Source organism: Pristiophorus japonicus, chromosome 15, assembly GCF_044704955.1.
Source record: "Pristiophorus japonicus isolate sPriJap1 chromosome 15, sPriJap1.hap1, whole genome shotgun sequence".
NCBI lineage: Eukaryota > Metazoa > Chordata > Chondrichthyes > Pristiophoridae > Pristiophorus > Pristiophorus japonicus.
Genome location: NC_091991.1, coordinates 56850382 through 56911329, shown reverse-complemented (window position 1 = coordinate 56911329; position 60948 = coordinate 56850382). Strand labels below are relative to the sequence as shown.

The 60948-nt window shown below is 44.0% G+C and overlaps 1 protein-coding gene across 2 annotated transcripts; it reads left to right on the top strand.

The window, feature by feature from the left end:
• Positions 1-2073: 2073 nt before the first annotated feature.
• snrpb2 (small nuclear ribonucleoprotein polypeptide B2) lies at positions 2074-30920 on the top strand. Of its 2 annotated transcripts, none has more exons than XM_070900488.1 (7): positions 2074-2177; positions 7045-7135; positions 16417-16589; positions 25209-25343; positions 26979-27038; positions 27609-27697; positions 30488-30920. In XM_070900488.1, exons 2-7 carry the CDS (start codon positions 7072-7074, stop codon positions 30645-30647), a joined length of 681 nt encoding a protein of 226 aa, XP_070756589.1. In that variant the 5' UTR covers positions 2074-2177; positions 7045-7071; the 3' UTR covers positions 30648-30920. The 2 variants fall into 2 exon arrangements, with proteins under 2 accessions (XP_070756589.1, XP_070756590.1); XM_070900489.1 differs by having other exon boundaries at positions 2074-2182.
• Positions 30921-60948: the final 30028 nt, after the last annotated feature.

The window sequence follows — 60948 nt, the reverse complement described above, 5'->3', positions numbered from 1 at the left end:
CCCATCAATTTCCCCAACACAATTTCCCGACTAATAAAGATTTCCCTTAGTTCCTCCTCCTTACTAGACCCTCTGACCACTTTTATATCCGGAAGGTTATTTGTGTCCTCCTTAGTGAATACTGAACCAAAGTACTTGTTCAATTGGTCTGCCATTTCTTTGTTCCCCGTTATGACTTCCCCTGATTCTGACTGCAGGGGACCTACGTTTGTCTTTACTAACCTTTTTCTCTTTACATACCTATAGAAACTTTTGCAATCCGCCTTAATGTTCCCTGCAAGCTTCTTCTCGTACTCCATTTTCCCTGCCCTAATCAAACCCTTTGTCCTCCTCTGCTGAGTTCTAAATTTCTCCCAGTCCCCAGGTTCGCTGCTATTTCTGGCCAATTTGTATGTCATTTCCTTGGCTTTAATACTATCCCTGATTTCCCTAGATAGCCACGGTTGAGCCACCTTCCCTTTTTTATTTTTACGCCAGACAGGAATGTACAATTGTTGTAATTCATCCATGCGGTCTCTAAATGTCTGCCATTGCCCATCCACAGTCAACCCCTTAAGTATCATTAGCCAATCTATCTTAGCCAATTCATGCCTCATACCTTCAAAGTTACCCTTCTTTAAGTTCTGGACCATGGTCTCTGAATTAACTGTTTCATTCTCCATCCTAATGCAGAATTCCACCATATTATGGTCACTCTTCCCCAAGGGGCCTCGCACAATGAGATTGCTAATTAATTCTCTCTCATTACACAACACCCAGTCTAAGATGGCCTCCCCCCTAGTTGGTTCCTCGACATATTGGTCTAGAAAACCATCCCTTATGCACTCCAGGAAATCCTCCTCCACTGTATTGCTTCCAGTTTGGCTAGCCCAATCTATGTGCATATTAAAGTCACCCATTATAACTGCTGCACCTTTATTGCATGCACTCCTAATTTCCTGTTTGATGCCCTCCCCAACATCACTACTACTGTTTGGAGGTCTGTACACAACTCCCACTAACGATTTTTGCCCTTTAGTGTTCTGCAGCTCTACCCATATAGATTCCACATCATCCAAGCTAATGTCTTTCCTAACTATTGCATTAATCTCCTCTTTAACCAGCAATGCTACCCCACCTCCTTTTCCTTTTATTCTATCCTTCCTGAATGTTGAATACCCCTGGATGTTGAGTTCCCAGCCCTGATCATCCTGGAGCTACGTCTCCGTAATCCCAATCACATCATATTTGTTAACATCTATTTGCACAGTTAATTCATCCACCTTATTGCGGATACTCCTTGCATTAAGACACAAAGCCTTCAGGCTTGCTTTTTTAACACCCTTTGTCCTTCTAGAATTTTGCTGTACAGTGGCCCTTTTTGTTCTTTGCCTTGGGTTTCTCTGCCCTCCACTTTTCCTCATCTCCTTTCTGTCTTTTGCTTTTGCCTCATTTTTGTTTCCCTCTGTCTCCCTGCATAGGTTCCCATCCCCCTGCAATATTAGTTTAACTCCTCCCCAACAGCACTAGCAAACACTCCCCCAAGGACATTGGTTCCCGACCTGCCCAGGTGCAGACCGCCCGGTTTGTACTGGTCCCACCTCCCCCAGAACCGGTTCCAATGCCCCAAGAATTTGAATCCCTCCCTGCTGCACCACTGCTCAAGCCATGTATTCATCTGCGCTATCTACTCTGACTAGCACGTGGCACTGGTAGCAATCCCGAGATAAATATTGGCCAGGACACCAGGGATAACTCTTCTTCGAAATACTGTCATAGGATCTTTTACATCCACCTGAGAGGGCAGACGAGGCCTCAGTTTAACATCTCATCCACACGACGGCACCTCCGACAGTGCAGCACTGCACTGAATTGTCAGCCTAGATTTATGTGCTAAAGTCCCTGGAGTGGAACTTGAACCCAGAACCTTTTGACTCAGAGGTGAGAGTGGTACCCACTGAGCCACAACTGACACTCCAAGGAGGGATGCAAAAACGTGACTGACCATGGCATGCGAGCTGGTGGATTGTGGGAACAGCAGTTGAGTGCATTGTCTGGCTTTGGCGCCAAGAGCGGGTCTGGGCTCAGCACCCTGATGATGTCATAAGCGCGCGCCGCTCGCTGCTGGCTGCGCAAGCCGGAGTGGGGAAAGATCGAGAAGCAGCCTGGCCTGGATCCGCGTGTGACCGGGTGGTGAGGTGAGGTGCAGGGCAGCGGAACGGCGCGGCAGCGGCCCCGCTTTGCGGGCCGTGTTTAGAGGCACCTTTTCCGCGGTTGCAGTCGGACGGGGTCTGTTTTACTGGCACACGTGAGCCGGAGTCAGGACACGGTCTGGGAACTCGGGAGAGCGGCTTCCCCTTGTACGGGAGGCCCGGCTACAGCGCGCAGTCAGACCGTCAGCAGCTTGAGCTGCCTCCCGGTGCGGATGAAGACAGGCAGCTGGTAACACTCGGGATCCAGACCTCTGGCTGTGTTCGACCCTCTCCAGAAGCAGCCCGTGTGTACAGGCACGGCGCCGTTTTGCAGTCATCCGCAAATTTGTACAAATGTTTAAAAACGCCAGATTTCAGTGTCAGCCGTGGCCCAGCGGCAGCAAATCTCGCTTCCCAGTCAGGGGTTCAAGCCAGGGATTTTAGCAATGTTCTGTCCAATTGCATCTATTGACATGAACAATATCGGTGCTTCAGCAGTCTTATCTACCTGATTGGTGATGTCAGGAGCTAACATGGGGGATGGTGAAAGAGAAATTAAGGCAACAAAAGGAAATCAAGCCTATTCCTGAATAAAATCTCTCGCCTGCTATCACAGTTACTGTGTTCCACTACATCACTGTACTTTTGAGGCAATAGAGTAGAGACATCATAGAGTAGGTCAACAGAGGAGGAAACCTAGAAACATAGAAAATAGGTGCAGGAGTGGGCCATTTGGTCCTTCTAGCCTGCACCGCCATTCAATGAGTTCATGGCTGAACATGCAACTTCAGTACCCCATTCCTGCTTTCTCGCCATACCCCTTGATCCCCCTAGTAATAAGGACTATATCTAACTTCTTTTCAAATATATTTAGTGAATTGGCCTCAACAACTTTCTGTGGTAGAGAATTCCACAGGTTCACCACTCTCTGGGTGAAGAAGTTTCTCCTCATCTCGGTCCTAAATGGCTTACCCCTTATCCTTAGACTGTGACCACTGGTTCTGGATTTCCCCAACATTGGGAACATTCTTCCTGCATCTAACCTGCCTAAACCTGTCAGAATTTTAAATGTTTCTATGAGATCCCCTCTCATTCTTCTGAACTCCAGTGAATACAAGCCCAGTTGATCTAGTCTTTCTTGATATGTCAGTCCTGCCATCCTGGGACTTAGTCTGGTGAACCTTCACTGCACTCCCTCAATAGCAAGAATGTCCTTCCTCAAGTTAGGAGACCAAAACTGTACACAATACTCCAGGTGTGGCCTCACCAAGGCCCTGTACAACTGTAGTAACACCTCCCTGCCCCGTACTCAAATCCCCTCGCTATAAAGGCCAACTTGCCATTTACTTTCTTAACCGCCTGCTGTACCTGCATGCCAACCTTCAATGACTGATGTACCATGACACCCAGGTCTCGTTGCACCTCCTCTTTTCCTAATCTGTCACCATTCAGATAATAGTCTGTCTCTTTTTATCACCAAAGTGGATAACCTCACATTTATCCACATTATACTTCATCTGCCATGCATTTGCCCACTCACCTAACCTATCCAAGTCACTCTGCAGCCTCATAGCATCCTCCTCTCAGCTCACACTGCCATCCAACTTAGTGTCATCCGCAAATTTGGAGATACTACATTTCATCCCCTCGTCTTAATCATTAATGTACAATGTAAACAGCTGGGGCCCCAGCACAGAACCTTGCAGTACCCCACTAGTCACTGCCTGCCATTCTGAAAAGCACCCATTTACTCCTACTCTTTGCTTCCTGTCTGCCAACCAGTTCTCAATCCACGTCAGCACACTACCCCCAATCCCATGTGCTTTAACTTTGCACATTAATCTCTTGTGTGGGACCTTGTCGAAAGCCTTCTGAAAGTCCAAATACACCACATCAACTGGTTCCCCCTTGTCCACTCTACTGGAAACATCCTCAAAAAATTCCAGAAGATTTGTCAAGCATGATTTCCCTTTCACAAATCCATGCTGACTTGGACCTATCATGTCACCTCTTTCCAAATGCACTGCTATGACATCCTTAATAATTGATTCCACCATTTTACTCACTACCGATGTCAGGCTGACCGGTCTATAATTCCCTGTTTTCTCTTCCTCCTTTTTTAAAAAGTGGGGCTACATTAGCTATCCTCCACTCCATAGGAACTGATCCAGAGTCTATGGAATGTTGGAAAATGACTGTCAATGCACCTGCTATTTCCAAGGCCACCTCCTTAAGTACTCTGGGATGCAGACCATCAGGCCCTGGGGATTTATCGGCCTTCAATCCCATCAATTTCCCCAACACAATTTCCCAACTAATAAGGATTTCCCTCAGTTCCTCCTCCTTACTAGACCCTCTGACCCCTTTTATATCCGGAAGGTTGCTTGTGTCCTTCTTAGTGAATACCGACTGAACCAAAGTGGTCTGCCATTTCTTTGTTCCCAGTTATGACTTCCCCTGATTCTGACTGCAGGGGACCTACGTTTGTCTTTACTAACCTTTTTCTCTTTACATATCTATAGAAGCTTTTGCAGTCCATTTTAATGTTCCCTGCAAGCTTCCTCTCGTACTCTATTTTCCCTGCCCTAATCAAACCCTTTGTCCTCCTCTGCTGAGTTCTAAATTTCTCCCAGTCCCTGGGTTCGCTGCTATTTCTGGCCAATTTGTATGCCATTTCCTTGGCTTTAATACTATCCCTGATTTCCCTTGATAGCCATGGTTGAGCCACCTTCCCTTTTTTATTTTTACGCCAGACAAGGATGTACAATTGTTGTAGTTCATCCATGCGGTCTCTAAATGTCTGCCATTGCCCATCCACTGTCAATCCCTTAAGTATCATTCGCCAATCTATCCTAGCCAATTCACGCTTCATACCTTCAAAGTTACCCTTCTTTAAGTTCTGGACCATGGTCTCTGAATTAACTGTTTCATTCTCCATCCTAATGCAGAATTCCACCATATTATGGTCGCTCTTCCCCAAGGGGCCTCGCACAATGAGATTGCTAATTAATCCCCTCTCATTACACAACACCCAGTCTAAGATGGCCTCCCCCCAGTTGGTTCCTCGACATATTGGTCTAGAAAACCATCCCTTATGCACTCCAGGAAATCCTCCTCCACCGTATTGTTTCCAGTTTGGTTAGCCCAATCTATATGCATATTAAAGTCACCCATGATAACTGCTGCACCTTTATTGCATGCACCCCTAATTTCCTGTTTGCCCTCCCCAACATCACTACTACTTGTTTGGAGGTCTGTACACAACTCCCACTAGTGTTTTCTGCCCTTTGGTATTCCGTAGCTCCACCCATACCGATAGGAAATGTGGCTGGGATTATGCTTGGGCACATTCAGTACTATTAGTGGAGTTCTAGAAGTAAAACAAAAGCCTGAGATGAATGGCGAGGTCAGGAGAGAACTGATTTTGTTCCAACAACAACTTACATTTATAGTGTTTTAATGTAGAGAAATGTCCCGTGGCACTTTGCAGAGGTAGTGAGAAATAAAATGGATGCTGAGCCAAAGGAGCTATTAGGAAAAGGAGGGTTTTGGAGGAGGAAAGCATGGTGGAGGAGAGTGGGTAGTTAATTATAGTGTATAAGGCTATCCTCTCTCATTATGGCTATAAGAATGGCTGCCAATGGTAAGGCTGAAGGAGGAGGGATGCTCGAAAGATCAGAGTTAGAGCAATAGAGTTGTCGGGCTGGAGGAAGCTAGAGATGAAGAAGGGCAAGGCTATGAAGGGATTTAAACACGAGAATTTTAAAGTGGAATTGGTGATAGGTGAGCAGGACTTGGTACCCGATAGGATACAGGGAGCATAGTTTTGGATAAGCTCGAGTTTAGTGTGGAGATTGACCAGGAGAGCATTGAAATAGTAGAGTTTGATGTGGATGAGGATTTCAGTGGTAGGTGGACAAGCATTTCAGTGGTAGATGGGCAGAGGTGAGCAGTGTATCAAAGGTGGAGGCAGACATTATTTGTGATGGAGGTGGCTTCAAGCTTTACAGTTTAACACGAAGAAATTGTGGCGCAACCATGATTGGATAGCAAACAAACAACTTGACGTGTGCGGTGGAAAGTTCGAGGGAGATAATAGAGAGGTAGAGCTGGGTGTTGTCAGCATACATGTGGAAGATAACCCCATAATCTGAGGGCAGCGTATAAATGAGAGAGGAAAGACACGGGCTGCTATGTGGTTGACTGCAGAGGTAACGGTGTGGTGAGAAACCACTTGTGGAGATGCTCATGTATGTTAGATTGGTCAAGAGTGGAATCTCACTAAGCTGGACAGTGGAGGAGAGGCATTGGAGGAAATGGTGTGGTCAAAGGCTGCAGGGAGGACCAGGAGACATAGTGTACCAAGGTCACAGTAAGCGAGGAAAGCATTTGTGACTTTGGTTAGGTTTGTTTCACTGCTGAGGCAGGGTTGGAAACCTGATTGGAGAGATTCAAACTTGGAGTTGCTGAAAAGATGGGCATGCATTTAGGAAGAAAAAACATGTTCAAGGACTTTGGAGAAGAAAGGAAGTTGGACTTGGGGCTGTAGAGGACTTGAGGATGGATTTATTTGAGTAGGGGTGATGCTGGTGGGTTTTAAGGGAGGGGGACAGTACCTAAGGAGAGAGAACCACTTTTCAATATCAGCTCGCGTGGGGACCAGGAAGGGAAGTTGAGTTGTTGATGGGAGAGAAACCAGAGAATGATGTGGGTTAGGGCAGGCTGAGCCTGCAGGAAGTTTGGCTTGAGGGGTGGATGGGGGTGGTTGGAGGAGGAGGGGAGGGGCTGATGCAGCTGAATGGATATTTTCTGTTGTGATAATTAGTTGACATTGTAGTTTCTTAATTTTTTAAATTTTCTTTTTAAACTTAAGCTTTGGATTAACTTGAAGACACGAGCAATGGATATCCGACCGAATCAGACAATTTACATTAACAACATCAATGATAAAATTAAAAAGGAAGGTAAGTGGTTATTGTTATGTCTCAAATAAAGCAATGTGACTGAGTACCTCAATGTAGACTTGAGTAAGTGTACTTGGTCTCTTTTTATTCTAACTCCAGAGTGCCGGCACAGCATAGGAGGCCTGCTTATTTATATGCAGTGCTCCCAAGGGATGCTGGGATCCCTTGGGACTCCAACAGATGCGCCCTCTGGTGGCGGTAGAATGCAGGTTACAAGCTGTTGCATACATAACATCACTCTTTTCCCCCGCCCCCCAAAAAAAGTCAATAGTACACTTATTTACAGGGTGAGACGATCTGGGGCTTTCCGCTCCCGAGTTGATCGTCTCGGTACAAACGCAGGTGCAGGTGAGTTGCTTGGGCCTTCGCTGGGCTGCTGGAGATGATGAATTCAGCTTCGTGGTCAACCGTGATGTCGGTTGCCACTTGTGTGTGTATAGGAGGGTCGAAGTTGGTGGTGTCCTCCTCGGGTTGCTCGTGGCAGTTTGGTTTGGTCCAAATGCTTTCTGCAAGTTAGTCCATTTGCAAGTTTGACCTCAAACACCCTACTCCCTTCTTTGGCTACGACCGTGCCAGCAAGCCATTTGGGACCATGTCCATAGTTGAATACAAATACAGGGTCATTGACTTCAATATCGCATGACAAATTTGCGCGATCATGGTACATGCTTTGTTGATACTGCCTGCCCTCAACATGATCATGGAGATCAGGGTGGACTAGAGAGAGCCTTGTCTTGATTGCCCTTTTCATGAGCAGTTCGGCGGGGGAACCCCGGTGAGCGAGTGAGGTCTTGTGCGGTAGCTGAGCAGGACTCGGGACAGGCGGGTCTGCAGGGAACCTTCCGACACACGTTTCAAGCTTTGTTTGATGGTTTGGACTGCCCGTTCTGCCTGGCCGTTAGATGCGGGCTTGAATGGGGCAGATGAGACGTGCTTGATCCCATTGTGGGTCATGAATTCCTGGAATTCAGCACTGGTGAAGCAGGGCCCATTGTCGCTGACAAGGACATCAGGTAGGCCGTGCATGGCAAACATGGTTCGTAGGCTTTCGATGGTGGCAGTGGACATGCTTATAGACATTATTACACTCTCAATCCATTTTGAATAAGCATCCACAACAACCAAAAACATTTTGCCTAGAAACGGGCCAGCAAAGTCAATGTGGATCCTAGACCACGGTTTGGAGGGCCATGACCACAAACTTAATGGTGACTCAGAGTAAATGTTGCATTGGCGCACGCAAGACTCTAAATCTGAGTCGATGCCGGGCCACCACACATGGGATCTGGCTATAGCTTTCATCATTACTATGCCTGGGTGGGTACTGTGTAGGTCGCGAATGAACGTTTCCCTGCCTTTCTTAGGCAAAACCACGCGATTACCCCACAAAAGATAGTCCTGCCTGTGTGGACATTTTGTCTTTGCGCCGCTGGAACTGCTTGATCTCTTCATGCATCTTCACAGGGACGCTGGACCAGCTCCCATGGAGGACACAGTTTTTTTTTTATAAGGGACAGTAAAGGATCCTGGCTGGTCCAGGTCCTGATCTGGTGGCCCGTAACGGGTGACTTTTCGTTTTCAAATGCATCCACCACCAAGAGCAAGTCTGCAGGCTGTGCTATTTCCACCCCGGTGGTGGGCAGTGGTAGCCGACTGAGAGCATCAGCACAGTTCTCTGTGCCTGGCCTGTGGCGAATTACATAGTTATATGCAGACAGCGTGAGTGCCCATCTTTGGATGCGAGCAGAGGCATTGGTATTAATACCTTTGCTCTCTCAGAATAGCGATGAGCAGTTTATGGTCGGTTTCTAACTCAAACTTAAGCCCAAACAGATTCTGGTGCATTTTTTTCACCCCGTAAACACATGCCAGAGCTGCTTTTTCAATCATGCTGTAGGCCCTTTCGGCCTTGGACAAACTTCTGGACGCATAAGCGACCGGTTGCAATGTTCCCGATTCGTTTACTTGTTGTAATACACACCCGACCCCATACGAAGACGCATCGCAAGCTAGCGCTAAATGTTTACATGGGTCATCCAGAACAAACAGTTTGTTGGAACATAACAAATTTCTGGCTTTCTCAAAAGCAGTCTCTTGTGATTTCCCCCAAACCCAGTCATCTCCCTTGTGTAGCAACACATGTAGAGGTTCTAGCAAGGTGCTTAACCCAGGTAGGAAATTACCAAAATAATTGACGAGTCCCAGGAACGACTGCAGCTCCGTCACGTTCTGTGGTCTCGGCGCGTTCTTGATGGACTCCGCCTTTGCGTCGGTGGGTCTGATGCCGTCTGCAGCGATTCTTCTCCCTAAGAACTCGACCTCTGACGCCAGGAAAACACACTTCTAGCGTTTCAACCTGAGTTTCACACGATCTAGCCGACTTAGAACCTCTTTCAGGTTCTGCAAGTGTTCGATGATGTCCCGACCCGTGATCAATATGTCGTCCTGGAAAACCACGGTGCGCGGAACCGACTTTAGCAGACTCTCCATGTTCCTTTGAAAAATAGCCGCGGCCGATCGAATCCCAAACGGGCATCTATTGTAGATGAACAAACCTTTGTGTGTGTTGATGCAGGTGAGGCTTTTCGAAAATTCCGCCAGCTCCTGCGTCATGTAGGCCAAGGTCAGGTCCAACTTGGTGAACGTCTTGCCTCCTGCCAGCATCGCAAATAGGTAGTTTGTCTTTGGTAGCGGGTACTGGTCCTGCAGCGAAAAATGGTTAATCGTTACTTTATAGTCCCCACAAATTCTGACCGTGTCATCGCCCTTGAGAACCGGAACAATCAGACTGGCCCACTCATTGAACTCAACTGGCGCGATGATGCCCTCTCTTGCAGCCTGTCCAGCTCGATCTCCACTTTCTCTCGCATCATGTATGGCACCGCACGTGCCTTGTGGTAGATGGGTCGTGTACCGGGAACCAAGTGGATCTGCACCTTTGCCCCAGAGAAATTTCCGATGCCTGGCTCAAACAACGATGGGAACTTGCTCAAAACCTGGGCACGTGAGGCGTCGTCAACTGACAAAAGCGCTCGGATGTCATCCCAGTTTCAGCGGATTTTTCCCAGCCAGCTTCTGCCGAACAATGTGGGGCCATTTCCTGGTACAATCCATAGTGGTAGTTCGTGCACCGCTCCATCATAGGAGACTTTTACTGCTGCACTGCCAATTACAGTAATCAGCTCTTTAGTGTAAGTTCTCAGCTTGGTATGAATAGGGATTAGCTTGGGCCTTTGTGCCTTGTTGCACCACTGCCTCTCGAAGGCCTTTTTGCTCATGATAGACTACCTCGCACCCGTGTCCAATTCCATGGATACTGGAATTCCGTTCAGTTCAACTTTTAACATGATTGGACATTTCGTGGTGAAGGTGTGTACCTCTTACACTGATGCCTCCTCGGTTCAAGTCTCTAGTTCAGTTCGATCTGCCATGGATTGGTCTTCCTCTGCAACGTGGTGGTTTGCAGCTTGTCTGCACATTTGCTGGAGGTGTCCCATTGTTCCACAGCCTTTGCACGCATAGTGTTTGAAGCGGCATTGATGGGCTCAATGATCACCTCCGCAGCGCCAACAAGGTGTTAATTGCCTCGCATTCTCACGATGGCAGATTCTGAGTCATCTGAGGTCGTGCAGCTGCAGGCTTGTACGTTCTGCCATATGCATTCCTGCCTGAAAATGACGTTACTTTGTGTACAGTACTTGCCGATGCATCTTTATGCTGCAAAATTTGTTTGGTGTTATCGTTGGTGGACATAAATGCCTGGGCTATTGTTATGGCTTTGCTCAGGTTCGGTGTTTCAATAATCAATAATTTGCGAAGGATAACCTCATGGCCAATGCCAAGCACAAAAAAGTCTCTTGGCACTTGCTCCAGGAATCCACCGAATTCGCATTGTCCTGCAAAGCGCCTTAGTTCGGCGACGTAGCTCGTCACTTCCTGGCCTTCAGACCGTTGACATGTATAAAATCGATACCTTGCCATCAGAACGCGTTTCTTCGGATTTAGGTGCTCCCGGACCAGCATACACAGTTCTTCATACAATTTGGTTGTTGGTTTCACCGCAGCAAGAAGATTCTTCATGAGGACATAGGTTGTTGCCCTGCAGACGGTGAGGAGGATCGCCCTTCGTTTGACAGCGTTCTCATTCCCTTCCAGCTCGTTGGCCACGAAGTATTGGTCGAGTCGCTCCATGAAGGCTTTCCAATCGTCGCCTTCTGAGAATTTCTCCAGGGTACTAATAGTTCTCTGCATTTTCGCATGATGGTTCGTTATCTATTACTCGTCGCCAGTTATGTCTCAGATAAAGCAATGTGACTGAGTACCGTAGACTTGAGTAAGTGTGACCTTAGTCTCTTTATTCTGACTCCAGAGTGTCGGCACAGCATGGGAGGCCTGCTTCTATGTAGTGCTCCCAAGGGATGCTGGGATCCCTTGGGACTCCAACAGATGCGTCCTCTGGTGGCGATAGAATGCTGGTTATAAGGTGTTGCATACATAACAGTTATGAAGCTTTCTTCCATAGTCCAACATACTGATCTGTTGATCTCATCATTGCATGTGTATTATTTAAAGAGGGATATTCTTTCATTGGAGGCAGTTCAGAGAAGGTTCACGAAGTTGATTCCTGAGATGAAGGGGTTGTCATATGAAGAAAGGTTGAGCAGTTTGCACCTATAACTCATTGGAGTTTAGAAGAATGAGAGGTGATCTTATTGAAACTTATAAGATTCTGAGGCGGCGTGACAGGGTAGATGCAGAGAGGATGTTTCCACTCGTGGAAGAATCTAGAACTAGGGGCCCATTTGAAACTGAAATGAGGAAATTTTTCTAAGGGTCATGAATCTTTGGAATTCTCTGCTCTAGAAAGCTGTGGAGGCTGGGTCATTGAATGTATTTAAGGTGGAAATAGACAGATTTTTGAGCAATAAGAGAGTCAAGGGTTATGGGGAGCGGGCAGGCAAGTGGAGCTGAGGCCAGGATCAGATCAGCCATGATCTTATTGAAGGGCGGAGCAGGCACGAGGGGCCGTATGGCCTACTCCTACTCCTTATGATATTTGTACGGCAAGTGATGTGGCACAACAAAGATGACTGAAAATCATGGGGCTGTAGTGGAGTATTTAAAATAAACACTCAACACCAGGTCTGGGTTCGAAGGTTCAAGTATTCTTTATTTTGCACCGGTGGAGAACCTGCCTGCTGGCTTGTCTATAAGCCAGGCTTCTCCAATGATACAAAGTTCCAAGCAACCTTTTATACACTTAACGATGCATGTTGACCTCGTGCACTGCCCTCCTATGCCATTTAATTGGCCCAAAGCCTGCGTGCACAATTGCTGCTTGACTAATTCCGTTTCGCATTACACAATCATCCGTCTATGTTTCATAACAGATGGAGTTTCTCCAACGTGTCACTTTTGATTCCGTGCCCTGTTTATCTGGGCCTCCTGTGGTTCAACAGTTTGGCTATTTGTAATTGTCCTCGGGTTACACAGCTTGTAACGTTGATCACTACAAAGCTCTTTTTAGTTCCGAGACCCATTCTTAACCCTTTAATTATAGCAGAGCTCGAAAGCCCCACTTCAGGGCAGTTACCATGGATGCTTTGTTACAATCCGTTCATTTCTTCCCCCGCCCCACCAAACGGGAGCTTTGCTCACTATCACTTCCATTCAATCTCGAATTTTACAAAGGGAAACTGAGCAATTGCTAACTGTATGATCAGCTCCGACAGTAACTATCTGACAAATTCCTTCACTCTGCAATGCACTGCAAAAGGCAGGACACAGATGTATTGAAACGCACAAATTATTAAAATTTGAAATTTGTGCCGATGAAAGAGGAAAAACTGAAAAGATATTGCTAGAAAGTCAAAACTATGGCATTGTCATGAGATGCTGTGCCACAACAAATCATTTACCTTATTCCTTGGTTAGAAGTAGAATTTTCTGTCGAATAAAAATGGAAGCTGCAACAAAATGATGAACAGACCTTTACTTCAATCTCAAGTTCTGATAACACTTTGATAAAATCATGGATTTCTGTCCTATACTGTGGTTGTGGCAATGGAGGTTTAAAGTATTCTGTCAACACACCCAAATCAGTTGGTAAATGGTTTGTGGCATTTGTGAAGGAGACAAAGGGATAGAAGAGACCTTTTGTATGAAAGTTTTTTTATTAAAGCCTTTGAGTTCGGAATAGTATCTGATGCTGCATTAAACATTCGCAGCTTAAATTGTTTGGTTTTGGGGTGGGAAGTGATTGACCAGTCAAATGCATACAGACGTAAATCTGGATAACAAAATAAAGAAAGAAAAAGTAAATACTCCAGGATGGGTTTTGAACTTTGAAAACAGTAAATATGCCTTATGTGGGTTACACGGCAGTAAACCAGTTTGGAGTTTTGATGACTTAGTGTGGGCAGTTTGTGAATAACATCTCAACCCTGAAATTGATACCAACCCACATTTTGTATAATTGATGGTTAACTTGTCGTGGAATGAGGGTGATGGTGGCTACAGGGTAACAGAGACCATACTGTGGGCTAGCTACCATGTCAAGTGAAGACCGGGGCTATTCTCCTGTAGTGTAGCATTGGAAATTTTAAGAATTCCCAAAATGGGTACAGATTGAACCTCCCTTATCCAGCACGCTCGGGACCTGGCCTGTGCCGAATAAGGGATTTTACCGGATAAAGGGAGGTCAGCCCGAGGTGGGGGGTGGGGGAGGAGGTTCGCGGTCCCTGGTAGGCCACGTTTCGGTCGGCCGCGTTCTGCGCATGTATCCCCGGCCACCAGAATCATGTCGGATAAGGGAGGTCCAACCTGTATTCCATGTTGTATAACAAAGTACCAGTGAAGTGAGATTTGGTTTGCTATTTTGGTAGTAATACAAAATATAACCTCTATATAACTATATATTTCTATAACCTCCAGCCATAAACCTTGCCCCCTTTCATTCCTCTGACTCCAGTCTCTTGTGCATCCCCTCTCTTTGCTCCATCAGCCACCTAAGCCACACACTAGAATTCTCTCCCTAAACCCTTTAACTCCTCCTTCTCCTTAAAATCCACCTCTGCTCAAGATGTTTCGCACTCCTATGACTTGGTATCAATTTCTCCTTATGCCTCAGTGAAGTGCTTTGGGACATCTTTCTGCATTAATACTGTATAAACGCAAGTTGTTGAGTGTATGCTAGGCCCTATGTAGCATTCCTTTGAGTCAGAAGGACTTGGGTAAAAGATCCCCTCCAGGGACTTGAGCACATAATCAGAAGGTCAGAAGTGGAGATGTTCGCTGATGATTGCATAATGTTCAGTGCCATTCATAGATAATGAAGCAATCTGTGCCCATATGCAGTAAGACCTGAACAACGTTCATAGGCTGATGAGTGACAAGTAACATTCATGCCATACAAGTACCAGGCAATGGACATCTCCAACAAGAGAGAATATAACTACCTCCCCTTGACATTCAATGGCATTATCATTGCCAAATCCCCCACCATCAACATCCTGGGGGTCACCATTGACCAGAAACTTAACTGGACTAGCCACATAAATACTGTGGCTACAAGAGCAGGTCAGAAGCTGGGTATTCTGCAGCAAGTGAAGCGCATCTTGACCAGTGTTCTCTGCAAGGTGTGCAATCGCACTGTTCCTGGGAACCTGTGCAACCGGCTTGTCGGCATTTCAATGTAAAAACCGTACGTGAGCGGTATTTTGAATGGCCCGCATCGCCTGATAAAGAGGCCACGCAGGTCCAAATAAGAATACAGGGACATAGCTCCTGACTCCCAAAGCCTTCCCACCATCTACAAGGCACAAATCAGGAGTGTGATGGAATACTCTGCACTTGCCTGGATGAGTGCTGATCCAGCAACACTCGGTAGCTCAACAGCATCCAGGACAAAGCAGCCCGCTTGATTGGCACCCCATCCACCATCTTCAATATTCACTCCCTCCACCACTGATGCACCTTGGCTACAGTGTGTACCATCTACAAGATGCACTGCAGCAACCCGCGAAAGCTTCTTAGACAGCACCTTCCAAATCCAAATCCGCACCTAGAAGGACAAGGGAACACCACCACCTCCAAGTTCCCCTCAAAGCCATCCTGACTTGGAAATATATCGCCATTCCTTGATTGTCACTGGGTCAAAATCCTGGAACTTCCAACCTAGCAGCACTGTGGGAGTACCTTCACCACACGGACTGCAGTGGTCCAAGGCGGCGGCTCACCACCACCTTCTCGAGGATAATTGGGGATGTGTAATGAATGCTGGCTTTACCAACGATGCTCACATCTCATGACTGAATTTAAAAAAAAAATCTAGGCCACCAATTTGTTCTGTTATTGAGGTGTTGCATTGTCTTTTGGAAGAGATGCTAAACTGAGACCTTGCCTGCATATTCCAAATGTACATTTTTTTAAAATCTTGACGAACTTTTATCTCTCAACCAACACCAGCAGAAGAGGTTAACTAGCCATTTATCTCTTTGCTGTTTATGTGATCCTGCTGTGTGCAATTTGGCTGCCACATTTGCCTGTCAACACCTCAATAATAATTCATTGGCTGTGAAGCACTTTAGGAAGTCTTGAGGACATTAAAGATGCTATATAAATGCAAGTTTGTTCTTCCTGTCATTGTCGTCCATATTGTGAAGACGGAAATATTTACTCATCAGTCTACAGTGCTCGTACCTACAGTATGTGCTATTGCTGCTCATTCCAATAAAACCTGCTTGGAAAGTTACTAAAATCTTGGTGATTCGTGTGTGCATGCATGAGCGAGATACATACTTTAGTAGAGAACTTGTTTTTGACAGCAACTAGTATTGAAACTTAAGTCTGATTGCTTTTTCAACTTTTCCAGTAGGACATGTGTTGATGTGCAATAATTAGATAATTGATTTCCAATGGTGTTCCTCATGCAATAAACAAAAATATAATCGGTTTGAAGTATATTTGCTGCATATCTGGTGGTAGAAAAATAATAACTATGCTGATGATGTACAACCCTATACTGATTTAGGGAAGAGAGTTTTTTGGTGATGAAGCAACTTTAAAACATTTTTTAATCAAAAATGTATATAAAAGGAGCATGCTGGTACAGTACATTGATACATTAGTAAAATGGTATAATGTCCACTATAAATTAGTGAGCTGGTTGTATAACCATTGTCTAATCTTGGTTATTCTAATATAAGGAATGTTAATTTTCTGCTTTAAGTTCTAAAAGAGGTGAATGTAGCAAATTAATGTGTTTTCGTTTTTCTCTATAGAGTTGAAGAGAGCATTATATGCACTGTTTTCTCAGTTTGGTCAAATAATTGATATTGTAGCTTTGAAGACTATGAAAATGAGAGGACAAGCATTTGTAATTTTTAAAGAGATAACGTGTGCTACAAGTGCTTTACGGCAGCTACAAGGATTTCCATTTTATGGCAAACATATGGTAAGTAAATCATCAGACAAAATATTGATACTGCATTAACAATAAACACACAACTAAAGAACATGTATATAAGAGTAAACCACATTGTTCATCATTGGTATTGAAAAGCTTAAAGCTAGCATTCTTTTGGACCAAGACTTCCTATTGCTTGAGAAATCTGTCAACGTTTAGGAAGTTTGGATTATATCATCACGTTTATGAATTGAGAATAAGAAAATGCGATCGGGCCCATAGGTGTTTGCACCCATCCTTGGCTGATTTCACCCAATATGACAACTTCCCCATAGAAACATAGAAAATAGGTGCAGGAGTAGGCCATTCGGCCCTTCTAGCCTGCACCGCCATTCAATGAGTTTATGGCTGAACATGCAACTTCAGTACCCCATTCCTGCTTTCTCGCCATACCTCTTAATCCCCCTAGTAATAAGGACTTCATCTAACTCCTTTTGAATATATTTAGTGAATTGGCCTCAACAACTTTCTGTGGTAGAGAATTCCACAGGTTCACCACTCTCTGGGTGAAGAAGTTTCTCCTCATCTCGGTCCTAAATGGCTTACTCCTTATCCTTAGACTGTGACCCCTGGTTCTGGACTTCCCCAACATTGGAAACATTCTTCCTGCATCTAACCTGTCTGAACCCATCAGAATTTTAAACGTTTCTATGAGGTCCCCTCTCATTCTTCTGAACTCCAGTGAATACAAACCCAGTTGATCCAGTCTTTCTTGATGGGTCAGTCCCGCCATCCCGGGAATCAGTCTGGTGAACCTTCGCTGCACTCCCTCAATAGCAAGAATGTCCTTCCTCAAGTTAGGAGACCAAAACTGTACACAATACTCCAGGTGTGGCCTCACCAAGGCCCTGTACAACTGTAGCAACACCTCCCTGCCCCTGTACTCAAATCCTCTCGCTATGAAGGCCAACATGCCATTTGCTTTTTTAACCGCCTGCTGTACCTGCATGCCAACCTTCAATGACTGATGTCCTCCACTTTGTGGGAGAGGCAATGAACCAGAGACCTGTAGCAAGTTCAGGTGTTATGGCAAAGATTCCTTCCTGACTACTTGTGGGCGATCAGACAGGCAGAAGGCCCCAAACCCATTATTTTATTATCAAGAATGATCTTCATTGGATAACCTCCTTTCTTCAAATTTAATGAACCACACAAATTCTAAAATGTAGCTAGGCTTCTTGTAATCTCTCATTAACGAAGGATCCCTTTGTAATCTGGTCTTGAGCATCAATGATTATAATCGCACAACCATTAGTGGCCGTGTCTTCTGTTGCCTAGACATTAAGCTCTGGAATTCCCTGCCTAAACCTCTCTACCTCCTCTTTCCTCCTTCAAGACACTCTTTAAAACCTACCTCTTTCCAGTCACCTGCCCTAATTTCTCCTTATGTGGCTCGATGTCATTTTTTATCTCATAATACTCCTGTGAAGCACCTTGGGACATTTCACTACGTTAAAGGCACTATATAAATACAAATTCTTGTTGTTTATCACAGAACAGGAGTGTTCATGCGGTGCTGATGTACTTCTATAGATTACATGGATGACATTTATAGATTACATGGATGAACTTCAACAATTGTACATCCCGGTCTGGAGTAAAAATAAAATGGGGAAGGTAGCTTAACCTTGGCTAACAAGGGAAATTAGGGATAGTGTTAAATCCAAGGAAAAGGCATATAAATTGGCCAGAAAAAGCTGCAAACCTGAGGACTGGGAGAAATTTAGAATTCAGCAGAGGAGGACAAAGGGTTTAATTAGGAGGGGGGAAATAGAGTATGAGAGGAAGCTTGCAGGGAACATAACAACTGACTGCAAAAGCTTCTATAGCTATGTGAAGAGGAAAAGATTAGCGAAGACCAATGTAGGTCCCTTGCAGTCAGAGTCAGGTGAATTTATAATGGGGAACAAAGAAATGGCAGACCAATTGAACAAGTATTTAGGATCTGTCTTCACTAAGGAAGACACACATAACCTTCCGGAAATACTAGGGATTTGAGGGTCTAGCGGAAAGGAGGAACTGAAGGAAATCCTTTATTAGTCAGGAAATTGTGTTAGGGAAATTGATGGGATTAAAGGCCGATAAATCCCCAGGGCCTGAGAGGCTGCATCCCAGAGTACTCAAGGAGGTGGCCCTAGAAATAGTGGATGCATTGGTGATCATTTTCCAACATTCTATTGACTCTCGATCAGTTCCTATGGACTGGAGGATAGCTAATGTAACACCACTTTTTAAAAAAGGAGGGAGAGAGAAAACAGGGAATTATAGACCGGTTAGTCTGACATCGGTGGTGGGGAAAATGTTGGAATCCATTATTAAAGATGAAATAGCAGCGCATTTGGAAAGCAATGACAGGGTCTGTCCAAGTCCGTGGATTTATGAAGGGGAAATCATGCTTGACAAATCTAGAATTTTTTGAGGATGTAACCAGTAGAGTGGACAAGGGAGAACCAATGGATGTGGTGTATTTGGACTTTCAAAAGCTTTTGACAAGGTCCCACACAAGAGATTAGTGTGCAAAATTAAAGCACATGGTATTGGGGGTAATGTACTGACATGGATAGAGAACTGGTTGGCAGACAGGAAGCAGAGAGTGGGAATAAACTGGTCCTTTTCAGAATGGCAGGCAGTGACCAGTGGGGTTCGGTGCTGGGACCCCAGCTATTTACAATATACATTAATGATTTAGATGAAGGAATTGAGTGTAATATCTCCCAAGTTTGCAGATGACACTAAGCTGGGCGGCGGTGTGAGCTGTGAGGAGGATGCTAAGAGGCTGCAGGGTGACTTGGACAGGTTAGGTGAGTGGGCAAATGCATGGCAGATGCAGTATAATGTGAATAAATATGAGGTTATCCACTTTTGTGGCAAAAACAGGAAGACAGAATATTATCTGAATGGTGACAGATTCGGAAAAGGGGAGGTGCAACGAAACCTGGGTGTCATGGTACATCAGTCATTGAAGTTTGGCATGTAGGTATAGCAGGTAGTGAAGAAGACAAATGGCATGTTGGCCCTCATAGCGAGAGGATTTGAGTATAGGAGCAGGGAGATCTTACTGCAGTTGTACAGAGCCTTGGTGAGGCCAACCTGGAATATTGTGTTCAGTTTTGGTCTCCTAATCTAAGGAAGGGCATTCTTGCTATTGAGGGACTACAGTGAAGGTTCACCAGATTGATTCCCGGGATGGCAGGACTGACATATGAGGAGAGACTGGATCAACTGGGCTTGTATCGACTGGAGTTTAGAAGGATGAGAGGGGATCTCATAGAAACATATAAAATTCTGACGGGATTGGACAGGTTAGAGGCAGGAAGAATGTTCCTGTTGCTGGGGAGTTCCAGAACCTGGGGTCACAGTCTAAGAATAAGGGGTAAGCCATTTAGGACCGAGATGAGGAGAAACTTCTTCACTCAGAGAGTGGTTAAACTGTGGAATTTTCTACTGCAGAAAGTTGTTGAGGCCAGCTCGTTAGATATATTGAAAAGGGAGTTAGATATGGCCCTTACAGCCAAAGGCATTAAGGGGCATGGATACAAAGCAGGAAAGGGGTACTGAGCTTGAATGATCAGCCATGATCTTATTGAATGGCGGTGCAGGCTCGAAGGGCCAAATGGGCTGCTCCTGCACCTAATTTCTATGTTTCTAGCTGTAGACAATTGCCTTTGCAAATGAACAGCTTTAAAGCACAACTTTAATAATTTAGTTTAATCAAATGTTGTAAGGTTTCATTAGTTCAATAGGAACAGCTGATTTGTATGCTTGGCTTTAATTGTTAGAAAAAAAAAATAAAAGTTCTACATGATTGTAATAAACAGGAAAAAATAACTGCTGCAGAATATTAACGCGTTCATTGGTGAATTAATTGTAAAGTAGTGCTGCTGCTAAATTTGGAGTGAGATACAACCTGGGCAGGGTAGCAAAAGCTGTACCCTTCTAATAATTGTATAAACCAGTTTGCCTGGGAATGTTGTGATTTGCATCATGTTTTCTACAGTACAGATAAAATGTCAATGTGCAGAAGTGTTTTAAACAGAGGCCGCTGAACAAAATAAATTAAAATGTATAGATATCTTGGGGTGAACTTTGACATATTTTGTGTACTTGAGCTATTAAAAGGAGGACAGTATAGGTGAACATTTTGTTTTGGATTTTTATTTTGTGCTTATCTCCTATTTGGATCAGGTATACTGCACAATGAGAATATATTAGAATGAGGCAAAGGATTTAATCTTCAGCACTGAAAGATAAATAAGCGTATTGATAGAATCAGAAAAAAGGAGAGCGAGGGAAGGGAAACACACCAATTACTGCAAGCACAAATATGAAGTTAATGGGTTGAATGACCTTGCAACCTGCTTAATGATACAGAGGATCGTCTCAGGAAAAAGAAACACATTAAAGAAACAAAAGAATATGCAAAAAGCTAAAACGGTGAGATCCCTACTCCCAAGAAAATGGGGAATAAAAAAAAGACAAAATGAGTCTACACACACCACCAATCTGCCTCCCCCCCCCCCCCCTCAGGACATCCTGACATGTTCACCCACCCCCCCCCCCAAAGCAGTAAAGGAAACAGGGACTATAATTAAAGTATGAAGTTAAAATTAGTGAGGGCTGCAGTGTGCCGAGCAGAAATGTGAAACACTGCTTCTAAAGCTTGCACTGAACTAATTTGGAACAGTGCGCAAAGCATGAGATATCAGTGAGGTTAGGAGGAGGAGTTGAACAGTAAGCCACAGAAAACTCAGTCATCCTTGCGGACAAATTAGTAATGCTCAGCAAAGCATTCACCTAATGTGTGTTTGGTGTCCTTGATGTGGAGGAGACTATTCTGAGCAGCAAATACACACACAATACTAGATTGAAAGAGATATATGTAAATTGCTACCTTATATGGACAATGGTATCAGAGGAGGTGTATCCACCTGACTTGGTTGCCTAGGAAAGTGCCAGGGCAAGAGCAAATGGATGCTGGAAGAGTGATCAAGGCCCTTCGTTAAAGCAGAGTGTGGAGGGCAATGGTTGTGCAATCATGATGTGATAGCAGATGATCTGGAGACTGCAAAGGCTGGTGGGATGCAAGGTGAGAACAAAAGACACCTTGTCACAGGAGGGAGAGTGAGTTGGAGTAGAACCAAAGGCGATGAAATGGAGATGGTCAAAGGTCCATTGCTGGTTCTGGAGAACCTTGGCTGGAGTAAAGGGGTCTTTCAGAAACTGGTGCAGAAGGTGAAGTCATCAGTACAGAGGAGATAGAGAAGCTGGACAAAAGGGATGGAGTCTTTACAGGAAACAGTAGAAAGAAGCATGCTGCGGAAGCCAGTGGGCTTTAAATAGATGTCTTTGGAAAGCCCATCAACAACAGGTAGAGAAGTTTAAGAAAAGAGTAAATGGAGATGTTTTACCACATTAAAGGTGCTATATAAACACCAGTTGCTAAAGAATGGGTGAAAATAAGAAAGCTAGCTAAGAAATTCTCAATCAGATCGCGAGAGCAGGAACCAGCAGATTCACCAATGCAATGGAAGAGGAGTTTGGGAAGGGATTGTGAGTAGAATTGAAACCGAGTGTTTGACATTTTATCTTTTCAATCTGTCGTCTTTTTTTAGATGCTAACTGACCTGTGTATTTTTAGCATTTTCTGTTTGATTTCTGGCACTTAGTTTTTTAAAATTTTTTTTACAGGATTTAATCTCTGGTGCTGATTTAACATCTTTCAACTAAAAGCAACTGACTGCATTGACAAATAATTGCTTTAGTTAACTTTCAATTCTGAGGGCCAGGATCAAAAACTTTATCCACATGTTTAAGCAATGGAATAGTTTACTCTTTAATTGAGTTACCCATCCAGAAGTATTATCCTTTCCACTCTGGGCCCAAGTGAAATATTTATGTAGTTCTAACCCAGTTGCTACTGGATTTGAGTCCTTGGAACTTAATAGAACTTAATTGGAAAGGATGGCTGATATGGGAAAGGGAAAAATGCTCAGTGCTGCATCATGGTACACAGATGAAAGAATATTAGGTAAAGATTTCCTCCATTTGCTAGGTGTGACAAAATTACAAATATGCTCTGTACAAATGTGTTTGATTTTTCTGCACCTAGTGCATAAAGGAGATTATTTGGTTAGAAATATTTAAATCTGGTTTTATTTCCTGGTCAGAATCTTAGTCAGAAGGTTGTGGGCGCATGTCCCACTCCAGAGACACAAGGACAATATCTAGGTTGTCACTTCATTGCAATACTGAGGGATGGCTGGACTGTCGACGGTCTTGTCTTTCGGATGAGACATTAAACAGAGGCCCCTTCTGCCCTCTTGGGTCCTGCCCTCCGGTGGAAGTAAAGGACCCCATGGCACTATTCAAAGAAGAGCAAGAGAGTACTCTTGATGTCCTGGATAATATTTATCACTCCAACATCTAAAAACAGATCATCTGGCCATTATATCATTGCTTGTTTGTGACCCCTTACTGTGTGCAAATTGTCTGACGCATTTTCCAACATTACAAAGGTGACTATACTCTTAAAAATACTTAATTGCCTGTAAAGCACACTGAGTCGCCCAGAGATCTTAAAATGTGCTATATAAATACAAGTTCTTTCTTTCTTTGGCCTGTAAACTTTGAAGAAATATCTTCTCCTGTCTCTAGATTCAAAATAGTTTCTGGCCCTCAGCCGGAATTGAAGGTTAACAAAAGTAGTTATTTTTCCAAGGCATACAGCTAAAGCACTGAATTGTGTTAAGACATTGACATGTCATTTTAGAGAATAAAACCAATGTTGGAAACTAAATTCTGTGCCTCATTTAGTGTTCCAAACAGATGTTCGATTTCTATACTAATTTTGCATCATTTTGGAAACTAGCCAATACAAATTCCTATTTGCCTCAGATTAGAAATAGTCCAACATTTCCAATTCTAGGTACTTTTTTTAATAATCTGGTTGTTTCCACTACCTGCTTGCATTCCTGTGCAATATTTTTCTCCCTGCCTATGCTGGCCAGTATTTAGGGAACAAATTACAAAAGCTAAAATAAAAAGAGGCTGTGAAAATGGGGTGCATGTATGTGCAAAGCAGTGTCATCATCTGCATGACTTAATTATTCTTTTTAACCTCTCTTCACTTTAAATTTCTTCAGATGTTCCTCATGCTGCGACCAAGGTTGTGTAAGAGAAAAATCAGTACTGGGGAGGGGAGGGATAGTGCAGTGTGAACAGCAAGTGCCAATTTTCTGTACTTGTTTGTGAAACCACCCAACTAATGAAGCAAGTGATTTTGCCAGTTGGCACAAATATAATATGTCCAATTTCTCGGATGAGTCAGATGTCTAGACCATTACAAAGCCGCTTTTAAAATTTTGTTGCATTGTCAGGTGTCAACTTTATTTACTGATTCTTGAAAAGTGTTAGTTTATGCAATTAGCTAGGTTCCTTCTCCCAAAAAGTGTATTGTTGTTGATTTAAATCCTATTTACCCGAATAGATGTTAATAATATTTTTTGTCTGGCACATCTTGAAAGAAACTACAAACTTTTTTTTGTGGGTTTTTCCCGCTTTTTAAAATGATACTGTTTTTAAACTGTTAGAAAAAAACAAGAGATATGGCATCCCTCGGCCTATTGTAAAGTGCTGTGAGATCCTGGTACACAAAAGGAGTGCTATATAAATGCAATCTAGAAAAAGGTTGAACCTTGCCACTTTAAAAAAGTTCTGCCAGGGGTGCTGAGATCAATTGTAGTCCCAGTACTATTGCTCTGGCTAAGATCAGTGCAGAGCAGGGATTGAACCTGGAATCCTGGAATCTTCCTGGTGGCTATTGCGCACTGGATAAACTCACTGAGCATAGCAAGAGCTTGACCATTCTGAATGCTTAGAAAATTCTCTTAATCATTTTTGTTTGTGTTAGAATTGTAATTCCTTTCCTCATTTTGACAGGGATACGACAACAGTGTAAACTTTATCACTGAAAATATTAGTTATTTTGACAATTAAGCCCAAAGTAATATTTTGTCACTAACATTTAATAATTTCAGTACTGTGATGAAAGGCACACATTTTTGAATGATCAAAACTAAATATTCAGTTGTGGTTTGTTCAGATTTTTGTCAAAATTTAAAGATTGTTTTTGTTTTATGAATGAATTACGTTTTTTGCATCTTTTAACACAGCAAAGTCCGTTGCGTACTTTTTAATTGGTCTCATGGTAGTCCTAAGTCTAACCGAAAACCTAAAGGTTAAATCTGACTTAATTATTTTTCCCCATCTTTATGTACATTAAGTTGTTAATTCCCATATTTCTGCAGCCATTGAAGTTTTAGTTGGGTGGGAGGTGGAGTATATAATTTGTTTTTAAAAAAAAAATGTAAGGTGCTATGTTATTCATTGATGAATTTAATTGGAATAATGACTCTTTATCGTGGTCTGCACAACAAATGCAGCCCTTGAAAAACATAGAGCCCAACCTATGTTAATGATTTCATGTTGCTTTTTAGCTTTATGCTAACGAGGCATTCACTGCGACATGCATATGGAATTGCTTGGCTTACAAGGGCAGGAGGATCGCGTATACGATACAAATCTAATAGTAATTTGTATTTCCCTCAGCGCATTCAGTATGCAAAAACTGACTCCGATCTCGTTTCAAAAATGAGGGGCACCTTTGCTGATAAAGAAAAGAAAAAAGAAAAGAAAAAGGCCAAAACCCAAGAACAAGCTGCTGCAAACAAAAAAGCTAATCAGGTAAGGACTTTTATACTCTTTCTTTGGTTTATTTTTAAACTGATTTTCTGCTTCTTTGTGACTTTCAGCTCATAGGATAGAGTTGTTTGGTAGAGGTTGTCTTCATAGCTGCCCACACTTGTCTTTGTAGCTTATAATTTTTAGTATGTCCAGGAATTCCATCTTCCCAAAATAACTCCTAACTGTAAAAGGCAGGTTGATGTGATGAGTACTAACACATCCTGTATTTGGGAAGAAGCCAGTAGTACCACTGCAAGGCTGCTGTTTAAATTTAAACAATAGCGATTTAACGTAGTGAAACGTCCCAGGCGCTTCACAGAAGTATTATGTGCTTTTAAAAAAAATTGACACCGAGCCACATAAGTAGAAATTAGCGCAGTTGACCAAAAGCTTGGTCAAAGAGGTATGTTTTAAGGAGCTTCTTGAAAGAGAGGCGGAGAGGTTTGGGCAGGGAGTTTCAGAGCTTGGGGCCGAGGCAACCGAAGGCACGCCCACCAATGGTTGAGCGATTACAATCTGGGCTGCTCAGGCAGATAGAATTGGAGGAGCGCAGACATCTCGGTGATGGTGCGGCAGCGGCTGGAGGAGATTAGAGATAGGGAGGGGCGAGGCCATGGGGGGATTTGAAAATAAGGATGAAAATTTTGAAATCGAGGTATTCTTTAACTGGAAGTCGATGTAGGTCAGCGAGCACGGGGGTGATGGATGAGCGGGACTTGGTGCGAGTTCAGGCACGGGCAGCTGAGTTTTGGACCACCACTCGTTTACGTAGGAACCCTTAAAGGATTTCATAATTGTGAATTAAGATGTTTCCAGCAACTCGAGAAACAATGTTTGACATTGAATACAGTGCGACGTCCAGAATCCGGACACCGGGCTGATCATTGACGGGGTCGTCCAGAAATCAGAATATGTTCCAGAATCCAGACCCGACCCCCCCTAATCTACGGCGATCCGACCTCTGGCAGCCTGACCGATCGGCCTCTGGTGGCCCGACCGACCCGTCCTACCCTACCTACCTCCCTCGGCCCAGGCAAAGACATTCTGAAATCCGGAAATATCCGGAACGGCCTCGGTCCCGAGGTTTCCGGATTTCAGACATCACATCTGTAGATGTAAATATGAAAATTAAAGGCCATTTTATTGCACACATTTACCTAAAAGGTAGGGTGAGGAGATGGAATTGTACAGATTAGGCAGCTACTGACATTTCCTGATTAGAAACAGGAGTTGAAGGAGTTGCTGGTTTCCTCCGGAGCTATTTGCTTACAAATCGTATAACTGATACTGGCTAAGGAGCTCACATTGCAGGGTGGGGGAAATAACATTTTAAAACAGCCTTCAATTGAAGTGTTTATTCATTTGAGCTGAGCTGATTTAGTTATGTCTTTGTATTAACTGTATTTTCCCTACACTTCACCTCAAAATTTAAAACTCTTTGAAATGTTACCATATTGGTCACAATCTTGAATGTGCTTTCTTACTAATATAAGACATAAAGATTGTTTAGTTACTCCACTTCGTTAAAGTAGCTTACATTGAAATGAGAAGCAAATTCAGTTTCTTGGTGATCTGAAAGCTCTGCACATTTTTCTTTTGCACATTCTGGATTTTAAAATGTCGTCTTAATTTTAGGGAACAACACAGGCAGCAACTGCGAACTCTAACCAGACTACCTCCTCATCAAATCAGCAGGTATGCTTTAAGATTTCTTTGCTAGGCTTTGGTCAGTGTGATGATTCCAACTCCAGAAGATATTGAGCAACAAGATCTCGGCTCCTGACCTTGCATTCTGAGCGTTTTCTGGAGGTGAGATTAGAGAAGCAATTACCGAGGACTAGACTTATGTCGACCAGCCTCTTGGTCACTAGTAGTCTGGGGAAGCTACCGTGTGGGAAAAATATGGTAAATTTCTCCCAGTGTTTGTTTTTGCATTTTTTTTATCATAAGATGCATGATACCATTCTCTGAAGAAGTCATGGCTTTTAAATAATACATCTTGATTGTATCAAGTAACTTAGGTTTCACAATTGCCTTCTGGTTAAATTGGATATGTATAATATCTCTAGTGTACATTTATGTTACATTTTTCATCTGTGATGTAATAAAAGGGGTTGATTTGCATTTACCAGCAGTTTTAGATATCCTGATTTAGCAATCTATTTTGCTGTATGAATTACAGTTGATTTTATTTTCCTCCATAGTGTTCCCATTCCTAATGGAAAAAGTAGCTTTTAGCATTCATTCTCTCTTTCTTCCTTAAAGGTACCAGACAATCCACCCAACTATATTCTATTCCTCACTAATTTGCCCGAAGAAACCAATGAGATGATGTTATCTATGCTGTTTAATCAGTAAGTAGAAATCTTAAAAAAGGAAATATAAATGTTATTAAATGTTTTTGTATTATTGTAGCAAAAGGACATGGATTTTTTCAAAGTTCCTTTCTATTGAAGGAAATGATAAATTTACCTTCAATTTATTCACTTAAAAAAAATAAAATTAATAAAATGTTTTCTTGCCAGAACAGATACCCTCAATGTCCATTACATGGAGCATTTCGGAGCAACTCCATTGCAAATGGGGCGCACTTAACACCCACCTTAGGACTACTGTGAAGCTTACCAACACTGGGAAAACTATGCTACAGTCTGGGGATGTAAATTCCATACCTGTAGGATGGTTTACCAGGCTTGGGCAGTTTCAGAGCAATTCAGCTGGTTTGAACTTGTGCCTTCCTGGTGTTTGCAATGGAGCTGCTCTGTAGTTACTCTTCGAAGCAGCCTAGCAGTGACAGAAGGAAAATGTACATTTTCCAATAATAAAATCGCTTACTTGAAAATTTGACCAAGTACTTTCAATAAACTATGCTCTCCTTATGCCATTCTTCCTTTTTAAATAATCATTAACTACATTACACATTAAGTAAAATAGCTTTATTTCAGATTACATTTAAAAATGCCACTGTCTAATGAAACGATCGAATGTAACTCTCCTGATGACTGAATGGGAAAATGCACTGTGTGATGTAGTACTGAGTCACAGACCAAGAAGGTTCCAATTTTAATCTCTGGTCTGTGCTGAGTTAGCTGATCTTATCCAGAGCAATGTTAGGACATTGCAATTGGCCTCCGTGTCCCTGGGCTCGGGAGGAGTAAATTCAGGAAGATTCCCTTTACTGTTGGTTATCAAGTGATTCCCACGGGAAAGTGCATACATCAACTTTTGGCCACAAGGCTTGGCGTGTGATGCCCCCAGGATAAAATAGCCTGCCAATACTGCCAGCTCGCACATAATGAATGACCATTAGGATTAAGTGCCAGAGGGCTTCCTCTGCCTATGCAAGCATACTCCAGGACAAGTGACTGGCTTTGAGAGGAATAAACTTGGAGGGAGGACAACCTCGGGTAAAAACAGTGTCAGTCGAGTTAACTTAAGGGCAAATATTTTGTGTAGTAATATATTGTTTCTTGTAATTATATTCATGTTGGGGTCATTTATTTAATCTGTTCTTTTAGTCTACTTCTGTCTTGGATTGATTGCAAAGTCTCTGATGTTTACAATTGCAAATTAATTCTTAGTTGCCAGAAAGATGTCATGATACTGCAGCAATGTGAAGTACAATTTGGGTTTGGGGAGAAATGTTTTAGGACATGCTCGTACTACATTTATCATTTCATTCCTAAAGTTGACATTAACATTGACATTGGGATAGAAGCATATGAACACTTAATGCATTTGTCTGAAACTCCTGTTATTTTCGGAGAGGTGGTAACGTATCCATAATTTCATTAATAGTTTGAGTGTTGTGTTTATTGCACTTTCTGTCCTTGTTTCCCTGTTCTGCTTTGTTGATTGGCTCAAAGTAAAACTGCAGCAAATCAAAATGAAACAATAGATAATGTACCAATTAAGTGAGGAGCAGAGGTGGAAAAGTACCAATGCAAAACTTGCATTGTTTCTCTGTCAACAGTTGTGCTCCTGGTAACCAACCAAGAACTGTGCTTCAGTAGCATGTTGGAATGGAATCTTTGTGTACCTTTGATTTCTCAAAGGACGTCCCAGCAAAGATTAGTGAAACTCCCTTGAGGGGCAGCCTGAGTGCAAATGTCTGTCTACAGTTTGTACCAGAAATATTCAGTGCTATGGTTACCATGTCATCTATTTGTACTTTTTAAATAAGTTCCAAATCAACACTGTTAACCAACAGTTGCAGTGGATTTTTTTGTCTTTTGGAATATTGGTCATTAAGGACCAAATTATATTTGTGCTTTTTATATCTCGTGTATATTTTTCCATCCTTTTCAGTTTCTTGGTCTTCACGTTACCTGCAAGTGGGCAAACTGTTCACTGGCTTCAATCAATGTTGCTGGGAGGTATACAACAGTGCCCCGGGATCAGTTTATTGTTTTTATTCTCGAACATCCTGTAGGAAGTCAATTTTCTGCTTGATGCTTCCTCTTAACAGCATGACTGAGATCAGGAATCCAGCAGACTGGGGGATTGCAGGCATAAACACATGTCCCAGTGTCGAATACTACATGCCACTATTTTACCATAGTTTTCAAGTTGGTGAGTTTGAGTTGTTTCAAAGCAAGGTTTGCAAGACAATGCTTGTTCAGAAATTTCTCACTGACACCAGATTTCTTACAATTACAATGTGTATGCATCTATTTTATGATAACATGAATTGATGTTTATAATTATTTACATTTGAGGCAAAAGGCATAGAGGTCTTAAGATTGGTACAATGTTCATAATGTTCTATTGATTCAGATGTTGTCATTTGTAGAACTCATTTCCAGTTCCCAACAAAGACCTATTGCTCGTCAATGGTCATGAAGAGCTTTCATATCAGTTTGTTTTATCCAGCAGGAGTTGCCATCTCATACTTGCTACAGGCCTTGTTGGATTTTTTTTACCTCTGCTTGTAAAGCACACAATATTTCGTACCTGTGAGCAGCTAGGCTTTCTTTTTTTTTTACTGGTTTCTGTTTAGTACATTTTAAAGTCAATAATGGGACTATCTGAATTAGCTTTGCAAATCAACTTGAAAAATGTTACAAATCAAATAGTTTAATTTTTTGCTGTTTGAAACAATTGGAGTATTTAAACACTAAATTTATTTTATTTTTATAACCTAGGTTCCCCGGTTTCAAAGAGGTACGTTTGGTGCCTGGTCGACATGACATAGCTTTTGTGGAATTCGAGAATGAAGGACAGGCTGGGGCTGCACGTGATGCGCTGCAGGGATTCAGAATTACACCATCTCATGCCATGAAGATCACTTATGCCAAGAAATAATTTTGAGGTCATTGGGGAGAAAAACTGTTCCAACTAGCTTATTTTGACCTTGATTGCAGTTTACTTATCACTGAAAATAAATCAGCAAAACTTCTGAAGCAATTGATCGGCTTTGTGGATTTCTCACAACAATTGCAGTGTATCAGAAATTGAAATGTGGCTTACAAATGGAAAATAGTTACAATTTCTGCATATGTGATTGGCTGCAGACATCTGAGAATGCAAAGAGACTGTCCTGATTGTTTTATACAATAAATGTAGGTTTTTCAGTAACTTTCTCCGAATGATGGCAGTTATTTTATATTGAAATTTGAAATCAGGTTTCTGGGCTCCAGGCAGTATCTTTGAAACTCACAATGAATCATGTAAACTTTGGCTAAAATTGTAGAGGAGTTGTAGAATATATATATCCCATTTCTACAGATACTTAAATTTATCCCTCAATCTTGCCCAGATACTCTGCTCTGACATCTCTAATAGCCCTGCTCTACATTATAAGGTGACCACAAAAAAAGAAAATGCTGGAAATACTCAGCCAGTCAGGCAGCATCTGTGGAGAGAGAGAAACAGAGTTAACATTTCAGGTTGATGACCCTTCGTCAGAACTAAAAAAAAGTTAGAGATGTAACAGGTTTTTAAGCAAATGTAGGGGCAAGGACCGAGGGGAGGGGAGGAAAGAACAAAAGGGAAGGTCTGTGATGGGATAGTAGGCAGAAGAGATTAAGATACAAAAGGAGATGGTAATGGGACAAGTTAAGAAACAAAAGATGAGTCTTGTTGGGGAGATGGCAGAATCATCAACTTCTGCCGTGGGAAAGAGAAAAAAAAATAGGGGTAGAGGCTATGGTTTGAAATTGTTGAACTCGATGTTGAGTCCAGAAGGCTGTAAGGTGCCTAAACGAAAGTTAAGGTGCTGTTCCTCGAGCTTGCGTTCAGCTTCATTGGAACAGTATAAGAGGCCGAGGACTGAGAGATCAGAGTTTTAAAAAAAAAAAAATGTTCCTGTGATGTGGGCATTGCTGGCAAGGCCAGCATTTATTGCCCATCCCTAATTGTCTTTGAGAAGGTGGTGGTGAGCCGCCGCCTTGAATCGCTGAAGTCCTTATGTAGGTACTCCCACAGTGCTGTTAGGGAGGAATTCCAGGATTTTGACCCAGCAATGATGAAGGAACAGTGATATATTTTCAAGTCAGGGTGGTGTGTAACTTGGGGGGGTGGGGGGAAAACCTGCAGGTGATGGTGCTCCCATGCGCCTGCTGCCCTTGTCTTTCTAGGTGGTAGAGATTGCGGGTTTGGGAGGTGCTGCCGAAGAAGCCTTGGCAAGTTGCTGGAGTGCATCTTGTAGATGGTACATATTGCAGCCGTGGTGCACTGGTGGGGGAGGGAGTGAGGGTTTAAGGTGGTAAATGGGGTGCCAATCAAGTGGGCTGCTCTGGTCCTGGATGGTGTCTAGCTCCTTGAGTGCTATTGGAGCTGCATGCATCCAGGCAAGTGGAGAGTATTCCAGAAAGGCTTTGGGGAGTCAGGAGGTGAAATACTTGCCGCAGAATACCCAGCCTCTGACCTGTTCTTGTAGCTGCAGTATTCATGTAGCTAGTGCAGTTAAGTTTCTGGTCAATGGTGACCCTAGGATGTTGATAGTGGGGAATTTGGCTATGGTAATGCCGTTGAATGTCATGGGGCAATGGTTAAACTCTCGCTTTTTGGAGATATTCATTGCCTGGCACTTGTGTGGCGTGAATGTTACTTGCCACTTATTAATCCAAGCCTGAATGGTCATCCAGGTCTTACATATGGGCATAGACTGCTTCATTATCTGAGGAGTTGCGAATGGAACTGAACACTACAATCATCAGTGAACATCCCCACTTCTGACCTATGATGGAGGGAAGGTCATTGATGAAGCAATTGAAGATGGTTGGGCATAGGACACTGTCCTGAGGAACTCCTGGGGTTGAGATGATTGTCCTCCCAACAACTACAACCGTCTTCCTTTGTGCGAGGTATGACTCCAGCCAGTGGAGTTTTCACCCTGATTCCCATTGACTTCAATTTTAGTAAGGCTCCTTGATGCCACATTCTGTCAAATGTTGCCTTGATGTCAAGGGTAGTCACTCACCTCACCTGGAATTCAGCTCTTTTGTCCATGTTTGGACCAAGGCTGTAATGAGGTCTGGAGCTGAATGATCCTGGCGGAATCCAAACTGAGCATCGGTGAACAAGTTATTGGTGAGTAAGTGCTGCTTAAAAGCACTATCGATGACGCCTTCCATCACTTTGCTGATGATTGAGTGTAGACTGATGGGGTGTGGTAATTGGCTGGATTGGATTTGTCTTGCTTTTTGTAGACAGCATATCTGGGTAGTTTTCCACATTGTCAGGTAGATGCCAGTGTTGTAGCTGTACTGGAACAGCTTGGCTAGAGACATGGCTAGTTCTGGAGCACAAGTTTTCAGCGCGACAGCTGGGATGTTGTTAGGGCCCATAGCCTTTGCTATATTCAGTGCGCTCAGCCATTTCTTGATATTATGTGGAGTGAATCAAATTGGCTGAAGATTGGCTCCTGTGATGGAGGGGACCTCCGGAAGAGACTGATATGGATCATCCACTCGGCACTTGTAAACTGACTGACTAACCTGTTTATTTTCAGAGGGAGACAAAGACATAGGCACTTACAGGCCCATTATTCTTACTCCAAGATAAAATAATGGAATGAATTATCAATTACTTTCTGTAGGATAATTACCCAGCAAACAACATATAAAACTTCAAGAAGGAGCAGAATCTTGCCTGACTAGTCGTCATGACTTTCTTGAAGTAATACCCCAAGTGCACTGTGCAAGACCTTCCAACGTGAGGTATCTAGATTTCCAAAGCCATTTGATAATGTTCTGCACAAAAGGCAACTAATTAAACTCTGGTAGGAATTCAGATCAAATCTTGGGACTGGAAAAGATACTAAACTGAAACATAGAAAATAGGTGCAGGAGTATGCCATTTGGCCCTTCGAGCTTGCACCACCATTCAATAAGATCATAGTTGATCATTCCCTCAGTACCCCTTTCCTGCTTTCTCTCCATACCCCTTGATCCCTTTAGCCGTAAGGGCAATATCTAACTCCCTCTTGAATATCTCCAATGAACTGGCATCAACAACTCTCTGCGGCAGGGAATTCGACAGGTTAACAACTCTGAGTGAAGAAGTTTCTCCTCATCTCAGTCCTAAATGGCCTATCCCTTATCCTGAGACTGTGTTCCCTGGTTCTGGACTTCCCCAACATCGGGAACATTCTTCCCACATCTAACCTGTCTAGTCCTGTCAGAATCTTACATGTTTCTAAACTCCAGTGTATAAAGGCCCAGTTGATCCAGTCTCTCCTCATAAGAAGGATTGAAAGGATCAGGTACTAGTTGGAGAAGTTAAGTTACAGGGATTTGGGGTGGGGGGGAGGAAGGAAGAGAAAGAGATTGCTGATTTGGATGTCCCAAAGATTAGTGTTTGGATCTCTGCCGATTCCAATTTACATCTTCGACTTTGTACCAGAAGTTATGTAATTAGTCAAATTGGCAGATAATATCTGTGGGGGTAGAATCTGAGGAGGCATCATAGGAACGAGATGAGGTGGACAAACATCTAATTGGGCAGATCAGTGGCAGATGAAACACTCCCTAGATGGTGTTGAAATAGTTGTGGGTGAGATTGAAGGAGATTTACGGATTTTAGTAGATTTTCTGCTCAACATGCCCAACCATTGCAGAGCAGCATTCGACAAAAGAAATAGAATGACAAACTATATAGCCATCTCTCCTGTAGAGTACAAGTCAGAGGTGATCATGCTCAAACTGTCTAATGCTCTGGTCTGGACCACATCTTGGAGTGTTGTGCCCAGCTCTGGTCACCAAAACACAAGTTAAGACTCCTGGAGACAGTTCAGAGAAGAGTACCTAGGTTGATCCCTAGTATCAAAAGGCAGGTGTCAGGAAAGAGAAGAGAAATTTGAACTTTTCAACCTTGAGAGGAAGCAACTGAGAAGTGACCTTAGAAGAATATAAGATATTAAATGGTGTTGAATAGATAAACTCAGAAAATTACTTCAAATCAAACCATGGGAGTCAGATAAGGGTACACGGGTTCCAACTAATGAATGGCAAATTTAAACTGATCTCTAGGTTCTTCACACAGAATGATCAATACATGAAATGAATTTCTGAGTAGAGTAATAGAATAAAAACCTTGGAATCATTTGGATACTGCAATGGGAGGAGTGTTGAGCTTTTTTGATGAAGGAACTCAGATGGATTAAATGACCTTCATTTATATTTATCTTGTGAATCAAGTAATATGCTATGTACATGAATGGAAAATAGTTGAACATTTAGGTGTTCTAAATCCAGAATTATTTATGAGGGGAGAAAGAACTTGTATTTATACACTGCCTTTTACAACATCCCAAAGTACTTCACAGCCAATGAAGTACTTTTGAAGTGTAGTCACTGTTGCAATCTGAGAGAAGACAGCACAAAGCTCCTACAACCGCAATGAGATAAATTACCAGTTAATCTGTTTTTGTGTTGGTTGAGGGATAAATATTGGCCAGGACACCAGGAGAATTCCCTTTGTGTTCTTTCAATAGTACCATAAGATCTGTTATGCCCACATAGAGGGTAGATTGGGCTTTTGTGTAAAATCTCATCTTACCTATAACAGTACAGTATTACATTGAGTGAAGTGTTAGTCCGAATTATGTACTAGTCTTGACCCACAATCTTTCCATTTGGAATGAAAATCAGATGGGCTCTGTAAAGGGAAAGCAAATTGCTCCACCATCATCATCATAGGCAGCCCCTCAAGTCGAGGATGACTTACTTCCACGCCAATGAAGGACCTAATATTACAGATCCCAAACTAAATGTTGAAGGGTGGAAGATGCCTGTGCGTGGATTTTAACGTGTGGTAGCTGTTTCACACCAGCCACTATACGGGTTTGACAGAGCTAGGCCTTGGTCTAGTGGCAAGGATTAACCAAGACGACCGGAGACCAGCTCTGCTGCACGGACCTAGTATGCGCACATATCGCAGTGTGGGCTGGCCCATGCTGCCCCTGGGCCCTCTCCTCTTCTGGGCCCCGAACTCATGCCTCTTCTGGGCCCCGTTCACATCCCTCTACAATTTCTCACCGCTCCTTCGCCCCGACCTCGCTGCTCCTGCAGTACCTGCCCGCGATCTTGGTTATGTTCAATCCAGTCACCCTGGGTAGTGTGACTGGATAGTTAATATACCAATTGATTCACAGGACATCAACGCGTCTCTGTTGATGCCTTTTTATCACAATACAAAACCTAACACAAGTTTAAGTGATTCTTTTTCATCAATGCCTCTCTCTTTCCAGACTAAGGGGCTTTGTGATACCTGTGTTACTATTCAGGATGACCTTGGGTATGCCCATTTTCAAAATGGCTCTGAGCATAGAAAACAGCAAGAATATTTTTGGTGCACGACAGCTAATGATATCATGTTCCTTGATCCAGTAAAATAGCTTGTTACACACAATTTTTCATCATCTTTCATCTAACTAATTGTGATCATGATTTATTGAAACAAGTGTCTCTTGACCTGATTACACAGCTGACCAAAGATTGACTTGACTCCACTCAGGCGGTGAAGATGAAAATCTATCCCAAATCTTCAAGGACCAATATGGAAATGAGGTAAAGGAGAAGCCAAAAATGTAACTAGAAGTGATTTTATGGGGGCAAGAAGAAAAACTATTATTGATGTGCCAACTCCTTTGGGACAAATAGGAATGGAAACGAGCATAAAACTTGGACAGGGCAGTGCATAAACAAGGTTGTAGGGATTTGAATAATTAGCACAGAGCTGGGTGACGACAACATATTCAAGGACCTTCGAGGGAAAGGGAAAATAGATATGGAGTAGGAGTTGAAGGTGTTTTTATCGAGCAGGAGATGATGGTGGCAGTTTTGAAAGGGAAGGAAATGGTTCCTGAGCAAAAGTAGTCATTTACGCAAGATTAATGTTTGGCAGTGAGATCTGTGAGTAGCTAAATTTTAAACTTCAAATTAAAGCTTTTTAAAGAGGTAGGAGATGCATCAAACAAAGCAGAAGAGGAGGCTGGGGAGAAAGTGGTAGAAATGATTATGCATGGCCACAGATGGAGCATAAGAGAAAAAGGATCTCTGACAGGATGATGCTTTGTCAGGAAGAATCTTGACAGACAACTCAGCAAGACCAGCAATTACATTTTGACAGTTGAGGTCAATATAGCTCAGTGCTGCACTTATCCACTTAGCCATTGGGGAACATTGAGTAATTTACTAACCCAATAAATGTCATGTGACTATACTTGATAATATAATGAAGATTTGTAATTGTAATAAGTTACTAGCTTTACAAAGTGTAATTAATGTTGCATAATATTTGTACATCCAGTTCAAAAGACATGCATCATTGAGCCAAACAAACTTTCTCAATGTATCCAGCTATTGAATCACTATGCATTGTGCTCCGTACAGGCTGTATAGTTCACAGCAGTTTTATATTTTATCAAACATCTTTAAGGCCCATAATTGTTTTCAGAAGCATCAATGATAGAATATCTCTAACTGCTTTTTGATGGTTGTTGTGTTGGTTCCATAAAACTGTGGCGGTATTGCAACTACATTATTAAATATTAAATATCCAAATGGAAATTCGCATTGAACTTCCAAGCATTCTCCAATTGACTGAAGCTGTTGCTGATTTTTACAATTCAATTATTACTCTCTTATAGGGCTTACATTTTCCAGGGCATTATTTTCACTTCTATTGTTCCTCTGTATTGGAGCGTGGTATAATGGTACCAAATGGAACATGGCTTAAAACTCTCATTAGTTTAATTTACATATACTACAATCTGATTTTATTTGAATTAAATTAACACATTTTAAGACATTAATAAACTTGGAGAATGGGCGTGTAATTGGCTAATGAATTTCAATATAGATAAGTATAAGGGGTTTACATTTTGGTTGGAAGAATAAGGAGGCCATATACCACTTGGATAAACTGGAGTCGTTTGCGCCTCCCGTTAACACCCCTGGAGGTGCTAACGGGGCGCAAATGACTTTTTGCCCGGGCGCGGCACTGCTAACGAGTTTAGCGGCGGCGGTAACCGGTAGCGTCCCACTCCGATGGCAACGTCATCACTGCACAGCGACCCATTTTCACCCCAGAGCAAAAATTTGGTATCACCCCCTGAAGCTATGCGGGGCGATGCCAGCAACAGTTTTAGGGGGCGTGTACATGACGGCCGGCCACTCGCAGGGCACTAGTTAAAGGGGAGGTGGCGTACATGTAAATAAAAAATCAGCTGACTTATCTGTCACGGCCTGTTGCCTCCTTGAACACGGGGTCCATGCTGCGATTTGGCAGCCCGGCGCTCCGCTTGAGTGCCAGGCTGATGGCACAGCAACCCGCTCCCCAGAGGTCCAGATAGGGCCCCGCAGATTCTGCAGCTTAGCCCTTCCCTTTAATGAAGGGGAGGGCCCCTTCTATGCCGCAGCACTATGCGGCCCAGTGCATAATACCGCGCTCTGCTTCTGCCCCAGAGAGGAAGTGGAGTGCGTTTTTTTGCGCTCCACTTCCTCTCAGGAGCGGTAACCCCAATTTCACAAGCAGGGCGGGACTTCCGCGCCTGGCGCAGGAACTTCCGCCTCGAGAATGATACCGCCCCCAAATGGGATGCTACACAATTTCCTGACCTATGAGTCCAAAAGAGGTAGAGGAGCAAAGGATTTTAGGGGTACAGATGCACAAATCACTAAAAATAACAATGCAGGTTAATTATGTCATTTCAAAAAAGCAAACCAAGCACTGGGATTCATTTCTAGAGGGATAGTATTAAAAAGCAGAGAAGTTATGTTAAACTTTTATTGAACCTTGAGTAGACAACTCTTTGAGTACTGTGCACAGTTCTGGTCTCCATATTATAAACAGGATTTAGAGGCAGGGAAAAAGGTACATAAAGGATTCATAAGGATGATACGAGAACTGATAGAATATACTTATCAGGAAAAGCTGAACAGGCTGGGGTTCTTTGCTCCAGAAAAGAGAAGGCTGAGAGTTTACCTAAGAGAGGTCTTTAAAATTATGAATTGGTTTGATAGAGTACATGCAGACATGGTGTCCGTGATTTCGCCAATGGAGGTGGGAGTGAGGCGGACAATGTCAGTAGCAGATTCCGAACCCGCTGCTGGCCCCAGCTCGCTCTGTCGGTGATTTTATGTTGATTGGACTTGTTAAGTCTGCCCAGTGAGGTTCCCGGCCAATTAAAAGGAAATGGGTCTGATGACTTCATTTGATGACGCGTCATCAGCCGGTTTCCTTAAAGGGACCATGCACAAATTTAGTTTGACAGTGTGCTGTCAGTGTTCTACAGCTTGAGCTGCTGCAAACATTGACAAACACAACACAAAGGTGCAAGGCATGCACCCATGCTCTCCCAGAGCATGCAGGGAGGTTCTCTTCCCTTCCAATGGGTGGAAGAGGCCTTCCCAGGAGATCAATGCACTCCGCTTCCATTGAGGGGTGGAAAGGCCAATTCTGTGGCGGGAGCAGGACTTCCACGCTGGGGGCTAAAATTCCCTGCCCCAGAAGGTTACCGCCCCCAAGATGGGAGCCTGTGCGGGGAGGCAGAGGGAAGTTGAGAGGAGACAGGGGCGGGGGATGGAGGGGAGAGTGGTGGAGGTGGGGGACAGGAGGGGCCACATTGCAGCGGAGGTCTGGGGGGGCGAATTGTGTTGGAGGGGCGGGCCTGGGGGCTCTGTGCCTCGGTGCGGGGAGTGTTCAGAGTGGGGTGGACGGGTTGACTGCGCAGATAGCAGTTGGTGGATGTGGTGTGGTTGGCGTCGCGGGGGCGTGGCTCCGGGGTGGCCGGGGCTGGGGGCCCGACACCCGGGGGTGTTCGGCATTTGGGAAGGATTCGGACGGGGCGGGTTGGGTGCGGGGGGAGTGTTCCCGGTGTTGGGTGGTCCGGAGCCGGGGGGGGGGGGGGGCACGCTCTTGGGATGGGGGGATGGGCTGTTTGCGGCTGGGATTGGGAGAGACTTCTTCACTCGGGGAGTTGTTGGCCTGTGGGGTTCCCTGCTGCGGAGAGTTGTTGATGCCAGTTCATTGAATGTGTTCGGGAGGGAGTTGGATGTGGTCCTTGCGGCTGGGGGGGTCAGGGGATGTGGAGGGGGCGTGGGGGGGGGGGAAGTGCTGGGGTGGGTGATCAGCCATGATCTTGTTGAATGGCGGTGCAGGCTCGAGGGGCCGAATGGCCTACTCCTGCACCTATTTTCTATGTTTCTCTGTTTCTATGGTTGCACATTGCACAGGAAGGCACGAGCAGGGATGTCATCAGGAGGACCTGGCTACAGTGGCACAAACCTTTCAATAATCTCAGTAGATCACGGGACATTACTGCAAAGCCAAACTCAACCTCTCAATCATCAACAAAGTGATGTAAGGTGTCGTCGACAGTGCTATCAAGTGGCACTTACTCACCAATAACCTCACTGATGCTCAATTTGGCTTCCGCCAGGACCACTTGACTCTAGACCTCATTACAGCCTTGGTCCAAATATGGACAAAACAGTTGAATTCCAGAGGTGAGGTGAGAGTGACTACCCTTGACATCAAGGCAGCATTTGACAGAGTGTAGCATCAAGGAGTCCAAGTAAATTGAATTCACTGGGAATCGGGGAAAATTTTCCATTGGCTGGAGTCATACCTAGCACAAAGGAAGGTGGTTGTGGTTGTTGGAGGTCAATCATGCAAGCCCCAGGACATCACTGCAGGAGTTCCTCAGGACAGTGTCCTCGGCCCAACCATCTAAAGCTGCTATATCAGTGACCTTCCCTCCATCATGAGGTCAGAAGTAGGGATGTTTGCTGATGATTGTACAGTGATCAATTCCATTCGCAACTCCTCATAAAATGAAGCAGTCCATGCACGCATGCAGCAATGGATCACTTTCAGGCTTGGGCTGATAAGTGATAAGTAACATTCGCACCACAAAAGTGCCAGGCAATGATCATCTCCAACAAGCGAGAGTCTAATCACCTACCCTTGATATTCAATGGCATTACCATCGCCGAATCCCCCACCATCAACATCCTGGGGGTCACCATTGACCAGAAATTTAACTGCACCAGCCACATAAATACTGTGACAAGAGCAAGTCAGAGGCTGGGTATTCTGCAGCGAGTGTCTCACCTCCTGATTCCCCAAAGTCTTTCCACCATCTATAGGCACAAGTCAGGAGTGTGATGGAATACTCTCCACTTACCACGATGAGTGCAGCTCCAACAACACTCAAGAAGGTCGACGCCATCCAGGGCAAAGCAGCCCGCTTGATTGGCATCCCATTCACCACCTTTAACATTCACTCCCTCCACCACCGGTGCATAGTGGCTGCAATGTGTACCATCTATAAGAAGCATTGCAAAAATTTGCTACGGCTTCTTCAGCAGCACCTCCAAAACCCGCAACCTCTAGCACCTAGAAGGACAAGGGCAGCAGGCACATGGGAGCAGCATCATCTGCAAGTTCTTCTCCAAGTTACACACTATCCTGACTTGGAAGTATATCACCATTCCTTCATCGTCACTGGGTCAAAATCCTGGAACTCCCTTACCAGCAGCACTGAAAGAGTACCTTCACCACAAGCACTACAGCGGTTCAAGAAAGCAGCTCACCACCCTCTTCTCACGGGCAATTAGTTATGGGCAATAAATGCTGGCCTTGCCAGCAACGCCCACATCCTAGGAACGATTTTTTTTAAACCTCATTCTGCTGTGCCACTCATCACATCCCCATCACTCTGCCTTCCCTACCCTACTCGTGCACATCCTCACTCATGCCAACTTACCTTGCACCTCCACCCATCCCTCTCGCTCTATCTATATTATCACATCCCTGTCTCACTAGCCACCCCTCACACTCACCCTGATCCTAGTACAAGCATACCAACTAACAACACACAAGGGTAGACATGTGTGTTTTTGCGAATGTTGATGTAAAGTTCCTGTTAATGTGCTGTCGAACATTAAAATCTTTACTTTCAACACTTTGCGTTCTTGGACAGATTTGCATCGTTGGAAGTGGCTTAGTGAGTTGCAGTGAATGGTGAGACATATGTGTACCTCCTGCAATGGTGATGAGTGTGAATGGAATGGCTTGGGCATTGTAGGGATGCTTTATGGTGTTGATGTGGGGTGGTGCCAACCTGGCGCATCATGTGGCAGCCAGGGTGTACAGCGTCAAATGAAGTCAATCTGGCCATGGTGAGGCCATCCCTGGCTTCCAAGGCAGCAATGTGCTCAGGTGCTGATGCTCTCTGTCATGTGTAGCATCAGTTAATTGCGGAGAAGGTTGGTGGTGCTGCTGGTGTGCCCGGTGCTGCTGGTGTTGGGGCTGATCGTGCTCGGACTCTGAGGATCAAAGTGAGATAGTTTCAAGGGCACCGATGCTAATGTAATAGATGGCAGGTGAAGTAGAGATGACCAAAGCAATCTGTTAATGGTGAAAGATGTTGTTCCAATGAGGTGCCACTGGATAGAGAGATTGCTCCAAAGACTTGCAACCTGCATAAAAGATCAATGTGTCTTCCAAATGCAGTAAGCAAAAAAGTGAACACATGGGAGCTTTTACAGCACATTTCAGCTGTCGGGTAGTGAAATGAATTCATGTTGACCCAACTCCCGACGTTCTTACCTGACGTGATCCCCAAGCTGCGGCAATCTCGTAGAAAACCTGGAAAAATGGTAAGTTGACCTCAAAATTGTGTTTAATAGCCTTTTAACAAGGTCTTAATCAACTAAATTGCTTCCCCCACCGCTGCGTGTCATGTCTGTTCAGCGTTGACAGACCCGACACCTGGTAAAGTAGCATCGAGACAGGTTGACAGCGGAGACCCGAACCGCTGTCAATCATTTCAAATTTAACAGCTGACCTGCCTTTGATCCTATCCTCTGAGTGCCGGAAAAGTTTTGGCCGATGTTTGGGAACAGTGTGGAAGTCGCTACCACAAGAAGTAGTTAAGGTAAGAAGTATAGATGCATTTAAGGGAAAGCTAGACAAATACATTGTTGGTAAAATCCCCAGCTGTATCCCTCAATAATGCTGCCAAGATGTACAAATATTTGATTGATTGATGTTTTGAGTTATGCTATGCTTCACAACTGTGCTTCCAGATGTGTGAAAAATTGTTCTGCTTTAATACGTGTTACTCTACTGTAATTATATTGTCTCTGTGTGATTCTATGCCATCCTAAAATATCAACCATACATTCCATTTTTTTCAAAAGAAATTCACTGATTTTGCTAAAACCAACAGCTCAGTAGGGGCTTTGGTCATTTTTTTGTTAGAAGTCACACTGTTGATTTACCTAGGTGAAAACAGCGATCTGATATTGAAGCTGATGTTTGAATCCATCATAAGCAAATGATGTGTATGAGTTTTATTTCATCTCAGCTATAATGGTTGATTATACAAACACTGGGAATAAAATGATCAACCTTCTACCATGACTCATGAGACAAGAAGAGAAAATTTGGAAAAAAATATTTTTCAACTTCTAATTTGTTATGTTTTTAAATCCAGTCCTTTAAATCTATATAAATATTTAATCCATTCTTTGGGTGAGATGCTAAACTGAGGTCTTGTCTGCCTGTTCCAGTAGTTCAGGGGAACATTAAAAATCCCACGGACTACTCAGAGTACCAAGTTCTCCTGATGTCCTGGTCAACTATCCTCCCTTAACCAGTACTGTCATAAAAAAAAACATTAACTGGCCAATCATCTCATTGCTGTGGGATTTTTGCTATGTCTGTTTACAGTCAATTTATCACAAAACAACTCATTGTAAATTTAGTAATTTTCTTAAATATGGAGATCCAGTGGTGCTGCCCTTTCACTTCCTGAGGCTAGGTTCAAATCTAGACTGATTTGATAGGATGAAAGTCTCTTGGGTGTAAACATCATATGTGAAATGAGTTTTGGTGGTCTTAATCTAATTGTATGTCTGGGCCCACAGCACAAAATTGCTCCTAAGTTGGCTATCACACTCAATGAAGCCACAGGATGGCTGGAGTGGAGAAATAAAGAAGGTTGCACTGATGCAGTTGTGTGTGTCCTTTTGAGATCTATTCTGCACGTTGCTGTTACATTTGACCTGACAGTATTAATGCTTACATTGGATACTCAAAATGCTAAATGTTCTATTGGCCAACATGAGCATGCCTCACCTTAATGAGCTTAATAATATTGCAACTCCATGTTTGTGTTTTCTTTTGAGCAAGGAAAGCTCATAAAATAGCAAGTAAGGCCTTATTTGCACTGCCCTGTACATTTTCTCTTGCACGATAAAGTGTCAGCTCTAATTTATTGATTTTTTTCAAATTTACTGAAATGCAATTTATAATTGAGTTTGTGCTGTCAGCTACTTTACAGATAAACTCTGAATTAGATTGCCATTGAATTTTCATTTTAATAAAATGAAATTCATACTGTGACAGATAGTTATTTCCTTACAGACAAGAAATACCCTTCCTATCAGAATTTTGAGGGAAAGAAAGATCAGACAAACGATGCATTACACTGATTAGATTATGAAAATACAAGTTGTTGAAATGTCATAAAAGTGTTAGAATGTTTGCAATAAAAATTTAACTGCGAGTTCGTAGATTTGGGCTTAGTTGGCTGATCTCAACTGAGACAGAAATAGGTGCACTGCAATGGGCCTTGGATTAATGAAGTCAGCTTTGGCTCAGTGGTAGCATTCTCACCTAAGTCAGAAGATCATCGGCCTAAGTCCGAATGCAGAGGAGATTTACGAGGATGCTACCTGGAATGGAGAATCTTAGCTATGAGGACAGATTGGACAGGCTGGGTTTGTTCTCCTTGGAACAGAGGAGGCTGAGAGGAGACCTCATTGAGGTGTATAAAATTTTGAGGGGCCTGGATATAGTGGATACCAAGGGCCTATTTCCCTTGGTGGAGGTGCCAATTATGAGTGGGTATAGTTTTAAAGTGGTTGGTGGAGGTTTAGAGATGATTTGAGAGGAAGTTTCTTTACACAAAGGGTTGTGGGGGTCTGGAACTCACTGCCTGGAAGGGTGGTAGAGGCAGAAACCCTCACCATATTTAAAAGGTGCTTGGATGGGCACTTGAAGTGATGTAACCTGCAGGGTTACGGACCTAGAGCTGGTAAGTGGGACTAGACTGGATAAGCCTGACCTCAAGCAATCCTGCAGCCTCAGCCTCCCAGCAGCGATTGGCTGGTGCAGATACAATGGTAAGTACTTCAGGGAATCGAATACGGCCAGAGTGGACTCCTGGACTAGTTTTGGTGACCTGGATGGGTCGGAGAGGAATTTTCCCAGATTTTGTCCCCCAATTGGCCTGGGTTTTTATCTTTTTTTTGCCTTTCCCAGGCGATTGCCTGGCTCCGGTTGGAGTGGGTGTAAAATGTTGCGATGCATGGGGTATCGTAGTTGTGTGGGGCAGACTGGTTGGGCCGGATGCTCTTTACCTTTCTGCCATTGTTCATTGTTCATAGGTTTATATGTAACTTTCAGGGCTGCTGACCAAGGGCCGTGTGGCTCTTTGTCGGCTGGCGAGGACACGATGGGCCGAAATGGCCTCCTTCTGTGCTGTAGATTTCTGTTTCTAAATGTCACTCCTGAGACTTGAGCACATAATCTAGGCTGATACCTCAGATGTGGGATGTTAAACCGAGACCCTGTCTGCCTGCTGAAGTGGATGTAAAATATCCCATGTCAGTAATTGAAGAAAAGCAATGGAATTCTGCCTGTCCTGAGAGCTGGTGTGCCGGGAACAATCAAGAGTCAGGGGAGAAAGTTGAAGGGGCCTCAGAAGCAGGGGAAGACTGAGACTGTGGAATGGGGGTCGGAGACAAGAGCACCATCATAGGCATTGGGGCCCGAGAGGCTTCCTCCTGCGCTATAATTTCTATCATTCTATGAAAACTCTCCTTTATTATATCCGAGCCCAGAGAGCAGTTTAAAAATGTTGGGGCTTAGTTGAGTTTAGGATGATGTGCCCTGTGAGAAGTGTCCCAAACACCAAGCCCGCTGCCCTTTGTTCTGGTCGGTTTTGATTTGTAAAGTCCAAGTGCAGATCAGTTCACAATTGTCACCTACACACAGAATCTAAGTCCAAACCTAAGTCCAAAGAAATAGGCGGAGAGCTTCAATAAAATGTGCAGATGTCACGTGCTCAGATGCCATGCAGCCGGATGTCATTTGGTCAAATGTCACATGATTTGAATATCAGGTTATCATACTGCCAAGATTCAAGAAGGAGATCTGCAGGGTTCAGGCCAAATATGTGCCCTTAAAGAAAAAGCGTGGTACTAACAAATCTAGAGCTCCTGGATTTCAAGGGACATACTGGGTAGGATAAGGAAAAAAAGAGAGGCTTATGACAGATACCGAGGGCTAAATACTGCAGAATCTCTAGAGGAGTAAAGAAAGTCCAGGGGTGAAATTAAAAAGGATATTAGGAAAGCAAAGAGAGAGCATGAAAAATTCTTGGCAAGTAAAATCAAGGAAAACCCAAACATATTAAAAGCAAGAGGATAACTAAAGAAAGGGTAGGGCCTATTAGAGACAATGAGGGTAATCTGTGTGTGGAGGCGGAAGATGTGGGTATGGTTCTTAATGAATACTTTGTGTCTGTTTTCCACAAAAGAGAAGGGCGATGCAGATGCTACTATCGGAGGAGAAGTGTGAAATATTAGATGAAATAAACATAGAGGAGGTACTCAGGGGTTTAGCAGCTTTGAAAGTATCAGGCCCGGATGAAATGTATCCCAGGCTGTTAAACAAACCAAAAGAGGAAATAGCAGAGGCTTTGACAATCATTTTCCAATCCTCTCTGGCTTCAGGTGTGGTGCCAGAGGACTGGAGGACTGCTAATGTGGTACCTTTATTTAAGAAGAGAGAAAGGGATAGACCGAGTAATAACAGGCCAGTCAGCCTAACCTCAGTGGTGGGAAAATTATTGGAAAAAATCCTGAAGGACAGGATAAATCTTCACTTAGAAAGACACGGATTAATCAAGGACAGTCAGCACGAATCTGTTCAGGGAAGGTCGTGTCTGACTAACTTGATTGAATTTTTCGAGAGGTAACCAGGAGGGTCGATGAAGGCAAAGCGTATGATGTAGTGTATATGGATTTTAGAAAAGCTTTTGATAAGGTCCCACATGGTAGACTGGTCACAAAAGTAAAAGCTCATGGGATCCAGGGCAAAGTGGCAAGTTGGATCCAAAATTGGCTCAGAGGCAAAAAAAAGGGGTAATGTTTGATGGATGTTTTTGCGACTGGAAGGATGTTTCCAGTGGGGTTCCGCAGGGCTCAGTACTAAGTCCCTTGCTTTTTGTGATATACATCAATGATTTAGACTTAATCATACCCCTCTATATTCAAGAAGTTTGCAGATGATAATAAAATCGGCTGTGTGGTTGATAATGAAGAAGAAAGCTGCGGACTGCAGGAAGATACTAATCAACTGGTCAGGTGGGCAGAACAATCGCAAATGGAATTTAATCCAGAGAAGTGTGAGGTAATGCATTTCGAGAGGGCTAACAAGGAAAGGGAATACACATTAAATGGTAGGATACTGAGATGTGTAGAAGAACAAAGAAACCTTGGAGTGCATGTCCACAGATCCCTGAAAGTAGCAGGCCAGGTAGATAAGGTGGTTAAGAAGGCATATGGAATGCTTGCCTTTATTAGTGTTGTGTATGTATAACGTAAGCATACTCCCTGTACACTCAATGTACAGTTACATAAGACTACTGGATGTACCTTCACAATATATACACTATGCTTGTACCACCAGAGGGTGCAACTGGTGGAGACCTAGGGGTCACCTGTACATGACAAGTAACCAGGTATATAAGAGAGCTCACCATGCTGTACCCTCACTCAGGAGTTGTAATAAATGGACTAAGGTCACCACAGTTCAAGTACAATACCTTGCCTCATGGAGTCATTACTAGAGTGCTTATAGACATAATAACTGGTGATGAGATTACGAATTTCCACGCGAAAATGGCTAACTTTGGCATATTTCAACAATTCGCCGATGGGGACGATTGGGAGGCCTTTGTGGAAAGGCTCGACCACTTCTTTATTGCGAACGACCTGGCGGGAGATGACCCGACCTCGCTGGCTGATAAGCGCAGAGCTATCCTGCTCACCAGTTGTGGGCCCACCATCTATGGCCTCATCAGGGACTTGCTAGCCCCAGCAAAGACAACGACCAAAACATATGAGGAGCTCGTAACACTGATACAGGAACAACTCAAACCTAAAGAGTGCATCCTCACAGCCAGACCGGTTCTATACCCACCGGCGGCCCGAAGACCAAGAAATCGCAAAATATGCTGCAGACTGTGGGTGTATGTAGGCACCTTTCGTAATGACTCCACGAGGCAGGGTATGATACTTAAACTGTGTAGACCTGTAGTCATTTATTTGCAGCTCCTGAGTGAGGACAACAAGCTGTGAGTTCCTTTTTATACTGGGTTACCTGCAGTGTGCAGGCAACCCTTAGGTCTCCAGCAGCAGCACCCTCTGGTGTACAGGTAAGGTGTGTACAATATAAGGGTACATTCAATGTGGCATAACAGTGTTACAGACATCACACCGTAAACAGGCATGCATATGCAACAACACTCCCCCCTAGGCATTTTTCATATCCTTATTGTCATGCCCAGGGGAGGTGATCAGTGGTGAGCTATGGGAGGTTGTGGTGAGGGTTGTGTGGTTGCCATGTGTGACCCCTGTGCTTGAGGCTGGCCTTGTACATTTCCCCTCCCTCGCACACAAACCATGTGGGTGTCACTGTTGTGGAATCCCTCAGGGGGGGTAGTCACGGCAGCAGTGGGTGGTGCGTATACACTGTGATGTGGGTAGTTGTGGGCAGGGCCGCAAGACTGGGTGGGCTCCTTGTCCACCAATTGGGATGAGAATCAGGTTATCCCAGGGTTTGCCAGGGAGGCTGGAGAGTATTGGCCTCATGCTCCTGGTGTTGGCCCTGGTGGCGAGGGGCTGTAGGGCTGGTCTGGTGCAGGTTGCCATTGGTGGTGGCTGGGCTGCCCATTGACCATTGTCCCTGTAGTGGGTCTGCTCCCACTAGCTGTGTGTGTGTCCTGCAAGGGGCATCACATTCGTTCCAAAGGTCCAGGCTACATGGTCAGGTAGCCTGCTGGACCTGGGGGTCTCCCACAGAGGGATTCTATTGGTATCAGCATGGTCCCTGTAGGACCCAATGTCCTTTGGCAGTGTCCTACCGGGGTATACATGACACCTTGGCTCTGATCACACACAGTCGAGCCTGCATTATACATTATAGCATTTGCATCACTTTTGGGTGTCCTGGTTTCAATAGACATGGTTACATTAGGCATTTCACATTCTCTATCATTATTGTTAAGCATAATAAACTTGTTCTTAACCTTACTGACACCTGCATTCATATCATTAGTCACATTAGTTAAACCAGCTTCACAATTCATTGTTACATTGCATCTTTTAATTGCATCTTTAGCTTTAAAGTCTGTGTACTCAAATAGTTGAAACTTCCCCTTTAAATTTTTTTGGTTACCGATCTCCTTTAAGGGAGCCTTCAAATCCGATTGGCTGCTTGGTGTCACATGATGCTCCTCGTGGTATGGCCGCAGCCATTTTCATTTTAGGTTCTGCTGCTTGTGGTGCGGCAGCCATTTTCTGGCCATGCTGCAGGTAACTGTGGTGCTCTTTACTTCCACAGGTTTGATCCTGGATGTTGGGAATCCATTTCTTTCACGGCCATTTTGATTTTAGGTTCTGCTGCTTGTGGTGCGGCAGCCATTTTCTGGCCCTGCTGCAGGTAGCTGTGGTGCTCTTTTCTTCCACAGGTTCAATCCTGGATGTTGGGAATCCATTTCTTTCGGTGATGTTCACCTCTTGGAGTCCTGCCTCGGCCCGGAAAGTGGAGTTTGGATCCTTGGTCCTGGAGATTTCACTGTGGTGCTGTGGAGTCGGTCGCCGCGCCGTCTAGCTGAACAGTGGAACCTCCAGATGCAGCGATGGATCCATGTTCAAGGTCAATTGCCGGAGCCTGGAGGCCTGGGAGCAGCTTCGCTTGGACAGGATGCAGTTGTGGTCGATTGGCGGGATTCATCCAAAGTTCTTCAAAGGTCATTTGGCTCATCGCAGACTGGCTCGCCCCTGTGTCGCTCTCCATAGAAACTGGGACCCCTTCGACGTCTACTTTCATCGTCCACGGAGAACTTTCGGTGGAGCAGGAATGAGTTCCATACTCTTCTTCCAGGGGTTGAACAACTTCACCTTCATCTGTGTGGGAGCCCTGGTGATCAGCCAACTCATCAGAGAAGCAGTGAGTAAAGTTTTTTCTGCACATCCTTTGAAGGTGCCTTTTCTCTTTGCATGCAGTCTTTGTAGCGGCACTGGTGGGCCCTGTGGTTTTCTCATCTGGTTTGCCCCATGTGGCGGACTCAGGGTTGCGGGACACGGGGCAGCATTTCTGCCTTTAGAAGTATCATTGCGGTGCACTGCTCTCGTTGGTTTAGAGTCCCTTAGTGCTTCATTTAGGTGGTCGTCAAAGTCGCATGATGCAGCCAGTCTGCTTGAGTGTTCCAATCTTTCTACAAAAGTGTCCCAATCTTCCCCATTGGTAAATTGCTGAGATTCTGAGATTCGACATGCTAAGCTTGTGGTTCGTGACCTTGTATTCCCGTTGCCAGTTGTGGTGTATGTAGGCACCTTTAGTAATGACTCCATGAGTCAGGGTATGATACTTAAACTGTGTAGACCTGTAGCCCTTTATTTGCAGCTCCTGAGTGAGGACAAGAAGTTTTGAGTTCCTTTTTATACTGGGTGTACCTGCAGTGTGCAGGTAACCCTTAGGTCTCCAGTAGCAGCACCCTCTGGTGTACAGGTAAGGTGTGTACAGTATAATGGAACATTCAGTGTGGCATAACAGTATTACAGACATCACACCATAAACAGGCATGCTTACACAACACAGACCGTAGACGATTGGCTGCACCGTGTGATTTTGGCGACCACCTCACCGAAGCGTTGCAGGATATCTTCGTTATTGGAGCCGGCCACGAGGGCCTTCTCCATAATTAACATGAGCCAGACGTTCATAATCTCGACCTGTGATTCCAAGCGGATGACTCACCCCCAGGACTCTAATCCGGCAAGTACTGTGAACCGACTGGCGCCTTTTAGAGGCAGAGCTGCTAAACGCAGTCTCTCTCGGGAGAGAGAACAGAACCCCAAGTCCCGCAACCCTGAGTCCACCACATGGGGCCAACTGGCTAACCCCATGCTGGCGCTGTGGAGGAAATTACAGGGCCCACCAATGCCACTATAAAGACTATACATGCAAAGTCTGTAAAACGAAGGGCCACCTCCAGCGAATGTGCAAGAGAAATCGTACTCACCGAGTCGATGAAGAGTTGGCCGTTCATCCAGACTCCAGTGACGATTAAGAGAGAGTCCATGAGGCAGCTCAGCCCCACGATGAGGTGTTACAGAGTGTTTACCTGCACCACCGAGAGTTCTCCGTTGAAAATAGAAGTTGAAATCAACGGTGTTCCAGTCACGATAGAAGTGGACACAGGGCTGAGCCAGGCAGCCTTTGAGAAACTCTGAGATAATCCAATAGAACGACGAAAATGATCCCAATCCAAGTAAAGCTGCTCACTAAACAAACGACACCATCCCAGTCATTGGCAGTGTGGATGTCCGGGTCTCCCATGATGGACGATGCACAAGTTACCTTTGTTGATCATTGCTGGTGATGGTCCAACACTATTAGGAAGAAGGTGGATGAAAAAGATCCGTTGGAGCTGGGAAAACCTCCAACCTCCAGTGATTGACGTCCTCCGCGGCCCCAAATTTGATCCAGCACAGCACCTGAAAAACCAACCGCCCAACTTGACTGCGTGGAGACGACCCAGACCGCTCGACCCAGACCGCTCGACCCAGACCGCTCGACCCAGACCGCTCAACCCAACTGTGAGATGATCCAGCTGAAACGACCCGACCTCGCCTTCCAGGCTCCAGTGGCAGAACTCCGGAGGAAGAAAATCGGTGCAGAAGGCAACTTCCCTGCTTCCATGGCAGAACCTGAGGAGAAAAGGATCACCGCAGCCTACCTCGTGGAGAGAAAGAAGATGGCGCCTGAACCACGAGGTGAAGCGCCTGAAGTAAAGATGACGGCGGCCAGACCACGAGGGACAGCGTTGATGGAACAACACGTAATGCCAAGCAGCGAACCGGATTGGGGTAAAGATTGCATGGCCCTCTTAAAGGAGACCGGCAACCCATCACAATTAAAGGGACAGTTCCACTCTTTATACAGTGATGATGGTGATACATATGTAAAAGATGTAACTGACAATTTCAAGTTTGTAAATGTAACTAACCATGATGAGTCGGACAATTGTCGTCGGAACCAATGTTTTGTGAGAGTAAATGAAGTGATGATGTGTGATGCCGGGATTTACATGCATGCCGAAAAAACCAAGGGCAACCTCCCATCGGAAGCACCCAGGTCCAGTGGGCTACCCGACCATGTAGCCTGCACCTCCGGGACCAATGTGATGCCCCAGGGAGTGTGGCCACACACGGAGCATACCAGCTGCAGGGCCAGCGATAAGCGGACGGCAAAGGCACCACTACCGGTACCCTGCCCCTGATCAGCTCTACCTCTCTGGCTACCAGGGCCAGTACCGGGAGCAAGAGGCTAGCACCCTCCAGCTTTCCCAACAGGACCTGAGATGACCAGGCTCCCACTATCGCTGAAGGGTAGCAAAGAGACACCGCAGCCCTCAAAGGAGGATACACTCCTGTGGATCTGCCCACCACTAGGCAACGGCAAAGGCCCTGAGACTCAGCCAGGTGAGCGATCCGAGCTCACCCAGCTGACAGTGGGCACAGCGCCGCCATCAGACAACCTGGACTCAGTCCGGTCACTCTGAAACTAGCGTCCTCACCCACCTACGCCTACACAACCCAGGGGCAGGACTGTAATACCACGTATGTACCTTACCTGTAAAATGTACTTATTCCACTACTACAGAACCCAAACAATGATGTAATTAATCCCATGTTTTTTTTGTTCCCTATGTTTTTTTGTTCTTTCTGTACATGTATGCACATGCATGTGTTGAGCCACACACATGGTCTATGTATGGGGGGATGGGGGGGTGAAATGGATGTATGTAGCCATGGACACATATGGATCGCACCCAGAACCCACTGAACCCTCTCTGCAACCTCATACCATGCACTGCTGACCATTTCCCAACGTGGTGGCAATAAGGACTTGGGGATCAACAGGGAGAGAGCCTAGCCAAAGCGAAGACAAGGTGCAAGGGTTTTGGGCACTCAAGTCTAGGGCCAGAGCACACAATGCAAAGGCCAGTGGCACAAGGCTTAGGGGAGAGTGATGTTGTGTATGTATAACATAAGTATACTCTCTGTACACTCAATGTACAGTTACATAAGACTACTGGATGTACCTTCACACTATATACACTATGCTTGTACCACCAGAGGGTGCAACTGGTGGAGACCTAGGGGTCACCTGTACACGACAGGTAACCAGGTATAAAAGGGAGCTCACCATGCTGTACCCTCACTCAGGAGTTGTAATAAATAGACTAAGGTCACCACAGTTCAAGTACAATACCTTGCCTCGTGGAGTCATTACTAGAGTGCTTATAGACATAATAATTAGCCAAGGCATAGAATACAAGAGCAGGGGGGGGTTATGCTTGAACTGTATAAAACACTGGTTAGGCCACAGCTGGAGTACTGTGTGCAGTTCTAATCACCGCATTACAGGAAGGACGTGATTGCACTGGAAAGGGTATAGAGATTTACGAGGATGTTGCCGGGAGTGGAGAATCTAAGCTATGAGGACAGATTGGATAGGCTGGATTTGTTTTCATTGGAACAGAGGAGGCTGAGGGGAGACCTCATTGAGGTGTATAAAATTATGAGGGGCCTAGATATAGTGGATAGAAAGGGCCTATTTCCATTAGCAGAAGGGTCAACAACCAGAGGGCATAAATTTAAAGTAATTAGTAGAAGGTTTAGAGGGGATTTGAGGGGAAATTTCTTCACGCAGATGGTTGTAGGGGTCTGGAACTCACTGCTTGAAAGGGTGGTTGAGGCAGAAACCCTCACCACATTTAAAAAGTACTTGGATGTGCACCTGAAGTGCCATAACTTGCAGGGTTATGGACCTAGAGCTAGAAAGTGGGATTAGGCTGGAAAGCCTCTTGTTGGCCAGCATGGACATGATGGGCCGAAATGGCCTCCTTCCTGTAAACTTCTATGATTCTATGATTCTAGAGTTGGTAACCCTAGAGTGTGGAGAAGCGAGCTTGCTGTTCCATCCAGAATTTGGTGCTTTGTGAGGGAGGGCGGGTTTGACTGTGGCAGGCTCTGTTGTTTGACCTGGGATTGTTGGGACGCTCAGATGAAGGAGGATATCGTAATTCCTGATTTCTTTTCCATAAAAGGGGTGATGGTATCTCACTTTGTATTGCTTTGGTGATGGGGTTGCATCAGATGCTCACTGGTTCCTTCTATCCTACACATGCCATTCTGTTGGGATTTTTGAAGTTTTTTTTATGCTTCAGGCCCAATGTGAATGCCGTTCAGTGGGAAGAGGAACAGTCAATGTATCGTAGTTAGGGGAGGTTTTTTCTGCGATTCTTACTCATCACAAGGGGTGGTTGGGTTCTTGCTCAATGGTGGGTTGGGAGTCGTGATTATTTCTCATGGTTGGGTGGGTTGTTTCTTGGCCAGCTTGTGTGTGTGTGTGGGGGGGAGAGGGGACTACTTTGCCACTCATTTTGCTTATGTGCTGTTACTAATACAGGTCAGCGGGTCAAGGATTTAGACCGGCTGATCAACAGCGTGGGGAAGAGGGTTGCGATTCTTGCTCTGAGGTTGAGGGAGCGCGATGTCAACCGCTGATCAGTGGGGCGGGTGGCAAGACAATTTTTTCCTGGGGTTGGGGTCTTTGCTTTAGCAGCTGCCATATTGTCACAGTTTATTTTCCTTTCCAACGGTTTCAACACAATCGTTCTCCTGCTACCAGCCATAAAACTTCTGGTGGCTGCTGCAGAATTCTGAAGGTTTTCCCTTTTCATTTCTAGTGAGTCCCACCTGTCGTTTTCATTCAGTCTTCACCTTTAAATTAATACTCGAGTGAACCTTTGAGGAATTCATGCATGTACTTTGAGAGACGTATATTTACTTTAGATTTTTTTCAAAAACAGAAGCCAATTTCCAAACACCAATGCTGACTGACAGTCATTTCTGCTTCATTTAACGGCTCTCAGGATGGTTGATTAATTTAGAAAAGGAAGTCATGGGGATTATTTAGGGTCCCATTTGGGGTTGTCAAGTAACATTAGGTTCTTACCCAGTGCTTTGAAATGATCATATAACGTTACATCGACAGCTCCACCTATATCTGAGACCACTCACTATTTTTGTTAATATATCTAAAATATCAATGTTTAAGGATGCCTCTCATCAGAATGCCATTTACTTTCTCCAAGCATTTGCTTTATCCCACTATGGGGTATATTTTTCAGACATTCTCATGCTAAGTTCTTTTAAACCAGTCACAAGCCTGACAAGTATAATGACTTTGCAACAGTTTCAGGCATTTAAAAATTGCTTCTGATTCATTGTTGTAAACTTATAAAATATAATTTTTTTTAGGTCCTTTAGAAATGTCAAATTTAAAAAATATGTACAACCTTACTGAATGCAAGGGAGGTTTGGCAAAGACTATTTGCAAATTTAGTCTTCATCTAACAGAACAAATTTAAATTATTTTTTCTTCGCTTTTTTCATTGTATTTCTGACATTTCTGGTTGTGGCTGAAATAGTTTTGAACAAAAGCACATGAAAATCTGTGTTGTAAAACCTTACTATTTACAAAAATCATTAAGTACATCAGTTTGTGCTTTCATGCATTTCAACAACCTCATTCTCTTAAAAGTGGCACGAAACCTGCCAAAATGGATAAATTAAGCAATTCACATGCACTTCCAACAGTGTTAGATCTGTCCGAGTATTTCACCTAACTCAGCTTCAGAATTGAAGAAAATGTGTCTTTTTTTTGCCAACTTAGAGTTAAACTATGAACCTTTCAATGCATTTGATCTAAAAATGCATCGGTTACCACAGAATCAAAATAAATCACCTTTTTCCCTCTATTACATTTTAGCCATCATGTAGTATGACTGCTAACAATAAGCATAATCTAACCTCAATATGCATATATTCTGGAAACAAGTCATGACAAAATAATTACTGAAAAGGAAGTTACAAATTGATTTTTCTCACTTTTTGTAATGAGGTGGTGCAATAATATTATAACTTGGCACCTCCCAAGGTGGGTAGATGGAGTTAAAATACAAATCAGCCATGATCTAATTGAATGGCGGAACAGGTTCAAGGGGCAGAATGGCCTTATTCCTGTTCCCATGTTCCTTTTACTGTAAGAACTGCTGACAACAGCAAAAACTGTATTTAGTAGAAATAAATAACTGATGCAGTGTGCCTATCACTTACTCAGGATGTCCCAAAATGCTTCACAACCAACAAATTACTCTTGAAGTACAGCCATTGTTGCTAATCTAGTTTAAGCTTACATTGTATGAGCATTTGGCTATAATATCACGTTTGTGTGTATGTATATCTGATGATCAAATTAAAGAGAAACAATGCTAAGAAATAAACATCCTTGTGCTTTGCACCCTTTCAGTCTCAGGTACTCAAAGACCAGCTATGCATGGATCAATTACAAAGTGTAAGATCTCTTTCCTTTCCCCTCCCCCCCCCCCCCCTCCCCGCCACATGTAGACACCCAGCTTACAGTGCGTAATAAAATGAACATTTATTGTACAGTTAACAGCAAGGAAAATAATTATTTATAAACAAGTGAAAATATTCTAACTGATCAGCAAATGTCTAGGGTATGAGTTGGACCCTGTGTTGACAACTAAAAAATTAGCAAGATCCTGCTTCCTTAAACATGTTAAAGAAAACAAACACTAACAAAAATAGAATGAAGAAAAATACAAATTCAAATGTGTTATTTAGGCTCTTCAAAACTAAAATATGTACGTTAATATATTTTTTGAATGCAACAACTACCGGAAAATAAATAAATCATAGAATGATACAACACAGGAGACTATTCGGCCCATTGTGCCTGTGCCGTATCTTTGAAAGAGCTATCCAAATAGTCCCATTCCCCTGCCCATTGCCTATAGTTCTGCAGATTTTTCTCCTTTAAGTATTTGTCCAATTCCCTTTTGAAAGTTATTGTTGAATCTGCTTCCATCCACCCTTTCAGGCAGTGTATCCCCTATCATAACAACACGCTGCATAAAAAAAATGCTCATCTTGTCTCTGGTTCTTTTGGCAATTACTTCAAATCTGTGTCCTCTGGTTAGCCACCCTTCTAGAAACATAGAAACATAGAAAATAGGTGCAGGAGTCGGCCATTCAGCCCTTCTAGCCTGCACCACCATTCAATGAGTTCATGGCTGAACATCAGTACCCCCTTCCTGCTTTCTCGCCATACCCCTTTATCCCCCTAGTAGTAAGGACTTCATCTAACTCCCTTTTGAATATATTTAGTGAATTGGCCTCAACTACTTTCTGTGGTAGAGAATTCCACAGGTTCACCACTCTCTGGGTGAAGAAGTTTCTCCTCATCTCGGTTCTAAATGGCTTACCCCTTATCCTTAGACTGTGACCCCTGGTTCTGGACTTCCCCAACATTGGGAACATTCTTCCTGCATCTAACCTGTCTAAACCCATCAGAATTTTAAACGTTTCTATGAGGTACCCTCTCATTCTTCTGAACTCCAGTGAATACAAGCCCAGTTGATCCAGTCTTTCTTGATAGGTCAGTCCCACCATCCCGGGAATCAGTCTGGTGAATCTTCGCTGCACTCCCTCAATAGCAAGAATGTCCTTCCTCAAGTTAGGAGACCAAAACTGTACACAATACTCCAGGTGTGGCCTCACCAAGGCCCTGTACAACTGTAGCAACACCTCCCTGCCCCTGTACTCAAATCCCCTCGCTATGAAGGCCAACATACCATTTGCTTTCTTAACCGCCTGCTGTACCTGCATGCCAAGCTTCAATGACTGATGTACCATGACACCCAGGTCTCGTTGCACCTCCCCTTTTCCTAATCTGTCACCATTCAGATAATAGTCTGTCTCTCTGTTTTTACCACCAAAGTGGATAACCTCACATTCATCCACATTATACTTCATCTGCCATGCATTTGCCCACTCACCTAACCTATCCAAGTCACTCTGCAGCCTCATAGCATCCTCCTCGCAGCTCACACTGCCACCCAACTTAGTGTCATCCGCAAATTTGGAGATACTACATTTAATCCCCTCGTCTAAATCATTAATGTACAATGTAAACAGCTGGGGCCCCAGCACAGAACCTTGCGGTACCCCACTAGTCACTGCCTGCCATTCTGAAAAGTCCCCATTTACTCCTACTCTTTGCTTCCTGTCTGACAACCAGTTCTCAATCCACGTCAGCACGCTACCCCCAATCCCATGTGCTTTAACTTTGCACATTAATCTCTTGTGTGGGACCTTGTCGAAAGCCTTCTGAAAGTCCAAATATACCACATCAACTGGTTCTCCCTTGTCCACTTTACTGGAAACATCCTCAAAAAATTCCAGAAGATTTGTCAAGCATGATCTCCCTTTCACAAATCCATGCTGACTTAGACCTATCATGTAACCTTTTTCCAAATGCGCTGCTATAACATCCTTAATAATTGATTCCATCATTTTACCCACTACCGATGTCAGGCTGACCTGTCTATAATTCCCTGTTTTCTCTCTCCCTCCTTTTTTAAAAAGTGGGGTTACATTGGCTACCCTCCACTCGATAGGAACTGATCCAGAGTCAATGGAATGTTGGAAAATGACTGTCAATGCATCCGCTATTTCCAAGGCCACCGCCTTAAGTACTCTGGGATGCAGTCCATCAGGCCCTGGGGATTTATCGGCCTTCAATCCCATCAATTTCCCCAACACAATTTCCCGACTAATAAAGATTTCCCTCAGTCCCTCCTCCTTACTCGACCCTCTGACCCCTTTTATATCCGGAAGGTTGTTTGTGTCCTCCTTAGTGAATACTGAACCAAAGTACTTGTTCAATTGGTCTGCCATTTCTTTGTTCCCCGTTATGACTTCCCCTGATTCTGACTGCAGGGGACCTACGTTTGTCTTTACTAACATATTTCTCTTTACATATCGATAGAAACTTTTGCAATCCGCCTTAATGTTCCCTGCAAGCTTCTTCTCGTACTCCATTTTCCCTGCCCTAATCAAACCCTTTGTCCTCCTCTGCTGAGTTCTAAATTTCTCCCAGTCCCCGGGTTCGCTGCTATTTCTGGCCAATTTGTATGCCACTTCCTTGGCTTTAATACTATCCCTGATTTCCCTTGATAGCCACGGTTGAGCCACCTTCCCTTTTTTATTTTTACGCCAGACAGGAATGTATAATTGTTGTAGTTCATCCATGCGGTCTCTAAATGTCTGCCATTGCCCATCCACAGTCAACCCCTTAAGTATCATTCGCCAATCTATCCTAGCCAATTCATGCCTCATACCTTCAAAGTTACCCTTCTTTAAGTTCTGGACCATGGTCTCTGAATTAACTGTTTCATTCTCCATCCTAATGCAGAATTCCACCATATTATGGTCACTCTTCCCCAAGGGGCCTCGCACAATGAGATTGCTAATTAATCCTCTCTCATTACACAACATCCAGTCTAATATGGCCTCCCCCCTAGTTGGTTCCTCGACATATTGGTCTAGAAAACCATCCCTTATGCATTCCAGGAAATCCTCCTTCACCGTATTGCTTCCAGTTTGGCTAGCCCAATCTATGTGCATATTAAAGTCACCCATTATAACTGCTGCACCTTTATTGCATGCACCCCTAATTTCCTGTTTGATGCCCTCCCCAACATCACTACTACTGTTTGGAGGTCTGTACACAAGTCCCACTAACGTTTTTTGCCCTTTGGTGTTCTGCAGCTCTACCCATATAGATTCCACATCATCCAAGCTAATGTCTTTCCTAACTATTGCATTAATCTCCTCTTTAACCAGCAATGCTACCCCACCTCCTTTTCCTTTTATTCTATCCTTCCAGAATGTTGAATACCCCTGGATGTTGAGTTCCCAGCCCTGATCATCCTGGAGCCACGTCTCCGTAATCCCAATCACATCATATTTGTTAACATCTATTTGCACAGTTAATTAATCCACTTTATTGCGGATACTCCTTGCATTAAGACACAAAGCCTTCAGGCTTGTTTTTTTAACACCCTTTGTCCTTTTAGAATTTTGCTGTACAGTGGCCCTTTTTGTTCTTTGCCTTGGGTTTCTCTGCCCTCCACTTTTCCTCATCTTCTTTCTGTCTTTTGCTTTTGCCTCCTTTTTGCTTCCCTCTGTCTCCCTGCATTGGTTCCCATCCCCCTGCCATATTAGTTTAACTCCTCCCCAACAGCACTAGCAAACACTCCCCCTAGGACATTGGTTCCAGTCCTGCCCAGGTGCAGACCGTCCGGTTTGTACTGGTCCCACCTCCCCCAGAACCGGTTCCAATGCCCCAGGAATTTGAATCCCTCCCTGCTGCACCACTGCTCAAGCCACGTATTCATCTGCGCTATCCTGCGATTCCTACTCTGACTAGCACGTAGCAATCCCGAGATTACTACTTTTGAGGTCCTACTTTTTAATTTAGCTCCTAGCTCCTTAAATTCGTTTCGTAGGACCTCATCCCTTTTTTTACCTATGTCGTTGGTACCAATGTGCACCACGACAACTGGCTGTTCTCCCTCCCTTTTTAGAACTGGCTGTTCTCCCTCCCTCTTCTGCCACTGGAAACAGTTTATCCTTTTACTCTATCAAAATCTTTCATGATCTCGATTAACCTTCCCTTAACCTTCTCTGCTCTAAGGAGAACAACCTCATCATGTCTAGTCTCTCCATGTAACTTAAGTTTTTCATCCCCGTTACCATTCTAGTACATTTCCTCTGCACCTTCTCCAAGGCCTTGACATCATTCCTAAAGTGTGGTGCCCAGAATTGGGTGTAATACCAAAGCTGGGGCCTAA

Excerpts from the sequence above, each read along its gene's own strand:
- snrpb2 (XM_070900488.1), top strand. The coding sequence starts at position 7,072 with ATGGATATCCGACCGAATCAGACAATTTACATTAACAACATCAATGAT. Across the intron at positions 16,590-25,208 it reads CATTTTATGGCAAACATATG|CGCATTCAGTATGCAAAAAC; the intron begins GTAAGTAAATCA and ends TATTTCCCTCAG. Across the intron at positions 25,344-26,978 it reads CAAACAAAAAAGCTAATCAG|GGAACAACACAGGCAGCAAC; the intron begins GTAAGGACTTTT and ends TCTTAATTTTAG.